The 62,487-nt window shown below is 46.8% G+C and overlaps 1 protein-coding gene and 1 long non-coding RNA gene across 3 annotated transcripts; both read left to right on the top strand.

Annotated features, from left to right (window-relative positions):
• The first annotated feature begins 20,520 nt into the window (after positions 1-20,520).
• MAS1 (MAS1 proto-oncogene, G protein-coupled receptor) lies at positions 20,521-21,498 on the top strand. Its single transcript, XM_031679906.2, has one exon. It carries the CDS (start codon positions 20,521-20,523, stop codon positions 21,496-21,498), a length of 978 nt encoding a protein of 325 aa, XP_031535766.2.
• A 24,887-nt stretch (positions 21,499-46,385) lies between these two features.
• On the top strand, positions 46,386-48,818 carry LOC140697921 (uncharacterized). 2 transcript variants are annotated; one of them, XR_012075299.1, is made up of 3 exons: positions 46,386-46,671; positions 47,866-48,272; positions 48,776-48,818. It is a non-coding gene; the product is annotated as an uncharacterized lncRNA (long non-coding RNA). The 2 variants fall into 2 exon arrangements; XR_012075300.1 differs by having other exon boundaries at positions 46,386-46,667.
• Positions 48,819-62,487: the final 13,669 nt, after the last annotated feature.

The raw sequence follows: 62,487 nt of genomic DNA on the forward strand, positions 1-62,487 counted from the left end.
CTTTTTCTTTTCAGGAAAGGCTCTGATCCTAGAATGCTCCCGTTCTACAACTTTCTAGAACTTTCACCTCAGGTTACTCCTTTTACAATTCCGGGGTATTGAAACTATTTAAGGGATTGAATGTAATTCAGATTAATGATGAAATTAACCTAGGTTGGGCTTGGCTTGACCTGTATCAATAGGTCTCTGCCCTGAGGGGCAGGAGTGCATGTCCCAGGGCTCACTCACTCTTGCCCTGAGGCCTCCTGCATTCTCTATGATGCTCTTCTCTCCTCTCAGCACTTAGGAATCCACTTCCGTACCAGTCCCCCCACCCGCACCCCCCACCTTGGGGCTTGGAGGACGTGTGAAGGCCAGCCTCTCTGACTCAGGGATGGTGACCAGAGGTGAGCTAACTCATCCTTGACAGCAGCGCACAGGAGGAACATTCAGTGGAAAATATTGAAAAGCCCTGAGCTCCTTTGTGCCAGTAGTACAACCTCCTCCTCCAGCACATTCTGCTAAGGGTGTGTGTTTTGTGGGTGTTTCCCTGGCTCACCCCTGCATGATGACAGATCTGTGGAAATGAGGAAGGAGCAAACATGGGAAGAATGGGTCAAGGACGTGGAGAGCCACACACCGAGTGGGAACTTGACTGTACTTTCCTCTTTACCCAGAATAGTGATTAAAGCTGGGGCAAATTAAGAAGGGTGATGGCCGCCCGTCTCTCTCCCTCTTTGGAGATGGCCCCCATTCTGTCTGTGGAGTGTGTACCTGCTTTTAATCTGAGCACCCAACCCCCACACCTTGTGGCCTCTCTCTTGCCTTTCAACGTATCTCTCCGAATAAATCTACCTTCACTCAAAAAAAAAAAAGAAGGTTGATTTTATTTATTTTGCCTAATTTACACTGTTGTAGGCTGGACGGTTTTGCTTTTGTCCGATACAATTTTCATAACCAAGCACAGGGCAGCTGGGTAGCTCCAAGGCAGCCATGGTTGCTTTGGAAATACTTAACTACTGTTTTCTTGGCTGCAGACGCTGAGTGCCCTCCGTCAGGGCAATGTGTGGGCTGTGACTCACCGATGGTGAGGCTGTCGGATGAGCTGTTTTCAGACAACTGCAGCAAAGCTAGTTGGATCCGTTTCCACTTTCGTAACCTGCCACCCGAATCACCCAGCGAGCACATACGAGGCCCCGATAAGGCGTTCTGGTTTTACGGAAGAGTTAGCAAGTCCTTGCCCTCTGAAATGAGGTGGGCAGTCACTACAGAGGCCCACTCATACCCTGAGGAAACAGCAGTCAGCGGCTTGATAGCGTGTTCTGGTCAGAAGGGTTTGCTGGTGTCACCAAACCAAACGTGAATCCGCTCGCCCGCGCGCAGTAAAGCCAGCCTCCTGACATCAGGTCGCAGGGAAGGAAAGAGCAGTGTTTACTGCAGGTGCCAAGCAAGGAGTTCACACAGCTGGTGCTCAGAATGCCCGAACTCCCCGACAGGTTTCAGCAAAGCATTCTAAAGGCCGGGTGAGGGAGGGGAGCTGCAGGGCATGTGGTCAGCTTGTGCACAGTTGTCTGGTTGATGGTGAGGTAAAGGGGGTGTCGCAGGGGTTAACATCACCCATCCTCAGGCTCCCTAGGCCTGGGGGCTCTGTGCTCATGGTCATCAAGCAGTTAATTTCTTCCCTTGGGTGGGGGTGTAGTGTCTGTAAAACAACTTAGGGAATGCGCATCGGGCACTATTATCTGGGTCCTTCAGAGAGGAGCTAAAGCAGACGGTATGGGGGAGGGGTCTGTCCCGGGAAGGGTGCTGCTCGGTTATGCTAGGTGCTAGTTGTGATCAGCAGAGATGGATCAGCTCAGCCACTATCACCCAGGGCTCCAGGAGTCTCACTCTCAGCTCTGCGGAACTAGATAATTGTCAAACCACTGGCCAGGGTTCAGCCGCTCGTGTTCTCAGCACCAGGGGCGGCCACACACAGAAGTGCACATGTGGTTTCTCACAGTCCAGTAGGAGAAATTAGACTAATGACCAAGAAACAATGATAAAACAACCAATATTTTAAATTATAGTAGCAGTTTTACACATAATCGATTTATTCAAGTTATTCTTTAACTCAGCCCATCTTAAGTGAGTAGAGCACGGCCTCTGCCTCGAGGAGCTAAGTGTCTGGGGGAAAACAGACACGTAAGCAAGTAACGCGAATAACATAACAGAGTAAGTGCTCTTCTGCGTGGGCCCAGAGTCACAGCTGCTGGTAGCAGCCCCGAGGTGTGAGTTTCTGTCATTTGCAGGTAACTTATTTTTTTAGTCTCCTTGAGGAAACTGAAGGGGAAACACACATTGTTTGCCCAAATCCACAGTTATTGGCAGAAAAAGGACAATGACACAAGTTTAATGGTGCCTAAATCTGACCTTTCACTAAATTTGTAATTTCAAACATTTTTCTTTTAAGTAGCCACATGGTGCATTTGCAAAGGCAGGTCCAACATGTGTCTTCAGGCTTCCTGGTGGGAAAAGAACCCCCCTGATCCCACACTATATGGGGTTCTATTGACAGAAATAGATTGGCTGCTGCTCAGAAGAAATTCAGCTATTCCTGGTGCAGCAATCGCCAAGAGGTGACTCCAGAGGTAGGGTGGGAAGGATGCTAGCCAGTTCCTCCATGAACAGAGTTATCTTTCTATGTCTCTCTCTTTTTTTAATAGAGCCTCTAAATGCTAGCTGATGAATATCTCCAAAGGATAATTTAGAAATTATAGTTTTATGAAGAGCCAAGACAAGGCTGGCCAAGTATGCAGGGCTGAACCCAGGGTAATATTTAGAACATCCAGAGGAATGGATAGACTCCATGTCCCAAGGCAATGCTCCAAAAATACTCTTTCTCACAAGTAGGGTTTTTCATGCTGTTTGGACAAGGGAGAGCACGTGCTCTAAGTAAGGGGTCGAGAGAGGAGGGTGTCAGTGTGGCCGACCAGGTGCTGATTCAGAGGGGATGCAGCCGGCCGTTTACTACCATTAAGGAAACTGCCCGATGCTGTGTGTACATGGGTGACAACCGCGTCACAAATGTTCCCCAGGCACTTGACATTCTCCCTGCAAAGGTGCTCATGCTGGGCGGGAAGAGTCTTTCTGGCAAATTCCAAATACCGAGGTGAGGGATTGGGAGGCTCAGGGCTGGGGACTTAGCCTCCCACAGCTGGTTCTGATCTGGGTTTGTGTCCTTCCCAAGGTCTGCCCAGGAGGGCCGCTTCTCCAGCCTCCTCGTAGGTTTGCGTCTCCTGGTGTGGCCCCCGCTGGGGGTTCTGCTCCCCACCGTGTTCTCATGTGCCTGTGTCTAGTGGGAGGAAAACAAATGGCAGGGGATGGAAAATGCATTTCTCTTTAAGACTTGCTGTTTAAGAAACGTGCACTGAAAGTAAAGACCTTCCTTGGGAGAGACCCAACGGATCCCGGCCCGGAGAGGCTAGGAGAGGCAGGGCGAAGATTCCCTCAGGCCGATGGGATTCAGATCAGAGTTCTGCTCTCAGGGTTTTATCTTGGACTTTTATCTGACCAGTGGGATCTGAAGTCCCTTTTGCAGGACTGGAAGGCAGAGGGCGGGGCCAGCCCTGCTCTGCGACCTTGTCAATCAAATGGATGGGTAAAGCATCACTCATCACTCTAGTCAAGTTTGCAAGTCCACATTTCTAACATACCTGAAGTTGTTCTACGCCAAATGGTGAACCAAGACAATTGGTCCTAAATGAGTTGCCCGCCACTCTGGGGATCTGCTGTCTCCAGCCCTGACTCAGGGGCCGGTCTTCTTCCTACGAGGGTGAGCGCTGGCCCCTGCCCCACTCACTGCCCTTGTCTCAGTATGGGCGACCCACGCCCTTGCTATGCTATGCTATGCTACGCTTGCAGCTTTCTGACACTCGGTGCTGGGCTTTGGGGAGGCACTTGATGGCTGTCTCCCTGTAACAAGGGCTCAACATTTAGAGTAGAGCAGAGTTCCGTCCAAACGAGGAGAACATTCTAGGATGTGACTGGAATCCACTGGGCGTCCCTGGGGTGAACACTGAGCAAAGCCCACGTGGCATTGAGGAGCTTTGGAACTTAAGAGTAAACTCTTGATGGAAGAAAGGAATTCTACCACGTGTGGGTCTACTAGTAGGGTCCACCACCTAACGGGTCTACCACTCGTGGGTTCTCCCACTTATGGGTCCACTGTACGGCCTCCTTGGTTCCTAAGCTCCCTCCTTCTTTAACCCCATAAAGCCCCCTGCAGTCCTTCTCCACCATGTTTCCCTGTCGTTTGACGGGAGAAAGAAGCGTGTTGTTTCTCTAGGGAACCTGTGGAGGTGAAGCTAGAATTCCTTCCGCACTGGACACTTGGGACCATAAACTCTTCATTTTCCCTGGGCTCCCCTGGCTCCGTTACTCTTTCTCTCTACGTTGCTCTTCCTTAAACTCTCCCTACCTCTCAAGAGGAGGATGCTTACTCACAAAGACAAGCCAGGCACAGAAATAGCCAACCTATTTGTGGCTTAAATGCAAGCAGTTTTATTTTTGCAGAGTGGCTGTATTTTCTCTGAGTAGAAATCATTATCTCCCACCAGCGAGACTCCAGCTCCATCTGCAAGAGTTCCTGCTTTTGTGAGCGGTGCCAATTAGTCACAAAACAGTGGGCACCTTCTCCTGACCACTCAGTCCGGGGGAAGAGAGCCCCAGCTCTTCCAGGCGCTGCCCGACTGGCCAGCCCCCCACGCCCACCCCAGGTCCTCTCCCCCTACCTGGACCCTGTCCGGCCCCTCCAAGCACCACTTCCTGGTGCCTTGTTCCTCATTCACCTTGTAACTGTTACCAGTTTCCAAACTGGGCACCGTGTCGTTCCCTGCAGTATGGACAGATGTCTCTGATCTGTTAGGAGCTGGGGAAGGCAAATCAGTGAGGCCCTCTATTCTGTGACGTTGGAGACTTCCCTCCCGTTGGTCCCTCTGCTCGGCGTTTCACAGCCCCCGAAGGGACAGGGTGAAACGTTCATAAGATCTGGACGGTTCCTGAGATTCTGAGAAGCAGCAACCGTGGAGCCGAGGAGCGGAGCCCTCTGCTCTCCTTCACTCCCCTCTCCCTCCCGCTCTCTTCTTCCTGCCCCTGACCTTGACACCTTCTCAGCCAGCCTGCTCCTTCTCTCCTAGCCGTGTCTTCTTCGGCAGGTCTGATGCCCTCTCCACGGAGGGCTCCTTCCTCTCCGCCTGGCCATTTGCCTTAGACAGCCCGGGCTTTCCTCGCAGTTTCTGATTATCCTGTGGGAAACGTAAGATCTTCAGGAAGATCACCTTTCCTCCCTTGGAACATCAAAACCAGGTAACCAAAATGCTCGCTGGCTTCCCGGGACTGAGTTCATCCTCTCTTTCAATTTGCCACTCAGCACCTGCCTCCCTGTAGACGCCCCGACCTCACCTCACTTTGCCTGTGGCTTGAAGGTCTTGTGGGGACTTGCCCCGGTCCCCCCTCTCCTCTTCCCATCGGAGGATGGACCCACAGGTCGGGTTTCCCACTAGAGCCGTTTGGCTCGCCTTCCGTCTTGCTGCTTACGAAAACAGTCCGAGGAAGCTTCACATGTGGGTTCCTAAGTCTGTTTTCCCAGAGAATCTGAAGTCTGCCTTCTTGCCCTGATTGATTTAATCAGTCCCAGGAGCCCATTACTACACTGACACAATTACTGTGAAGGAATACTTTTCAAAAAAAGAAGACAGAAGTGCTGCTGTGAACGTGGGGAGGGTCGTCCCACAGGGCTTGGCGAGTCCGACCTTCCAGAATCCTCCGGCTTGGTCTTGGCATCTTTACATTGGGTCTGTTGAAAAAGGGAGCAGGGGCAGGGGAAAAAGTTACTTGACTGCCTGGGTGAGAATCTGCATCTAACAGAAACAGCCGCTCCCAGGAATAGTCTTCAAATCAGGCAGAGCAGCCGTCGGGACGGTGATGTTCCTCCATCCCTGGGAGCCTGCGTCCTCTCTCTCACCCCCTCCGTGGCATCGCACTTCCACACTCGAGGGGGCGTGAGACTCTCCGAGTCTGGGTTGTAGGAAGGGGACGGAGGTGGAGTTCCCTAACCAGGTGTCCTCACAGGGTAGGCGTTTACCTTCATCTCATTTAACCATCGCGACTTTTGATGGCCACGATTTACTCCATTTACAGGTGACAAAACTGAGTCTTCCAGAGCTTGGCAGAGATCACTTGGCTAATTACAAGCTGAGTCGGGAATTTGAGCTGGGTCTGTCCTTCCGCTCCACACGTGATTTTGCCCTTCCAAGCAGCCTCTCCCTGCGTCATCTCTGTCCTCAGCCCTGGCTGGCCCTAGTTGTTTAAAGGGATCAATCACCTCTAAGTATCACTTGCTCGTTCCCGCTCTGGGTCTGCGGAGACTTTCACTCGAGCGTGTCGCTGAGTGATGCCATTTGAAGCGCAGCTTCTGCTGATAAGCGTGGGACCATCTGCTTGGCACAGCTCAAATATTTTCAGCGGTGGGAGAGCAGCGCTGATTTCTTCAGAGAAGGGAGGCTGTAGCCGTCTTGGAGGCGACGTTGGGACCGGAGACCCTGCCGGCTGGCGGGGCAGCGGTGCCCCTGGATGCGGAGGGCGAGCCCGTCTGCGGCCACCTCTGGCCCTCCCTGAGCGCGTGGAGCTAGTGAGTCTGCACCCCCGCTTTTCATTGTTCAGCCGCCCTTGACAACCAGAGTAAGATTCTCCCTCTTCAAAAAGCTATTGCCCGGGCCACTCTTTCTGTGCCAGTTGTTTTTATAGTGTGTTAGATGTTTGGTGTATGTTGGCAAAAAGCTTTGTCTCCTCCTGCCTTCGTTCTGGAAAATTTGCTTCTTCACTGCGTTAACTGGCCCCGACTTTGGTTTTCAACTTCAGGGTTGAAACTTCGGCACTAACTTTTCCTTTTTGACTCGTGGCAGGGGGCAGGAATCTCAGGATCAATCCTGGGATCAGTGGTGGACGTGGAGGGAGGAGCTCAAGGCTGTTTAACGGGATGTTGTAAATGATAAAGGAGCTGGGGGCGCAGGGATCGTGCTTGCTGTCTCTGGGGGAGGTCACCTGCTTGCGAACAAGCTGGGTTGACTTCCCTCGCCTTTCCTCGGCAGGCACCGGCATGAGGACTGGCTTCTGTTGCTTATGATAAAGTCAGGTGTTCAGCCCATGGGGCTCAAGGCACTCTTGAAAGGACTCTTCTGCTCTTTGATATAAGTGTCTTGGCAATATTTCCCAGGTAGGGTGGGTGGGGGAAATTGGGGAGAGAATGTGCAGGATTGTGTCTGATCGCTATGTAGGCAGCAGTGAGAAGGGGGTGACGAGTCTGGCTCTAGGTGCCTCAGCCTTGCCACCGTGACATTTGGGGCCAGAAGCTCTTAGTTGTGGGAGGCTCCTCTGTGCACTGCAGGATGTTTAGCAGCACCCATGGCCTCGGCCAGCTAGATGCCAGTAGCCTCCTCCTCTCAGTGTGACAATCAAAATGCCAAATGTCCCCTAGGAGAGAAAGTCATTCCCCTCCTTTTGAGACACAAGCTCCAAGTAGATCCTGCTGTTCACTTGGAAAGGGAACAAGGAGTTTCTGCTTCTCTGTGCAGATGGTTCAAGTATTAGGAAGCTGGGAACGAGGCATTTAAGACCAGGACAATTGTTCCTGCCCAGAACATTGCCATCAGGCCCTGTACCTGCCATGGAAATTTCATCCCACAAATGGATTTCTGTTTGTCCAGGTTACTGCACACGTGGAGGGAAGAATTTGCCCTTTTCTCTGGAGCCGCAGATCTGGAAGGTCCTGCCTAGGGTCAGGCCTCTCCTTTTGGTTGCCTAGGAACAAGGCAAGGTTTCAGATGCCTTCCCTGGACCCTCATTTGGTTGGCTTTTCTCTTTTTTCTTTCCCTCCTTCCCTTCTTTCCTTCCTTTGATGAGTAATGTGGGAGACTGGGAATCCAGGACCATGGCAGGACTGTGGGCATCTGGATGGGAATGTGGAAGGGGATGCCTGCTTCTTAGGTCTCTAGTGAAAACTTCAGCAAGCACATAAGTAGAGCATTTAAAACTCAGCCTTATTTTACTTAGAAAGATGATCCATGCTGCTGCAAATGACGTCATTTTATCATCCCTTATGGCTGCGTGGTCTTCCACGGTGTAAATGTACCACAGCATTTTATCTAGGCATCTGTCAATGGACATTTAGTTTGTTTCCATGAACTGACCATACTTCAATAAAAAAAATTTAAAAAATAAAATAAATATATAATCCCTGAAAAAAAAACCCTCTGCCTTGTACGTCAGTAAAGCTGAACCCCACCCCCCAGGTCTGCCTTCTTTGATCCTTCTTGCTCTTCTGTCAGCTTCAGTGCCCGTCATCTGTTCCTCCCGCTTTCACTGAGATGTAAATGCAGGGAGTGATTTCAAATAGACCTGCAAGCCCCCATCCCTAAACATCTGTGGAAACCACCAAGCTTGTTTTCTCCGCTTGTTGACTTCTGATCTCAGTGTGACATTTCCGTGAGGTTCCTGTTGGCAAAGTGCTTTTCAGTCTCGGGCTTTTCTTATACCTCAGTCTTCTAGAAATACAGTGAAATACGTGTGACATATAGGCGCTGAGGTCCAGAGAGGCTAAGAGGCTTTGTTTAGGGCTCGCATCTAGTAGTCAGTTTGAGTGAAGCGTGGCTCGGAGACAAAGCAGGCTTAGGCACAGGCAGAATGGACAGTCATCCTGCAGTGTAGTTTGAACAGTGTCAAACCTCTTTTTTCAAACATCTCTTTTGCATTCAGATATCTTACTGCCTATGATTCTTTTGGTTTTTGCAGGAGGGAGGTGGGTGTTAAGGATACCCTCCTTCATAGTCTGGCTCGCCGTGGCTCTGACGAGGTGATGGAGCCTGAGCAGGGGAGGAGCGTGCACTGGGGGCAGCCCCACTGGGGTGAGGGAGGTGCTGCTGATGGTGACAGGGCAGGGCAGGGAGGGCATGCATGGTGGGGGTGGGGACCCGGGGCCAAGTTCAGAGCTTCTGCTGGGGGAGGACTACGTCCCAGGACAGGAGAGAGTGGCTGTGGTGGCCTGACATGAGGTGAAAGAGCCCATTCAAGTGAGGAGGCCCTTGTGCAGGGGTGGGGCGGGCAGTGGTGGACACAGGAGATTGCTCACCCGCAGTTGGGCTGATCAAATGGGTGAATGCATTGAGGATAGCGGGGCCAGGTTTCTCACCAAGAGAAGGGAATTCCAAATATAGAGGGAAGAAAATTAAACTGGGCTCAGTGAGGTTGGTTCAAAATTGGAGGTATTGGTGTGAAGTCGTTGGTATTCAATATATATGTAGAAAGATACAGAAATATAGATGACAGTTTGTATATGTGTGACTGTATACATATATTAGTATCCAGATATTGGTTAGCTTTGTCCACTGAGAGGGCCTGGGAGCAGTGACACCTCAGTACTAATGGGTACACCCAGCATCCAGATCTTGGCTTCTAAATACCCTCCTCCACTAATAGGGACCAGGGCTCTTTGAAGAGATGGCTGATTCTAGGGACTGGTGTGGGAAGCATACAAGATGAGCAGTGGCTGGTAAAACATCCAGTGCTTTCATTTGAAAGACTAAAAATACCAGAAGAAGCATGCAACAGCAGGGAAGGTCAGACTTCTGTTTAGATCAACTGAGGTTCGTGTGCTGCCACCAGAGGCCCCATTATAGACATCCAGGGCTAGGGGGTGGGTGTAGCTCAGTGGTAGAGCACATGCTTAGCATGCATGAGGTCCTGAGTTCAATCCCCGGTACCTCTATTTAAAGAAAAGGGACATCTAGGGCTATTTGTTATAGGGTCTGATACTCAGAGAGATGTCTGAGTTAGACTGCAGATCTGGATGCCACCAGTATGCTGTAACAGGTGAAATGAGGAGCAGGATGAAGCCACTCAGGGAGAGTTTATAGAGTAAGAAGGAAAGAGGGCCAGGAATGGAGTCTGGTGGCCCAAAGGCAAGAAGAGATCCTAGAAAGGGGACAGAGAAGAAACTAAAAGGAGGCAGGAGAGGGGCCAGAGGAAAGACAGTGTGTCTAGGCAATGGTGTCACCTCCGAGCCCATAGTAAGGAGAGACGGAGTAGAAACTGATCGCACACTTCGTACTGTGTCTGTGGGTTCGGGATGAGAATGAGACCACACCTTACTTACTTTGGGGGGGACTTGTCTAAAGGTGTGATGCGCTGAGCAGACCATCTCACTTTTACTGGTTTTTTTTTCCCTATTAAAGTACAATTGATTTACAATGCTGTGTTCGTTTCTGGTGTAGAGCAAAGTGATTCAATTATACATATATATTCTTTTTCATTATAGTTTATTTCAAGTTATCAAATATAGTCCCCTATACAGGATGACCTTGTTGTTTATCTATTCTGTATATAGTACTTTGTATCTGCTAATCCCAAACTCCCAATTTATCTCTTCCCCTCTCTTTCCTCTTTGGTAACCATAATTTTGTTTTCTATGTTGTTGTTGTTGTTTTTGTTTTTTTGTGTGTGTGGAGGGGGCGGTGGAAGGAATTAGGTTTATTTATTTATTTATTTTTAGAGGAAGTACTGGGGCTTGAACCCAGGACCTCGTGCATGCTAATCATGTACTCTACCACTGAGCTATACCCTTCCCCTTATGTTGTTTTCTTAATATAAGTGTTTGTTGATAGTGGTGATGACTATAGTTGCTCCATATGGCAGAAAAAAATGGGATGAGAAGAAACTGAAAACAGCTCATCCCCATCTGTTTTTATTGTTGTTCAGTGTGTGGCATTGGGTAGATGTTGCTTTAATAAATAAAAATCTATCCTCTAATAAATAACAACATTCTTTGATAAACAAAGAGTCCATCCCTTGAGGATTTTAATAAAAATAATTACTAACAATCAAGTTGATTGTGATAATCCATTCTGGTGACATGAATGCCATTGTTAAATGTCCCCAAAGGTCTGCTACCCACATGCATGGGTAAGTGAACTTCATGCATAGATAAACTATTGACAAAAGACTAGGGCAGGGAGTTGAAATAGTGCCCACTTGGAGGTGGGCAATCTAGGCTCTGGTTCCATCTTCGATGCTAGCTAAATATGTAATCTTGAACTAGTTATAAGGTAGCTTCCTCACTTGTAAAATAAAGTGTGGTTTGCAGTATCTACATGATTCCTTCAACTTGTAAACCTCAACGATCAACAGAGTACAGGCAGCCTTGTAACAGTAAGAAAGTGTTATTAAGAAAATGACAAGCTATATCCAGTTTCCAGGGGAAAGAATTTGTAACATATATGACAAAGTATTATATGTACAAAGGATTCTTCTAATTCAATAAAAAGAAGTGGGCAAAGAACATGAAAAAATAATCTGTCGAAGAAATTCAGGTGACCATTAGCATGAAAAAATATTTAAATTCATCAGTGAGCAAATGAATGCAGATTAAAACAAAGCTCCTTTTTAATCACTTATCAGAGTTGGGAATTTTAAGAAAGGGAGATGTTGTGGGGCCAAAAGGGTATATCTGCTGTGGGGAAAAAAGCGTTCATATACTGCTGAGGTCAGTATAATTGGTACAGACTTTGAAAGATAACTTGTTAAAATGTTTTAAAAGCTTGAAAAATATTTCTACCCTTTGATCCAACAATTCCACCTTTAGAAATATGTCCTAGGGAGATGATTAGAGATGTGCACAAAATTTGCATCCAAGAAAGTTCATTACACTGCTTTGCTGTTCTGAAAAATCAGAAGCAACTGGTATGTTCCAAGTTAGAGGGTTATTAAAAATAAGTTATGGTGCATCCAAATAGTGACAATTAAAGTCGTGGTTTTTTTTAAGTGTCAACTGAAATAAAATGTACAACCTAAAAGTTGAAAGTTATGTTTTATGCATCGGACTTCCTGAGGACTTGAGCCTGGGACACAGCCTCTCAGACCGCTCTAAGAGACTGTTCCACACAGGCAAGGGAGAAGCCAGGATATATATACGAATTTTTGCAACAAAAACCAGATAGTCAGAACATAACAGATTACTGTTAATTTAAAAAAAACAGAGTCTCAAGTTAAGGAATTTAGTGCTTTTCTATGTATGGGAAGGTACAAAGGTCTGGGCTCACTAAAATCATTCCTTTGATGTGCACCTAGCTGTCTAGGGCCAGTGTCCTGTCCTTTCCATCCTGAGTTCTCTCAAGGGACACCACTGTGGGCGGCTGCAGAGGCCAGGCTGTCTGCTTGTCTGCATCCTGAGTTCCCTCCACTCACTGTAGTGGGTGGTGAAGGTAATGGCTGATAACTTGATGGCCGCAGAATTCTTTGTTTACTTATATGGCTGGCAATATTTTTCATTCACAAAAGTATATGCTGATGGGGAGGGGGAGGGTATAGCTCAAGTGGTAGAGCACATCTTAGCATGCACGAGGTCCTAGGTTCAATCCCCAGTACCTCCTCTAAAAATAAACACATAAACTTAATTACTGCCCCCCAAAACACACACACACACACAAATTCAAACATTTTAAAAAGCATGATACACTTTTTTAAAAAACTATATGCTGACAGAAAAAATGTTTGCAATATGGTATTGAGTATCATACTGTCCTATTGAAAAAAAAAAAAACAGGCAACCACAACAGATTATAAATTGCAATCTCAAATTTAAAAGAGAGTGTGTGTGAGATGTAGAAACAAGACTAAAAGGAAATACCCCAAAATGTTAAATCAGGTTAATTTTGAGTAGTGGTTTTATGTGTGAATTTTTTCCCCGCTGAATTTTCCAAATTCTCCTCAATGAACACCAGTGGAAAGATGCTTTGGATCCGGAAGTCCTACGCAATGACGTTTTTACCCTCCACCTTGCGGCTTTCTCCGTAGGACTTGCAGGGAATGAGAGGGAAGAGGGGCTGGAAGATGCTTCTGTGATGTTGCCAATAGTGCTTCCTGTCTGATGCCACCGTTACTGGACTTACATCTGTTCTCATGCGCGTGGTGGGGCTTCCTGTGCTGTGTTGCTGTGTTACCGACCACGTCGGGGGCTCAGAGGTCTGTTAGGATGCAGTTTTCTTCCACTGCAGAGAGCCACTGCTGGGTAAACGTGCATAAATGCAACTATGACTGCTGTCTAGGAACGGGGCTGCATGAAAATGGAGCCTGTGGTACCAGAACTGGGTCGGCAGAGAGACAAGTTACCCACAGTGGTTAATCCTGCTGTGCAATTACTTCCGCTCGTCTTCACTGCTTTCAGAGCGTGACTGCCCGCTAGCAGCAATCACCCTTCTAACTCTCCTTATCCTTCCCAACCTGGAACATCCTAGTCATCCACCTACAGAGACGCACAGCATGCAAATGGCCAAGGGGCTGGAGGAAGAAAGGGTTTGCAGGGTGGTGAGCAGGTAGGACCAGCTGTGTTCCAGCCTCTTCTTGCATCTGCTATTTCGTTTGAGGGACTGAAATTCCCTTTGGTCTGGTAAAGCTGGGAATGTGATTTTTAGCAATGTATTTGTTTAAATACAACCACACTATAACAAATCAATTTCGATGGTTATTGCTAGTTTTTAATGAGACTGAGTTTTAATGGGATTTTTACTTGCTTTCTAACCGCATCGTGATCAAAATCTGCCCAAGTATGCAATTTACGAGTTATGCTAACCATTCAAGGACTTTTTATTAACTGTGATGGCCTAGGCTCAAGATGGTGGTTTTCTTTCACCAGCAACCAGGGTGCATTCTCAGGACCACTGTGATGGCTTTGTTTCTTGGAATTATTCAATCAGTATTTATTGAATGGCTATGCCAAGTGCTGGCGACCCAGACATGTATAATAAAGTTTTGTCTTGGAGGAGGCTGCGGTTTAATGGGAGAGAGATCATTTTAACTGCATAAAGAGGAATCCCATGGCTATGGAGGTAATTAATGAATAACACTGGAGTGGTGAAGGGGGTGTTAGAAAAGGAAGGGATGGCAGTGTGAGAGTGTGGGAAGGATAGATTGGTGTAGGGAGCAAGGAGAAAAAGAAATGAGACTGATCCTAAGACTGATCTAGGCCAGGCACATGGGAATAGAAGAGGAGCATGTGATCTTAGGTGACTTCTGCATTTGAAATTTATGATCAGGCAAGTGCACAGTAATGAATAATGTTCTAAAGGTCTCATATGTGTGTCCATTATTCTTTGTTTTATGAGATTCTGCTTATTAAAAGATGTAGCCCTCTGGGAGCAGAGAACGCACCGGCAAGCGTGCCCGGAACCCAGCCTCCGGGTTGGCCTCCCCGGGCCTCACCATCAGTGCATGACGAAGCGAATTCCTTGTTTTCTTGCTCTCCCAGCCGCCGCCCTGATCTCAGTCATTAGCAGTTTATCTACACAGTCTCATCAGATGGAAAGCTCAGGCCACCGACTCCTCCATCCCTCTTCCCCTTCACGGGAATGGGGGCCTGCCCAGTCTTCTCTGAAATGTCTCTGGAATCCATTCTTTCCTTCAGCCATTACTATTTCAACAACCCCCTACTGGCTTCTTTGCTCCATCCGTTGCCCACTTCCACCCAGCTGGTAGAATGTGACCAGGGTCAACTTTCTAAAACGCAGTTGAGGTCTCATCCACCCTAGCCCTGCACTGAAACTGTTAATGGCTCCCTAGTGCAAACAGTAGTGCTTTTCAAATCGTGACCCTTGACCCATCTGCCCCAGAATCCCCTGGGCTATGAAAATTCAGATTCCAGGGCACCAACCCAGGCTTCCTGAAACAGTGGGGCCCTGGAATTTGCATTTTTAATAAGCCACCCCACACAATTTTTAAGCATTAATGTCAGATAAGCATAACCTATAAACTAAGTTTGATATTTAAAGAAGCGTCATAACCAGCCTTCATGCTTCAGTCTAGACGTTCATTTCTTTGTAAAGTCATTCTTCCTCCCAGGGTCCACGAGACTCCTCAAACTCCACCATCAAAATATGCGGCCTCTTGCCTCCATGCCTCTGCCCCTCTTTTCTCTTTTCTCAAAATACCTTTCTTTCCCTTCCTCAGCTAACAAACTCCTACTAACCTGTCAAGGCCCAGCCCTCTAAAGCCTTCTTCGAAACCCTGGGACAGTGCCTCCTGGTGCATGCTCACCCCGATGCACTCACAGCCTCCTTTATCCCACTTCTCATACTGAATTTGATTTAGTTCTGTCTGCCTCGCCTGCAAAAGTGAGCAGAGGACTGTGTCTTATTTATTTCTGTATCTTTAACTCTTACAGTGATTGAAACCTACATGTTCGTTGAAAAATGGGGGGAAAAAAGATGATCTATCTACAGAAAATTAATTTGGTTACTTGGGTTTGTCTGCAATAGAAAAATAGAATTTGGTCTTATGGGTTGGAACACATTTCCTAACGGATTTTTATGAGAAGTACATGAGAGTTCTCGCTCTCTCTTTTTTTTTTTTTCTGACCTATTTATTTTCCTGTTTCAGTTTTATTAGGTAGAATTATTACAGTTTGACTGGACATTATATTGCATGTAAATACATATAAACAGTTTATTGCTTTTTTTTAGTTTACATATATGTACTGATCATTGTTTCTGAGAACCGATTAGAGCTTTAGCTTTTTAAACTTACATAGTTATCAAGGGAATAAAACCAATTACAAAATAAGAATCAACAGAATGCAGTTCTCTCGCCTGGAATGAGAAGCCAGAAGCTGAATGATGCTGTGACCTGTGAGGGATTCCAGGATGTGAACCTGAGGCAGAAAGATGTTCTTGTCTCTTTTCTTAAAAATTCTGATTAGGTCCTGCTTGTACATTTCTGGTCTTTGATTTAGGTTTTTTTATTTAAAAAATGGAAACATTTGGCTTCCTTGTATAAGCTATTTTTGGTTTTGTGGTGGCCGTAGATCTGAGCCTTTCAATATGGTAGCCACCAGCCACACGTGGCCAATGTACACGTGAACTGTGGCAGGTCTGCAGGGAGATGTGCTGTGAGAGTAAAATACATGCTGGCTTTGAAGGCTTAATGTTGAAAAGAGAATGTAAAGTAGCTTATTAATTTTGTTATATCGATTACACATTGGAATGGTATTTTGAACACACTGGGATTTATTTAACATTGGGTTAAATAAAATATGTTATTAAAATTCATTTCACATGCTTCCTTTTAGTTTTTTTGTGTGTGGCTACCAGAAAACCTTAAATGACACATATGGCTCACCTCATATTTCTATTGCACAACTCTGATCTAGCCCTTTCCTACCCTCTACCATTTTTGTATTTCAGATTATTCTTCTTGCCTCTTCTTTCCCCCTAAAACATCACCACCACCACCACCACCACCATCACCAACAATAACAAAACACCCAGCTCTGAAGGGCACGCCATCCAACTGTATCACCTGCCAACCTTGCCTTGCCTGGGTCACTCTCCCAAATTCGTGGAAGATTTTAGCACCTGACTCACAGCCAGTTTTTTCTTTTTTTCAAAATTATATTCCTGCATCCCAACACCATTTCCCAGTGGTTTCAATGTCCGTGTGGATAATTCTTCCAACACCCTGGCTCCGGGTCCTGATCTCACCTCAGGTGGTCTTGTCCTAAGCTCTCCCTCGGTCGTTCATTCCCAGGGTCGTGCTCTGCACGGGTCAATACCAGTAACCCCCAAACCACAGCACCGCAATCTGAGTGTCAAGCATCCCATTCTTCAGCTTCCACCTCCTGTCTTCCAGTTCTCTGCCTTGAGTCCCCGGACCTCAGCACTCAGTTCTCTGACACCACTGGGGTCTAGGACGGATGGCTCCTATTTCCTGTTCACTGTCACCACCTCTCTCCTGGCCTCACTGTTCTCCGAGCCTGTTGAATTCCATACTCCATTCCCTTCCATGTGCTTCCATGTCATTGGCCCCTGCTCTCCACTGCACCAGTCCAACAGAACCCCAGTCTTGGTTGAATCCAACTCTCTTCTTTCTCCACACTCACACCTGGACAGCTGAGTCACAGCTGGAGAAGAGCACATGCCACACTGAATTCTCTCTATAAATCTGTGAGCACTAGTCCAGGCAACCTTGCTCCTTGTATATTTCCCCAGTCCTTTTCCTCTTCCACTTGATTATTTCACACCTTGCCCTCTCTCCTTAAACCCTGAACAGCTCCTCACTCTTAGCTGATGACCTTGCTCCTGACTTTGCTGAAAAAAGAGATACCATGCATTCAGAAGAGAACTTCTTCCAACTTTAGCTCTCCATCACTCTACCCACCTAGCTGCATCAGAAACCACACACTCTGCTTTCCCTCCTGTTCCCATGTATAAATTAGGCTCCCACTAAGGCCAGCAACTCCACTGAGCTCTAGACCCCAACATCCTGAAGCATCAATTGTTTTCTTTCTTATCAGCTTGTCCATACTCCTTTAACCCCATAGCCCTTTCCAGTTACTGCTCCCTTTCTGCTCCTCCACTCATTCAAGTTCCTCAAGAGAGTGGTCTATATCCCTGTCTCCCCCCCACCCTCTCTGGGATCCACCTGAGTCATCAGGCTTCCACGTTCTCCACTCTAGGTAAACTGCCTTTATCCAGGTCAGCAATGACTCTGCTCTAATGGTCCATTTCCAGTTCTCATCGAACTTGAACTTACAGTAGAGGTCAGCACAGTTGATCAGACGCCCTTCACCTTGAAACACTGACTTTGGTTCTTGTTTCCTAGACACCCTGCTCCCTTGCCTGTCTCCTACCTCTCTGTCAATCTGTCTCACTTTCTTTTTCTTCCTTCTCCTCATTCTCCAAACTCTACATTTTGCAGTGCCCCGGCGCTCAGTCCTGGGACCTCTTCTCCTTTATGATTCCCCCTATTTTCATAGGCAATCTTGTCTAGCCTCATGATTTTGCATTTCACCTGTTTGCATTCAGCCTACATCTATCCCCCCAGCTCCCAGCACATTCTGAGATAGTTTGGCTGTTGCATGAGCTTCCCAAACTCCATGTGCCCCTTTCAAACCCCCTCCACCTGTGCGCTGTCTTTTCAACCGATGGCTAAAAACGTATTCTCTTTTTCTACAATAACTCATGTCTCATCTCTTAGCAATTCAAATTGCATTCGGGATCCAGCCATGTCTTACCATCACGTCTCCACAGTTGCTCTCTGGTCCAGCCATGGTCCACGCTTTACTTTTCTCTGCTGTACTTGTTATAATATGACATCTTTTTGTTCATTGTTGTTATTGTTTATTGGTTATCGACGGCCTCCCCACTGAAATAAAAACTCCAGGAGGTTGGTGCTTTCTCTGTTTCATTCACTGCTGTATCCCAGTACCCGAAGCTGGCACTGAATAAATATTTGATGGATGAACTTGGGGAACATGGCTGGCTTACCCACAAACTTCTAACAAAGCCTGGTCTGTACGGCAGCTCTTTGGTCAGCCATGACATGTGAATTCTGGTCCTTGTGTTGGGTGGGTGAGGGTGTTGGGGTTTATGTCTTTGGTCTAATTATGAAATGAAAGGAGAATCTGTTCCATTAAAAATAATTTCCAGGACCTCATCAGAACAGCTGAGGGGAGCGTTAGTGGGGAGAGGGGTACCCAGACAGTGAAGGCAGGGACTTCTGTAGGTTCCTGGATGACATCACTGGGAAGCAAATACCCTGTTCACCAGCCCATCTGCTGGTCCAGGTTTCAGGCACAGCTGCACTGAGATGAAAACTCGGAGCCTTGCCAATGCTGGGGATCTGCTGAGTCAACCCTGGAAGCATCTCGTACCATCAGAGACAGTCAAGTTCCACAAAATATCACATCTAGGTACTGTGCTGCCTCCGGTGAGCTCATGAGGAAAAGGCAGGTATCTACTAATTAACTTCCCAAAGGCTGATTATTTTGCTCATGTAGGGCCTTGGTCTTCAAGGACCAAAAAAGCAAAGAACAATGCTTTACTACTACAAGCAAGAAAGCAAGAAAGCAAGGAAAGAAGGAAGGAAGGAAGGAAGGAAGAAAGAAAGAAAGGGAAAGCAATCCAAGGACAGCACAAGCTGGAACAAAGGAGATGACCTCTGGACGCCCCCCTTCCCCTTGGCCGGTGGTGGAAGTGGTTAATGTATGTTCCTTACATGACAGGAAGAGGGTGGGGGCCATGCATATGTTTATTTTGCAATTCCTAAAGTGTGAGGGAAAGCTTCTGGTGCTCTTTGCTTTGCAGTCTCAAATATTCAGCACTTTTATTGGTTTCGGGTTAGCGCTTTGTGTAATGTCTGTCGGTTCTGTTTTCTTGCACGGTCTGGCCTCTGGAGTGCTGGACGCGAATGCATCTTGTTGAAGCGTGCCACCTGCTACTTTGTGCGGCAGACCCAGTCTGAGCAGGGGCCTGGCGCCATCGCAGATGTTGAGACTACGTGAAATACATGCCTTCAGATCGTTTACACTTTTGAAGTTATTGGTACTCTGCTGAACGTGTATTTTTCTAGCTACTCCCTCTCAATCACCCATCGCTTATGACATTTTATGCATTAAAAAGTGACAATAGCGTTGCCCAAGCATGTATTTTGTCATCACATTTTATTTTTTATTTTTATCTTTAAAATCTTATTTTTATTGAAGTATAGTTGATTTACAGTGTTGTGTTAGTTTCAGGTGTACAGCAAAGTGATTCAGTCATACATATACATGTATTTTTTTCTTTTTCAGATTCTTTTCCATTATAAGTTGTTACAAGATAGATATTGAGTATAGTTCCCTGTGCTACACAGTAGGTCCTTGTTGTTTATCTACTTTATATACAGTAGTGTGAATATGTTAATCCCAAACTCCTAATTTATCCCTTCCCCCAACCCTTTGGTAACCATAAGTTTGTTTTGTATGTCTGTGAGTCTATTTCCAGTTTGTAAATAAGTTCATTTCACATATAAGTGATATAGTTGTCTTTCTATGTCTGACTTACTTCACTTAGTATGATAATCTCTAGGTCCATCCATGTTGTTGCAACTGGCATTATTTCATTCTTTTTTAGGGCTGAGTAGTATTCCACTGTATACATATACCATAACTTCTTTATCCAGTCATCCATTGATGGACATTTGGGTTGTTTCATGTCTTGACTATTGTAAATAGTGCTACTATGAATATTAGAGTGCATGTCATTACATTTTAATGTGATTAACCTGGTCCCTCAAGCCAGGAGATGAAGGTACAGAAGATACAATGATTTTCAAAATGCCATTCAAAAAGCTCAGGCCAGACAAGAAATGGACACCAGGAATTCTGACTCTCTTGTTTTGCCAGATCCCCTTTGGCACCTAACAACTAGTGAGTAACGTTACAGAATTAAAGTCTACTTGGGGGAGACGGAGCATCAAAAAAGGTCATTAAATCAGTTCTTCATCCTGGTGAAAGGTCTAGTTTTATCTTCATTAGAAAGAGAGTTGTACACTGTAGTAAGCATTTTTTTTGTATAATGTGAAGGTTACAAGCTATAGCTGAAATCTCCCTTTTACTGCAAGTCATCAGCTTTCATGTTTTGTTTTGTTCTTTGCTTCTTTACAGAAAACTACCTGAAGAGCCCGGGCTGAGGCCTCCTCATGGATGAGACAAACGGGACGTCATTTATTGCTGAAGATTCTGTGAACGCCTCTGCCAGCAGGAACACCTCCGCTGGGGACCAGCGTCGGGAAATCCCAGTTTTGCACTGGGTGATCATGACTGTTTCCCCGCTGGGCTTTGTTGAGAATGGGATTCTCCTCTGGTTCCTCTGCTTCCGGATGAGAAGAAACCCCTTCACCGTCTACATCACCCACTTGTCTGTTGCAGACATCTCGTTACTCTCTTGCATTTTTATTCTGACTGTTGACTACGCTTTAGATTACGAGCTCTCTTCCAGCTACTACTACACCATTGTCACGTTATCAGTGACGTTTCTCTTTGGCTACAACACAGGCCTCTATCTGCTGACAGCCATTAGTGTGGAGAGGTGCCTATCCGTCCTGTACCCCATCTGGTACCGATGTCATCGCCCCAAGCACCAGTCAGCCTTCGTCTGTGCCCTCCTGTGGGCACTTTCTTGCTTGGTGACCACCATGGAGTACGTCATGTGCATTGACAGCGAAGGGCAGACCCACTCTCGAAGCGACTGCAGGGCGGTGATCATCTTCATCGCTGTCCTGAGCTTCCTGGTCTTCACTCCCCTCATGGTGGTGTCCAGCGCCATCCTGGTGGTGAAGATCCAGAAGAAGTCGTGGGCGTCCCATTCCTCGAAGCTGTACCTGGTCATCACGGTTACCATTGTCGTGTTCTTCATCTTCGCCATGCCCATGAGGCTCCTCTACCTGCTCTACTACGAGTACTGGTCGACCTTCAGAAACTTGCACCACGTCTCTCTCCTCTTCTCTACCATCAACAGCAGCGCCAACCCGTTCATTTACTTCTTCGTGGGCAGCAGCAGGAAGAAGCGGTTCAAGGAGTCCTTAAAAGTGGTTCTGACCAGAGCTTTCAAAGATGAGATGCAACCCAGGCGCGTGGAAGACACCACCGTCACCTCTGCAACCGAGACCGTCGTCTGATGGGGGAGGGAGATTGTGGACAAAAACAGTGGGATGCTGGCGAGCTGCAGTGTGTGCTTGGAATGAAGGCACCAGAAGTATCTCCTAAACATGATACAGAAGGACGCCCCATCCCATGCGCAGGAGACGCGAATTAAGGCTGAGATTGCGTTCTTGTGCTGTACCTTCTGGAAATGCCTAAATACGTGTCAGACCTCTATCCTTTCTGCACCTTCCAAAAAACTCCTTCTGTTCCTCCTCAGGTCTTCTGGCAGCATCTCCTCATGAACTATCAACATTACGCCAACAGGAAGGTTGACAGATGTGCACAGGAAAAGGCAAAAGTATTTGATAGACCTTGAGAAGGCTGAGCCACGGGCAAGAAGAACGTGGGTTTTGGATTCAGGTTGACTCTGTCTTTGCTGCTTCTGTGACCTCAGGTTTAACCCGCAGGGTCTCATTTCCTCACCTACAAAATGTAACAGTAATAGTCCACGGCTCCCAGGCTTGTGGGAGGGTGAAATGGGACGACCAGGTAAGGGAAGCATCTGGCACAAGTCAGTGTTAAGAAGCCGTCAGTCTCTCTGACTCCTTCAAGTGGAAGAAGAACTACGTATTTCCGTTTTGTAGGGTTCACGCACACACAGCTCTGTCGTGTACGGATGCTTCCATGCGTCCTGTGATGCTGAGTGTAATTTATGAGGGTCTCCTTTCTGTTTGCTGCATGAAGACTTTTTGTGGGATGACACCTCTGCTGCAAACACCTGCAGATGCTGTGACACCCCATGTGCCAGAGCGTGATTTCGGGTTGTGAGGGGAAACACTTGGCCACCAGTACAGGAATTTCTCACGGCCTCCTTTCCCTCTGGGGGAACGCTCAATGTAAAGAAAGTCTGTTTTGAAATCCTTTGCTAGACATAAATGTTCATGAATGAAACTTAGTTCATGAGCTCCTGCGGGTGACGGGGCTTTTGGACCCCTGCCCCTTGAAGCGGCAGGTTATGTTCACAGCGGGAGCGATCTCGCGCAGCTGGGCGCAGGGCTCTGGGCACTTCCTGGGGTCGTTCCTGGAAGGGGCTGAGGAGAGTGTTGTCCCTCTCGGAGGAAACTCAGATGTTCCTCCCAGCACAGGTCTTTGCAGGGTTTCCTCAGCGTCTCAGTGCTCTGCTGCTCGCCTGCCCCTCCGGACAGTGTGTCCCGGGTTTTAATGGGAAACCTATCACCATGGCCTGTAGACTAGGTCACCCTGTTTGCTTTCCTGCTGCCCCTTCTAGGCGTCCCACGATAATAGCGATGCTTCGTGTGGCTCTGTGGGGGTAAAATGTGCACACCCATGAGTGAGCCTGCTGGTATTTACACAACTGTTGGCCTCCGATGGCTCAGAGACGCCATGATGAAACAGTTCTGTCACAGTGTGTTTCTTCTCCATCCCCTTCCTCTGCGGCCTGTAACCAGGGGGCAGCCTTGCTGGGAGAGATATGCAAATCTTTCCCACCCCACTAAGCTGGGAGGCAGGAGGCTTCTCAGTGGGTGATGACATCTGATTCAGAAACAAGGCAGCTTGCTTTCAGGAGCCCAGATGGGTGTGGAGCAGTGACATTTAGAATGATCTTGTTTTTGATTGAAAACAGAGCATCTTCACTGGGAAGGAACAGAATATGGAGATCAGAGTCACTGTCCTCTGTTTACCATCATCTCCCCCGATGTGGCGCTGGCCTCTGGGTTAGTGACAAAGGAATCAACCTCATCTCATCTCAGAGGGATTTTGGTCTCAGAGATAAACTTAAAGACTCTTTAACAAAGAACAAGGAGTTTTCACCCAAGGAAGATATGAAGAACTAATGGGAAGTCCCTATTTATTGCCTTTCTGCAGATAAAGTGGAGAAACTGAGTGTGATAATGAATATAAAAATTCTAATCTTTAAAGAGTAATGCCTTGCAGAGAGCTAGGAGTCAGAGTCTGACAGCGTCAGGAGGACAAATTCAACTCTCTTTACCTAAACCTGCTCCCAAAAGTGTTCAGACTAGAAGAAGAAGAGATGTGTAATCTGCAAATATGGAGAGTAGACAAGATAATCGATACCCACTGGGCATTTAGATAATTCACCTGAGCCAGCGTGAGAATTCCCTGGAATCAGGGACAAAGTTGTTAGAATGTAACTCCTGGCCTTGATGGAGGGGAAGGGTTTCCGTGCCACTGGTATTCATGGGTGCCTTTTCTGTCAGACCCCATACTAAACAAGGCCAGGAGGAGCGAGTGGAGCCCGCGCCTTCTGGGATGGGAGGTGGCGAAGGAGGACGCACGCAGGTGTCTACAGCTCCCAGCTGCACACCAGTCAGCGCCCGGAGAGCGTTACACGCAAAGCTGGGGGGCAGTCAGGAGGAAAGCAAAATCACATCTTTTGTAGTAAGAAGGGATGTTTCAGGGAGGTGCCCTTTAGTTGCTGGAGTGCAGATAGGATCTCCAGGGACTAAGGAGGGAGGAGGTTCCCGGCGGGCAGCTCGGAGGAGCAAGGCTGTCACTCCCAGTCTGCAGATTGGCTGGAGAGGGGGTCCTCGGGGCCCCGTGTGGTCCTGCCCACCACCCCCTCCTGGCTCATATTTTGCTGTTATTTTTGGCCTCTAGGCACCGCATTCTTCAAGTTTCTTGGAATGTGGCTCCCAGGCCTTCTCTCTCCTTCCACTCTCACCACCGTCCGACCTGGCCGTGGGTAGTCCAGCATTTCTCCACAAGCCCTCCCCTGGCCTCCTTCTCCGTGTCCATTCCAGCGACCTCAGCCCCGCTCCTCTCTGAGCTACACTCTGAGTCTCTTACTGCAACTCAAACCATCTCCTTCTGAACAGGAAACCCCTTAAATTTCCATGTTTCCTGTGACTCGGTGCCCCGTGCCCTTCCCCTCCTGCACACTCTCCCTGGGTCCTGATCCACAACTGCTCACATATTCATGACCCTCAAACCTGCACTGATGGAGCAGACTCTGCTGGGCTCCAGTCCCGTACATACAACCACCTGAAGAACACTTGGACTTGACGCCCCGCAGACACCTCCAATGCAGCCCGTGCAGTCCCCACTGTCCCTCCTGGGTTCCTTCCTTAGGGGGTGACACCCTAGTAACCCTGTCACCCAAGTGATGCTGTTCCTTTTGCAGAGACTGCCCTTCCCCCCTTTTAATCCGCCAAATTCCATTTATCCATCTACATCCAGCTCACACTCCAGCCACTCAGCAGCGCCTTCCTGGAACCTGACTTCCTGGGTGACCATTTCATGCCTTCTCTTTCCCAGTCTTCCAGCATCTTTTTCCTGCCCTCACTCTCAGCTAATGGCTTGTTTCCCTTTACCAAGAAGAGAAGCCTCCCGCATCTTACTGGCATCACGTCTTCCCATCTAGCTGTGTCTCTCTGCACACAGGCTTCTCCTCTTTTTACACTGGGGGAGCTCACTGAGCTCCTGGTTAAGGTGAGCCCCCATGCCTGTCTTGCAGCTTCCCTCCCCCATTGCCTGCCCCAAAACCGTTCTCCAGCAACTCCCTCCTCTTTGTCTTGCACCATCCATTTCAGTCCGGGCCAAGAGAGGACAGATTTTCAGGAAGCAGGCTGGGGGAAAGTCCGTGCACTGCAGCATCAGCCTGGACTAGCTTGTCCCCCACCACGCGTGTTGGTTTTTCTCTGCAGACAACGAATGCGTGGGCACTGAGCTAGCAAGCGGAGGGTCCAGCGGTCCGCATCACTCTTCCCCTTCCCTGTGCCCAGTGCAGGTGGACTCGGAATGGTCAGTCTCCTTCATGGGGTTGTGTGGGGAGCACCTGGCAGGTGTCTCATGGGGCTCCCACAATTTCACCACTAGTGAAGTAATTCCTTTAGGTTAAATTTTGACTTTTTACTCAATTCTTTCTAAAATTACATCCCTGGAAGGGACAACACATCAAGCCATATATGACTCTTCCTGTGCTTTTTCTCATGGAGAGGACAAGACGAGACACCCAGCTGCTGGGGCTGCTGAAGGAGGGCTGGAGCGGGGGCAGGGCTGCAGGAAGGAGGTGGGAGCTGTAAAGTGCTTGATCACCCGATAACACACACGGGAAGCTTCTTTTCCTTTTGTTTCACATTTGACTCCCTCACATCACAACGTTGTATCAGGGCTAAAAATCCTCAAAACAGGAAAACATTTATTACCAAATGTATCTTAGAAAACTGGCCTCCACCAAGCCTCCTTTATGGCCTAGAACGAAGGTGTCCTCCAGCCTCATCAACGTTTCCGTGAGGCGGTCTCGGAACCATTGACAGTCAATGGTTGACACCACGCAAACTGGCTGCGAAGTCAAATTGGTGATCATGTTACTTACACAGAGAGAGAATGTGTGTGTGACCACCGCCCCTTCTTCAGTCTTCTGTGCTCCATAAATCTATGCTTTCTAAATTTATTTATAGTAATCAGTTTTGACAGGTCAGGTCTATCCCGCTGAAAAAGGACCACTTCCTGTGGTACGACATTTTTACGTGTTTTCCCCTGTGGGAAAGAGAGAGGGACAGGCTATCACTCCGTTTCTGATCTGTCCGCCAACAGCAGACTGAGTGCTTGAGGCAGAGACCTCGTCCCAAAGGCAGGGGAGCAGCGAGAAGGACACTGCCCTGGGGAGAGAAGATGAGGGCGAAAGGCCTGCCTCTGTCTACCAGCTGTGCTGGGGTCAGCACGTCAACCTCTCTGCCTCTTAGTTTTCTACACTTGGTGACTCAGTTGGAGTTCATCCCAATGCAGATCCTGAGGCAAGGATTCTGTGCGTATAACTTATGCAGAAGTTTCTCAGGGAGCACAAGAGGAAGTGAGGAAGTCAAAATAGGGTGACTCTGAGTACAGGGGCCCCGGGGAGGGGGGCCCCTCTGAGGACCATGCGTAACTTGCCTCAGAAGAGCCCTTCTTCAGGGTCAGGGTGGTACTGAGCCACCATCTGCCCATCATCCACCAGGGTCACTTTAAGGGTGACAACTTCCAGCTCTTCTGGGTCTGCCCTATGCCCAGGTGCAGTGTGACCCAAGGTAAGAGCACTCCTTGCAGGTGACCTCAGAATAGCCTCAGAGCTGACTCACAGCACCTGCTCTCGTGGGATAAATAAAACTTGCCTCACAAAATAGCCTTACCAGGTAAGCCAGATAACGTATGCGACACTCTGTGTAAACTGGGAAACAGCCATCAAGTTTGTTGTTCCTCGAAGACCTCACCCTAAGTGATGGACAAATCACACAAGGACAAATACTATATGATTCCACGTATATGAGGTGCCCAGAGAAATCAAATTCCCGGAGACAGAATGTGGAGGGGTGGGTGCCAGGAGCTGGGGCTGGGGGCACAGGGAGTTATTGTTTAGTGGGGACAGATCTCAGTTTGGGAAGATGAAGAAGTTCTGGAGATGGATGGTGGTGATGGTTGCACCATGTGAATGTACTTAATGCCACTGAAATGTACACTTACCGATGGTCACCATGGTATATTTCATGTGATGTATATATTTCAGCAGAATGAGAAACAACCAGTGCTTCTCAGCATGCTCGACAGTGCCTGGCCCCATGATGAGGACCAAGCCTGTCGTGCTGATGACAAACAGTGAAGACGAACTTCCTCTGTTGCTCCAGTGGGCGCAGCCCTGGCACTATCTCCAGTGACGGTGCAGAGACAGGAGGCTCATTAACAATACATCTCAGAATCTGTACTTCCAAATGAGCTCGGTCTCCTCTGATGCACAGGTGTTGAAGCCACCATGGAGGCCACAGAGTAAACCTCTGGGGCTTTGTGCGCCTCACAGTCTATGTGGCAATGACTCAACTCTGTCATTTCTTGTGTGACAACAGCCGGAGACAGCACATAAATAAATGACATGGCGATGTGCCAATAAAACTTTATATACAGATACTAAAAATTAAATTGCATGTAATATTTCTGTGTCATAAAATTCACTTTATTTTTTCTTCAACCATTAGAAAGTGTAAAAAATTACTTAGTTTGTAGGCCAAAGCAAGCGGTGGCCGGCATTGGTGGCAGCTGTACTTTGCCACCCCTGGCGTAGTGTGTTTTGGGAACCCCTCTCCCGGAATTGCCTTCTATGTAGCCACAGCACATCCAGGTAGAATCCTGACCTTGCTGGTGGCAAATCTCCATTGTCTCCTGGAGACTGGACTTTGCAAAAGGACCAGCAGACATCCCAACCCAAACCTGATGAGTGAGACTATGGTGAAACTGAGAAATTCCATTTTTGGAAAATCCTAAAGTGATACTAGAAAATGAGGAAGAAATTTTTTGCAATAGAAGTATTCTTGGCTGTAAATATAATTCCAGTTCTGTGCTCAGGGACTATCTGATTCAGTCATAGCAAACTATATTCTCTGGATTCAGAAGGACTTACTGGAATTTTTCAGAAAGCGGAAATGAAATGTTCATGAGTAAGAATTTTTTGTTGGGTTTTTAGAAGGATAAAGATCTCACATATGGCTCTTGGGTACAGCATGAATAAACTCTAATTGCTAACAAATTTAGAAACCAGAACATTCCTAATATTGGGTCGATCAGCACTTGCAAGCTTTGTACCCTCACCATCCTAATCTAGGAACATAAGCCTTGTCCTGAGCTGTGGGATAAACATTGCAGGATATTATTAATGCAAAGGTCATTATCACACTGATTTATTGATGTGTATGCTTTTGAGCAAAGTGTACCCTTTAGAATGATTCACCCTTTGTCAAACATAGAAAGCAAAAAACATTTCTTAAAACACAAACAAAATAATGGTACAAGGAGACGTCATTAAAGACCCTTCAGCCTCATTACCAGTTGAGCATGAGTGAATGTTTGTGGGAACTTGAAGCGGGCTCCTGGGTCTTCCTACCTTTCCTCCCCCAAGGAGAGAGGAAATAGATGCGGCCAGAGGGGCTGAGGGGCTCTTGCCCTCCCACTTCTGACTGAGTCATGGACTCACTAGCCCCACGAGGTCATGGTTGTGTTTTTGGAGAGCTTAATACCAAACCGTCCTTTTATCTCCATAGACCAAGAACAAGGGTATTTCCTGTCAGGTTTCAGGTTTGGAGGGCCTTCTGTTAGACACAGGAAGTAGGAAGATCAGTGTTAGTCTCACATGACTGGAGCTTGTCCATCAAGGGGTGGCCAGCTCAGTCCTCCCTGGCCAGTCGTCCATGGGCAGTGAGGGGAGGCTGGCAGCACCCTCTCCCCGCTGACCTGCAGGTGTCAATCATCACTCTTCCAGCGCCTGCTTGCCTTGACGTTTCTTCACAGACCTCATTCTCCACTTTCAATCGTTTTCCTTATTCATCTGGAAGCTGAGTGCTGAGATGAGAGAATACGATGCAGGTAAGGGTGGACATCGTTGAGGCTACAGACGTCAGAGAGAAGCCCCGGGTCCTTGAGCACCCGCTCCCTGCAACTGTGACAGCACCGAGGAGAACGGAAACTTCGATGCTGGACAGATGGCCTGGGAGACATGGTGAAGCTGTGCTCGCTTCATAGTTACAGAGATGACTCCGAATAACCCCGGGGCCGCTCATCAAAGCTGGTCGGAGGTCAGGGAAGGGAGCATCGGGGAAGACGAGGTGGGACACTGACGCCTTAGGAGTTGAGTGGCATGTGTTGGATGACGGAGAGCTCCATCTGCAGGTTAAGGTTTCGCAAGAGATGTCCTCGGAAAGCCCCAGTTCCCACCTTGGTCCACAGCCTTGGGCAAGAACAGGGGACTCCTGTTCTCCGAGAAATAGTCCTTCCTCCAGGCCCAAGTGGCTCCCGGTGCACAGGGAGACCACACTGAGAGGAAGCGCTGAGAACATCTACCATTGTTTGACAGAAGAGATTCGTCTTGAATTTGAGAATTAAGATATTGGACTTGCCGTCAACAGATGACTGAATAAAGAAGTTGTGGTGTGTACAAACACACACACACACACACACACTGGAATACTACTCAGCCATAAAAAAGAATGAAATAATGACATTTGCAGCAACATGGTTGGACCTAGAGATTATCACACTAAGTGAAGTAAACCAGAAAGAGAAAGACAAATACCATATGATATCACTCATATGTGAAGTCTAAAAAAAAAAGAATAAGGAAGACACTAGCAACTATATTCAGTATCTTGTAATAACCTATAATGAAAAAGAATATAAAAAGTAATATATATTTGTGTAACTGAATCGCTGTGCTGTACATCAGAAACTAACACAACATTGTAAATCACCTATATGTCAATTAAAAAAAAGACGCTTAGCTAAGTAAAGTATAATGTGTCTGGGAAAAAAAAAGAACTTCATGAGGGATGAGATGTCAACTGCTTAGAACAACGCTTGGACTTTGGGAATCTCCAAATTAATGTTGGCTATTATTATTGTTATTAAAAATTAATAATACATGTAAAACAAAGAAGAAAGAAGACACTAATGAACTTTTGTACAAAACAGAAACAGACTTGCAGACATAATAAACAATCTTATGGTTACTGGGGGAAGGGGTGGGAAGGGATAAATCTGGAGTTTAAGATTTGGAAATGTTAACCACTATACATAAAAATAGATAAAAAACAAATTTCTTCTGTATAGCACAGGGAACTATATTCAGCGTTTTATAATAACCTTTAATGAAAAAGAATATGAAAAGAAATATGTGTATGTATATGCATGACTGGGACATTGTGCTGTACACCAGAAACTGGCACACTGGAATGTCAGTTAAAAACAAGATATTGGACTTGTACTTTGCAGGACTTTGTTTCCACTTCATTTTTCAAGTCATTTGCTTTTATTACATTTTGTGAAAGAAACGGTCTGCAATGGATTGGAAATAAAAACCAAGGGAAACGGTCGTTGCGATGGATTGTTGGGAAGCACTGCTCCAGGCTCTGTGAACTTAGATTGTCCCTATTTCTTCTCCTTTCTCTCTCTGAGGAGTCGTTCTTAACTGTCAAGCTATGCTTTTGTCTTGTGTTGTGTTGTGCTGGACCATGTTACACTGGGTCTAAAGGAAAGCGGGCATCAGTGACCTAAATTAGAATGGAAACTTCCTGGGTGTTGGTTGAGGGCCTGAGTGGCCCCATCAGGCAGAGCTTGGCCAGGCTGCTGATGTTGACACTCGCCACACCCCCATTGCCTGGACACCCCCCAGGGGGGGCTGAGCTTCGCTGCCCACTGTTCCTGCCTGCCACGCAGTTACATCCTGATCACACCCTGGGCAGAGTCCTGGGCGAGTTTACACGCTCAGTCCTGGCTGCTGTGGGGCAGGTGGAGGGAGCACGTGTCCCTCCCTTTCCCTGCTCTGGGAGGCCGAAGCCTCTTTGGTCCGGTCTGTAGATGCTTCGTATCACGGGATCCTCTGAAATGACGACGCCTGTTCTGGTCCACGCCTTTTTCTACCCGACATTCAACACATGCCCCTCCCCCATTTCGAAGTGCCCCCACCTCTCTCTCCAGGTCAAAGCGTTTCATTATCGCATCAGCTCCTCATCCAGGATGTCTGGGGGACACCTTTTCTCTTCCTTTTCCTTGCCTTGGAATCCTTTTCTGGTTTAGAGAGAAGCAGTGAAATAGGAAACCCTAAAAAGAGAACAATCACCAGGAAGTGAAAACTCATCATTTTGGTAGTTAGCCTCTGAAAGATGAAGATCATTTCATTTGCTTTACGTTCTGTAGAACTTCAATCTGCACACCTAAGATGGTGTGTCCTGTGGTCCAGGTTTTGCCTGATCTACATGTGAATAAGTCGATGACAATAAAAAAGTACGTAGTGACCAGCTGTATGAGTTTTTTTTGATTCCATGATTTCTCACAAGAAACTATGGGAAGAAATTTCTTATTGTTTCTAGAACCTTGGGCAGCTTTAAGTTTGGGTATGTGTGGGACTGGTGTTTTAAACAGATGGGGGAGAGTTGATTCTGTGCAGTGAACTTTCCACATCTCTTAGAGCAATATTCTTTTCCAGAATGTGCATGAGTTCAGAATTAAGACCAATCAGCCATGATGTGAGACTTCGTTTGCATAAATAATGATACCTACCTCCTGAGAAATAGGGATGAATCCTGCTAACTCGAATGGCAATTTACTATTTGCCAGGCACTTTTCTTAGGGCTCTAGGTGTATATCTCATTTAATATAACCTTATAAGGACATACTATTATTATTTCTATTTTTTGGACCAATGTCCTCTCGCTAGTTAATGATAGAATCAGAATCCAAGCCGCGACAGTCTGACTCCAGAGCTTCCCTCTTCATTTTACTCCAGTGTTATGTTCTCTCCCATGCTGACCAAAGATCACTTCCCCTGATAATTCTGAAAGGGAAGGCGATAGATTTATGTCATGTAGATGACATGAGGCCTCCCTGGGGAAAGATTAAGATGTTTCCTCAAGCTTAATATCTCTTGCAGAGATAAGGAGTGCAGAGTTTAGCTGTTAAGACAGAGAAATCTTTTTTTTTTCTTAGCTTTTTTAGGGGGGAGGGTAATTAGGGTTATTTATTTAATTATTTATTTATTTTTTTTCAATGGAGGTGCTGGGGATTGAACCCAGGACCTGGTGCATGCTGAGCATGCGCTCTACTACTTGAGCTATACCCTCCCCCAAGACAATGGAATCTTGATGTCTTGGCTCCTCCGTTGTTCCCCTCGCTTCTTTTCCCAGCCCAGCTGCTGCAATTTGCTAATATTACTATTAAACCCTATGGAGGAAACAGAGCTGGGGCTGCTCCGGTGTTCTCATCTCGGATTTTAACAGAAGGTTCTGCAGGAGGTTGGGCTGCCACTGCCCACAAAGCGGACCAGAGGAACCCAGGCGGTGGAGAATCAGTGTGGGGACGCGGAGATGCCCCCTAAGGAGTGTCTGCAAATTCCACCCTGTGAGCCATCTTCACCCCGTGGTGGTTCCTCCTGCAGACGGATGCTGTGGCCTTGCACCTTGAAGGAAGCCCACGACGTGGATGGTGCAGTGCAGAACCTGGCAAGTTGGAGGGTACAGGGTGAAAATGTAAACCACGTGGGGCTGGAAACACGAAGGGCTCCAAAGCATCTTGAGAAGAATTGGAGAGAAATTAGTCGCTAAAACAGAAGGCTTAAGACCATGAAAAAACCCTGCAGCAACGAACTAAAGGGGATGAAATTACTTTGAGAAAGGGAAGAAGTGAGTTACACAAAATTATGAATAAAAAATGAATTGGGTCATAGTTCGCAGGAACCTATATTTTCTTTCATCAAGGAACTTAAATGTTTTAAAATAAGTTTTAAACTCTTTGTTTTATCCTCCCTCCCTGTTTTCGGAGCCCCATCCTTTTCCAGAATGATCCAGGGCAGACCTAGCCCCTCTTCAGCCTCAAGCTTCCAGAAAGGCCCCATCTCTGACAGTTTTTGTCTCTCAATAACTATTGAATGATTGAACAAAGAAAGCTTTCATATGAAAAACTGATAACAAATAAATGATTTACCTCTTTCCCCTTCTGTGTACCACGCTCAGTCTGCTTTTGGAAATTCCTTCAAGGCAGCCAGGACACCCACGTTTAATCTATTCAACCCAAGTCAGCCCCTGCCCTACACTTTCTCTATATCACTGTCTTTCAATAAACATTTCCCACATAACATGTAGCTTATTTTTTATATATATTGTTTTATATATGAACTGTATCCTATTCTATGTAGTTTTCTGCAAATTGTTTTTTTTCACTTAGTATTATGTTGAGGAGTTCACCTATGCTGTTGTGTGTAGTCGAGTTCATTTTTTTTAACTTGTTCATTTTTTTTGAGGTGGGGTAAGTAGGTTTACTTATTTATTTATTCTTAGAGGAGGTGCTAGGGATCGAACCCAGGACCTTGTGCACGGTAAGCATGTGCTCTACCATTTGAGCCATACCCTCCCCCACAAGTTCATTTGTTTTGACTGCTGAAATACCACAGTTTATTTATTCTCTTGTCAGTGAACTGTTTTCAGTTTGGTGTGTTTGTTTTGTTTTTAACTAGAAATGCCACTGTTAGGAGCTTTTCTATACACGTCTCTTTGTACACTTGTGCAAGAATTTCTCTTGGGCATACACCTGGAAGTAAGATTTCTGGGTCAGATTTACAAAACAACAGTGTGTTCTGAAGTGGGGCAGGTCAGATGGAGAGGACCAGTTCACACTTCCCTACAATGTACGAGTCCAGCTGATCCACTCAGTTGATCCGGAGGATCTGACTGATCCTCTCCACACATCTCAAAGTCTCAATGTTGGCCCGTCTGGAAGGTGTAAAATGGTGTATTGTCGTAGACTTCATTTGCACTCGGCAGAGTACTAGAAAGCTGAGCATCTTTTTATGGTGACCAGACATTTATACTGGACTGATTTGCATTGTGTCCCCTCCTCCCCCTAAATTCACGTCCACTTGGAACCTCAGAATGTGACCTTATTTGGAAACAGAATCTTGCTACATGGAATTAATTACGTTATGATGAGGTCATACTGGGTGAGGGTAAGCCTTGAATCCAATGACTGGTATGCTAATAAGAGTGCTGCATGAAGACAGACTCACAGAGGGAGGACAGCCACGTGCAGCAGAAGTGGACATTGGAGATGCATCCACAGGCCAAGCAAGCAGCAGAAGCTAGGGAGAGACAAGGAAGGATTCCTCTCTAGAGCTTTCAGAGGCAGCACCGTCCTGCTGGCATCTTGAATTTTTCCCACCAGTCAAATTTTAAAAGTTCTTTCTGGCAAGACCATACTGCTTTAATTACTATAGGTTTATATAAGTCTTGCTATCTGGTAAGGAAATTCCCTCATCCTATTCACCTTTTTTAGGAGAGATACAGCAAATGCTGCTGGTGAGCTGCTCATGTCCCTTGGATTCCTTTATCCTGTGCATCTCACTACCAGAGCCTCCCAGAAACACTTCCTAATAAATCACTTTCCTGTGTACCCCTGTCTCCAGGTCTTCTGGGAACTATTTTAAAATTTTGTTATTCCATATGCATTTTAGAATATCTTTTCAGGTTACATAAAAATCTTGTTCAGATTTTGTTTGGACTTATATAGAATATATAGATCAGTTTAGGTGAAGAATTATATCCTTATGATATGAAATGTTTTTTACATGTGAATATAAAATATTTTTCTATTTGTAAGTCTTCTTTAGTAACTTTCAACTAAGGTTTCATAATTTTCTGAGTAATGGTCTTGCACATATTTTATTAGACTTCTTTCTATAGTTTTTATTGCTGTTGTAAATGGTGAAGGTTTTGTTTTGTTTTGTTTTAATTTTTGTTCCCTAACTGTTGCTAGTGCATAGAAACGCAATAGAGTTTTATTCTTGATTCTTTGTTTTTGGTATGCCCGGTAATTTTTGACTGAATTCTGGACATCGCATATAAAAAATGTGTGTCAGGACCTCTTTGTCAGTCTAGTGAAGTCTATAGCCTCCTTCTTAGAAGAGTATTTTTGAATATAGAAAATAAAATGCATGAAGATTACAAAGAAATCAATTATATTGAATTGAAGCCCAGAAGATCTGGGGGTCCATAGGTTAGGAACAGTGTAGACGTTCTGGGTGATGTTATCTTCCACCAGAGAAGGTTCACCACAGACTTCGGTGAGACAGAGTGGAGTTTGAGCACCTTAATCCAATCATGAACTGAGCTGAATTGAGACTACACTACTGTCTTGGAAGGCTCTGTTTATCTCTGGTTTGCACGCCCCTTCTAGGGGGCATTCCTCCAGGAGTCCCAAATAGGGACTTATTTTAGTGCTAGATAACTTCCAACAAAAAGAAAATCTCAATCACCCAGTGTTTCAGAGAATAATACACTTGGCAGAAGCAAATACGTTTCTGCAGGTAATAGCCTCCAACAGATTGTAGATATCAAGACATTGAATTGCAGGGTTCTGACGTTTAAGAACTCAGGAGTTTGGGGTTTTGTTGGCTTTCAAAGATAGTCAGAGCTTAATAAGCCCCAAAAATTATTCTTTGGTTTTCTGCTGAAAATGCTATAAATAGCATTTTACAAGTTCTGTCTGTCATCTTTTTATGAGGAACATTATTCCTCTAAAATAACATTTTTGCAAAGGAAAGAACATTTCTAAATATGATTTATTAATTACTGAATAACAAGACAAATGAAAGGTTAGAGGTCAGCTGTCTTGCATCTTTTTTTTTCAGTGATTCCCCCAAATTAAGACTTCTAATACACAGTTCTGAACTTTTCGTTAATTTACATTGGGGCTTTGGCAGCAGAAAGGATTATGCAATAGCATAGCCTCCTTTTACTGAATACAGATCTGAGGGTTTTTTTTAATTCACTATTGAAATTTTAGAAAATATTGAATGTTTTGTAAATAAATAATTTGAAGACTTTTTAAAATAGTAGTTTTAGGTTTAAAACAAAATGGACAGGAAGAGACAGAGATTTCCTCTATGCCTCCGCCTGCACGTGTGTACAGCCTTCCCCATTATCAACCAGAGGGTATATTATTTACCACTGATGGACCAACCTTGACACTTCGTAATCACTCACAGCCCATGGTTTACATTACAATTCAGTTTTGATGTTGTACATTCTACGGATTTGGACACATGCATAATGGCACGTACCTGTCATTATAGACTCCTGCAGAGTAGTCTCACTGCCCTAAAGGTCCTCTGTGCTGGTCTCTCCCCCAGACTCCTGGCAACCACTGATTTTTTTTTAATGTCTCTGTAGTTTTGTCTTTTCCAGAATGTTATATAGTTGAAATCATACAATATGTAGCCTGTTCAGATTAGCTTCTTTCACTTAGTAATTTGTATTTAAATTTCTCTGTATATTTTCATGGCTTGACAGCTCATTTCTTTTTAGCCCAGAATCATATTCAATTGTCTGTATGTACCATAGTTTATATATCTGTTCACCTATCAAAGGACACCTAGTTGCTTCCAAGTTTTGGCAATTATGAATAAAGCTACTGTAAACATGCACGTGCAGTTTTTTATGTGGACATAAGTTTTCAACTCCTTTGGGTAAATACCAAGGATATGGTATGTTTAGTATGTTTAGTTTTGTCAGAAACTGCCAGACTGTCTTCCAACATGACTGCACCATTTCTCATTCCCAGCAGCACGAATGAGTGTTCCTACAGCTCCACATCCTTGCCAGTACTTGGTGGTGTCCACTGTCTGGATTTTGGTCTTCTAATAGGTGTGCAGTAGCATCTCACTGGTGTTTTAGTTTGCATTTCCCTGACAATTTGTGATGTGGAGCATCTTTTTGTATGTTTATATGCCATCTGTGTATCTTTTTGATGAGGTGTCTTAAAGTCCTTGGCTCGTTTTTATATTGGCTTGTTTGTTTTCTTGTTGTTGAGCTTTAAGTGATCTTTGTATATTTTGGCTAAGAGTTCCTTATCAGATGTGTTGTTTTGCAAACATTTTCTCCCAATTCTCTTGACATTGTCTTTCACATAGCAGAAGGTTTTAATTTTAATGAAGTTCAGTTTGTCAATTGTTTTTTTCATGGATCATGCATGAATTTTTTCTTTTTAATTTTTAACTATTTTTCTTATTTATAAAGATACAACAATAAATATAGTTCTATACTCTCCGTATCACATTATTTCAACTACGTGAGGTCAGCTGGAAGAAAAATACAGTACCCTACAGCATGTGGCTTCAAAATTGTTATTTTCATTCTCTACCTTATCTATTCAAGTCAGCTCAGTCACTTGTTGAGCATCTTCCACACGCCATGCACTATGCTAAGCACAAATAGTGTGGTCTTGCTTCAGAGAGTCTGTATTCTGTACCGTGCCTGAGTGTAAAAAGTGCCAAATTGCTTCATAGGCTAAGTGTATCAGCAAGTCAGGGGTGGAAAACAAAGCAAAACATTTTCTGAACACGAGATTTATTTTCCATAAACTTATTTAACATTTTAGATTCAGAACAATCTAGCAATTATTTTGAATTTCAGCACACACGTAAGTTTTGAGTTTTATGGCTTAGGGTTGTTCTTATTTTGAAGTTCATAGGGGACATGTGATGGGCATCGTAACCTAACCCAGTTTCGGGGACCACTAAAGGTCTCAGTGCAGCTTAAGTCCTGACTTTGCAGACTTGGCTGAGAGGAGCTTGGAAGGTGGAGACAGAATATTTCGTTCACCATGCCTGCTTCTTACTCCTCAGCACACTTCTCCTCTATAGTTTCTTGAGCTAGGGATAAGAAATTCAAGAAGCGTGGGGACAAATTTGATGCTGAGAACATGAGGATTTCAAGGTTAACACTCTCTTCCCAAGGGTTTGGCCAGGGACAGGAAGGTCACACATGTTCATCCAAGATACATGACTATTGTGATCAGTCAAGGTTTTCCAGCCTGATCAAGGAAGGCACAGGACCACGAGGTGGCAGTGTTGCACAACAAGCGTTACTGGGTGACACTTGGATAGATTGCATATGGGGAGCTCCCTCTCAGCAAGAGACCCTGCAGGAGCAGTGGGCACCGGACCAACGTCAAGCAGGGGAGGAGGGCAGGGAACTCCCAGGGCAGCGGGGACTCGGCGAGGGGCTTGGGTGCCAGGTGATGCTGCTCAGCTGCAGGGTGGGCTGGAGGACTCCCACCGGCAGCTGGGGTCTATGATGGTTAATTTAATGTATCAACTTGACTGGACCATGGGGTGCTCAGATTTTTGGTTAAACAAGATTCTAGGTGTTTCTGGATAAGATTAACATTTGAATTAATGATAGACTGAGTGGAGCAAATTGCACTCCCCAATATGGGTGGACCCCATCCAACCCATCGGAGACCTGAATAGAATAAAAAAGGCTGAGTAAGGGAGAATTTGCTCCCTCTGCCTGACTGTCTCCAGGCCGGGACACTGCCTTTGGGACTCGGACTTTCACCTGAACTGGAACCTACACTGTCGGCTACCTGGGTAACCAGCTTGCCGACTGCAAATCTAAAAATGTCTCAGCCACATGGGCCAGTTCATTGCAGAATCGTATATGTGTCTGTCTGTCTGTCTGTCTGTCTGTCTCCTTCTCTCTCTCCTATTGGTTCTGTTTCTCTGGGGAATCCTGAGCAGTAAGAGGTCTTTTACGGCTGCAGGGTTTGTCCTGTCTATGGCTACTGGTCATGTTGGCTGCGGTTTCATGGAGCATGAAAAGTTGGTAGGCTCCAAATGGCTAAAAATATATTTATTTAGACTGTATGCAAAGCAACTGAATGTGTGAGAAATTGAGTTTGGCCCCCGTGGGCTTTGAGCTTGCAGTCCTAGCCTGCTGTGAGGAAGAAAACAACACGGAAGTCATTCCAGGCAGGTGCACAGGAGCCGTCTCTGGCCTATTTATACAACAGCTATGGAGGGAAAAGAGGAGGGTCCTTACTGAGTGAGAGTCTCAGTGGCTAACGGTGCTTTCCCAAACTCCGCATTCCTCTCCGTCATGGGGTGGGATGAACGGGGGGGTCTTGCGCTTCACGTGAACGCTCTCTCACCCCTGCTTGTCCCCACCAGCCTGGAGAGGGAAGCAAGGGCCCAGGGAACCATAGCGACGGTAACAGAAGGAGCTGCATCCTCTCAGCCACCGTCTACGCCCTTACTTTTCCCGGGTGGCGCTCCAGGCAGTTCCACGTGCTCCCCTTGGCTGGCAGCCACTTAAGGGCTTCTACTGCAGCCCCTGGTGTGTTTCTTTACTTAATGATGTTAGTCTTGCTTTAATAATTAAAAGATATTAAATGCTTATTATAGAAGATCTGAGAAGTAGAAAAATACAGAGAATTATAAGTGACCCATACCAGAGACCACTAATATTTTTATATGCTTCCTCTTAGTATTTTTAAAGTCATACTTATAAATATTTAACATCATTCCTATTTTATATTCAGCTCTTTGCACCTTACGTTAAATCATGTGATTTTCCTGTGTCATTAAATATGCTTTAGAAGCATAGTTTTAATGCCAGCATGAAACTCACACCCTACAGCTTTAGAGTAATTTGTCCAATTGCTGAATATTCAGTTGGTCCCCAATTGCCCATTGATAACCAGCGTTCGGTCACTAGGGGGCCCTGGATGCCCTCACTGATGCTGTTCCAGATGTCACTGGGAAGGCCCTCTGGGCATCAAAGATGAAAGTGCATGCTCAGTCTTTCTCTGCATCTCTGATCTTACACTTCATTCATCTCATTCTACCAAGTGGGTGCAAGCTGTCCTCTGAGAAAGGCTGGAGCTGCCAAAGCCAGCAAGCCAAACTGGTTGGAAAAGGAGAGAGGAGCTGGCTGGAAGCTTGCTGGGTGACGCTCGAGGCACTGTCCCACCAAGAACACTGGACACGTGTGCTGTTTTCACATCGAATTCACATCAAAACCCATAATGAGCCACTTCATACCCATTAGAATGTCTGTAAAAAAAAAAAAAGGAAACTAGCCGGTATTGGCACGGATGGGCAGAACTGGAACACTTATGCACTGCTGGTAGAGATACCAAATGGTGCAGTCACCATGGTAAACAGTGTGACGGTTCCTTAAAAAGTTAACATAGAACCACCACATGATCCAGTAGTCTCTCTCCTAGGTGTGTGCCCAAAATGAACTTGGGCATAACTGAAAGCAGGGACTTGAACAGACATTTATACGCTCATGTTCATAGCGGCATTATTCACAAGAGCCAAAAAGTGGCAACGATCCGAATGTCTGTCAAGTGAAAAATAAAATATGTTCTATCCAGACAGTGGAATATTATTTCACCTTAAAAAAGAAGGAAATTCTGATACAGGCTACAACATGGAGGAACCGGAAGACACTGTGCTAAGTGAAATAAGCCAGACACCAAAGGAGTCCCCTTATGTGAGGCACTTAGGGTAAACAAATCCATGGGGACGTAAAGTAGAATGGTAGTTGCCAGGGCTGGGGAGAAGGGCCAGTGAGGAATTTGTTTAATGGATATTGTTTCAGTTTTACAAGATAAAAAAGGAGATGGATGGTGGTGATGGTTGCACAACACTGTAAACATACTTAGTACCACCGAACTGTACACGTAAACAAGATTAAAATGGAAAAATTTATGCTATGTGTATCTTACCACGAAGAATGCACAGACATGCAAAGGTTGCACGTAGGCAGGGGTAGAGCCCGATGCTAGAACCTAGTAGAAGAGTGAAAGACTTGAAAAAAAAAAAGTCCAGGTTGATCGCCAGGATAGGAACGGTGTCCACCGTGTTGATATCATCCCCGCTGCATGTAGAACACTGCAGACGTCCAGGGGGTGTCCAGGGGGTGTCCAGGTGTGCTGAACGGACGCCGCTAAGTTAGAAAGGCTGAGCACAGCACAGGGGGCAAAGGGAGCCCTCTGGGCTGGTCGTTAAGTTGTCTCTCAACCCCTAGTCCCTGTGCTCAGCTGTGTGATGCTAGAGCTGGGACTCTGCAAACAAAGGTCTGCTTTGCTAGCAGCACTTCTGACATTCTGCTAACTGGGGGCTCAAGAGGGAGGCTGAGGAAGGGGCAGCTCCTTCCTGCCGCTTCCTATGGGCTCTGTGTCTGCTAGTGTGCTGAGAAGCCAGAGCTGGTGTACTCAGTTAAGCGTATGCAGCTTATGAACCGCCGAACGTAGGGGCACAAGACACCCACGTGGGGGCAGCATCCGAGCTCTTACTTTGGGGAAGTGAAAAGCCCGGAGTCATTCTGATTCAAGGTGCAGTTTAGACAGACTCACACAAAGAAAGTAGAGTCACAAGATGTATTACTACTTTCGACCGCAGAAGTGAGGGGGCACAATGAGCTGAGGGAAGAGCAGTGCTCCGTCCCAGGTCACCAGGGAGAGGAGACAGAGAACAGGGCGGCAAACACCTACCACTTACAAGATGGTTGGGGTGGAGGGCACTAACTTTTCACTGGCTTAACTCTAAGCAGTTATTTTAGAAGATGCCCTGGGAAGAGTAAGGCAGGAACTTGTGGGGGGCACCCTAAACTCAAGTCTCCAAACTCTGGATGTGAGCAGGGTCATCGTTCTGTGAAATGCCTCGGCAGCAACTCGGAAAGACAGTTCTTTTCCCTAAAGTTGTTTTTCTCATCACAGCTGTGATCCTGTGGTCCCCACCCCGTCTTCGCCCAGACAGGCCTCTTCCCAACAGCAGCATCAGTCCTTCGGCAGCACAGCTGAGTCCACTTCGCAGCTACTCCGGTGCCTGTGTCATCGCTCCCACTGCAGAGACACCAGCTCCAGCTGCCGGTGCCCCCGTTCAGGGGCCTGGATCCCAGGGCCGTGGGGCCCCTCCTCCAGGTTCTCAGGCTTAGCAATGCCAACCTCTCCTCCTTTTCCTAGCCTGGGGCATGTTTCCTATGGTTCCTGTAGTGATTCCTTAAAGGTACTTTAGAGTCTCCTCCTGCCCTTTCTGTTACCTGGCTAACAGCCTCATGTATATGTAAGTGAGCTTTTTATATTAGATTCTTTCTCCTCAAGCAGGTGATGTGGGCCCTGTCTGCCACCCAGATGCTGACTGGGTAAGTTCAGAGACGGGGCCTTGCAGGAGGAAGGGGATACACGGCTTCCCTGGTTGCTGGGGAACTGGATCTGGTGGGGCGGGCCCAGCCAGGCTCACAGCCTTCCACCCGAGTACTGCCCTCGCAGGTGGCTGTCCGACCCCTCACTTAGGTGCTTCCTACAGCGTCTGCCAAGGTTCAGCCTCTGGCCAGGAGAGAAGGCTGCAAAACCGGCTGTCCCTCCCTTAGGACCAAGTTCAAATACCTCCAGGGGCCGAGAAGGGGATGGGAAAGGAAGCAGTGGCCAGGAGGACAGCCCGGAGTGCTGGGGACTGTGAGTAACGGAAAAGCAAGCAGAAAGGGGACAGTCCCTGTCAGTCTGTAGTGGCCTCAAGAGAGGCAGGCTCAGGGGTACCTGATCTCACGCTTTAAGAGAAGCCATAAATCTGGGTTTTCATGTGAAATAATCCCATTTTAAAACCTTGGTAACTAATTTTTAAAAACTCATTTGTGAACCAAGCATTGCATGGGCTGTGGATCTGCCGGGTTGTGACACCGGCCCTGGAGAGTCAACCAGCCCCCCAGACGGCCATCGCCCTGCGTGGTCCCAGTAGGCCTGGGGTGCGTTTGCCATTGCCTTTCCCTGAGAGCTTTAATGTCAAGGTCATGAGTTTCCGTGTCTGCCTTTACTTCTTTTCCCAAGAGGCCGACTGACCTGGAAAATGTCCCAGCAGCGTCCCTAACACGCCAGGGCTCTGCAGGGTGTGCGAATCAGGGCCCCCGGGACCCCAGCTCCTTCTGCTGTTTCTGACTTTCAGTGGATAATAGGTAAAGTGAGAGGCCCAATTTTACTTTATGTTTTTACCACTTTGGTGGGGGGTAGTAATTAGGTTTATTTATTCATTTAATGGAGGTACTGGGGACTGACCCCAGGACCTTATGCACGCTAGACATGCACTCTACCATGGAGCTACACCCTCCCTCTGTGGGACCAAGGTTTAACCTGGCCAAAGCTACCTTGCTGAGCTTGGGAGAATCAGAACAGCATCTTCTTAAAGTGAGTGTGGCAGCTTCAGGAAGTGGGGTGACCTTTAGCCTAATTAGTACCTAAATAAGTATTTCCTGAAAAACCAAGGAGGAGACGAGAGAGCCTATTCTTAACTGTAGATTTTTGAAGGCGAAGATGAGACAAAGATATTTTGGGTTTTGATGGCTGACCTGGCACGCAAGGGTCCCCTCCCTGTAAATATGCCGTCAGTCACTCTGCTCAGGACGACACAAGGCGTGGGGCTGCAGGTGGGGTGGGCAGAGGTGGGGGTGGGAGGGGGTGGGCTGGACAAGAGGACAGGGTACGAGGGGGGATGATGAGGTGCGCGGAGCCCAGCGCTTGTTGCCAGTTAGACTTCCTCCCAGTCTCTTGCTTTGACATTGGTCGGGAGGCTTCCCGCCGGGCGCCCCAATTCCACGTACGCTTGTGCTACGTTATCATACAGCAGTCGTTTCCACGTTTTTTGCTTCTACATGGAAACTCATAAGCAGTCACTAATTTTTCTCATGATAAAGGGCAAAATGAGGTTGTCTCCACTGATGAAAGAGTAAACTCAGGCATTAACCTGGTAACAGGGATAACTGGTTACCTGTCCTGGGGAGGACAGGCCACTCACTGATGAATGTGAGCTGTGGGCCTGTCACGTGTCAACGTCTTTCAGCCCCAGGGACCTGATGGTACTTCAGTCGCACGGCTCACCGTGATCCCAGCAGCTCACTGATGGCGTGCGGGTCACTGCAAACTGCGGGAAAGTCTCCAATCACACCTGGGAACTCTTTTTTTTTTTTTTTTTTTTGCACAGAATAAAGATAATAAGCAGCATGGGCTATGATAGCACACAGCAGAGCTGGACATTAAGGGGTCACTAAGAGCAAAGTAAGGGTGTCCTGCGCCTCCCGGAGGCTCATCGCCACGTTCTTTGCTCTGAGCTCATTGGCGGGTCCAGGCTGCCAGGTTCACCGCCCACCACACATGGAGGAGAGAGGCCCGCAGGGCAGGGCGGTGCAGGGTTCTTGGTCATGAACACTGCTCTCCTTCTTTCTAGGGGACCAGCAGCTGGGAGGTCTGGCTCTCCAGCCTGAAAGTTGGACCAAAATCTGCGTAAGGTCATGACCTTGGCCAGGGCTCTGCATGAGGTCTGTCCCTTTCGACAACTCAGTGTCCAACCACTCTAAGTATTTTTCTGTCTCAACTGCCCCCAGGAGACCAGTCCCACCTCAGGGACAGCATTAATTACATCAGCGGACTTGAACATTTAACCTTGTCTTTTGCAGTGAGCCTTTTTTCAAAGGCTAAGCATATAAAAAGTGAGATGCTCAGCTTGGACGTGGTGCAGACCTGAGCCTGCTCGCCCACCAGCCCATCGAGGGCAGCTCCAGCCCTGTGGTTGCCCCGAGTTCTCCATGACCCCCGTTCTCTCAGGTCACTTGTACCACCTGTCAGCACATCCTCTCCCCTCCACCTCCAAAGTCTACCAGACTCTCACCCCTTCACACCTCCCCCTGCTGCCGCTGCTCCAGGCCACCTCCATCTCTAATTTGGATCCGTGCGGGGGCCTTACCTGGTCTCTCTGCTTCTTCCTTTGCCTTCCTGCAGGAGCCCAAGTCCCCTTTTCAGGTAACAGTCAAATCATGCCATTTTTCTGCTCAAAGCCTGCTCCCATCCCACTCAAAGTAGAATCAAAGACCCTATAACAGCTTATAGGACCTGATACACCCCAGCCCCATGGGCTCTCTGACTCACCTCCTGCCACCCTGCCCCTTATCTGCTCCAGCTACACCGACCTCCTGGATATTAATCCCAACACACTGAGCAGGCTTCCACCTCAGGACCTTTGCACTTGCTCTGCCTGGGCCAGGAATGCTCTTTTCTCACTTAACCTCACAGCTCTCTGGCTCCTTTCACTATTCTTGAGCACAAGTTACTGCTCAAACACCTTCCCAGGCCACCCTGGGGAGAGTATAACCTTTCCCCTGGGGGAAACCCTCCCCCTTCCCTGCTTTGTTCCTTCCACAGCACCATGAACGGACGTATCTATTTTGTCTGCCCCACTCCTCCCCCAGCAGAGATTCTCAAAAGCAAGGATTTGTATGTTTCCTTCTGAAGCATCTCCTCACAGAGCATGGGTTAGAAAAACACAGGTCTGAGGGCCTTCCCTGGCCCATTTCTGTACTATTTGGCTGTATCAGACTATGAATGTGAATGGTTGTTTCAAACAACTGACCTACTCAGGCGCAAAGAAGCCGTCGTGCCCCGCAGTGTGAGGGTAGCACTCGCCCGCAGGTCAGCAGAAGACCGCTGGCTCCCAGCCTGCTGCGTGTCTATGTCCTTCACACCGAGGAGGGAACTTGGCATCTACTCCTTTTAAAGACTGCTATCTTACAGGAAATTTCAAATAAAGACAAACATGGAGAAAACGCTGGATTCCCACGAACTCATGGCTGGCCCTCGCCAGTCGTCAGCGCTCTGCAGTTTGTCCTCTTTACCCCACTCTGTCTTGGTGGTGTTTGTACTTGCCGTTTGTGTTCAGTGGTGTTGTTTGTAGTTATTGCTGCTGAAGCATTTAAAAGCCAATCCCAGATACTGTGTCTCCCATAAGTACTTCCAGATGTATATTTGGAGGTTATTCTTGATCTGAGAATGGCTCCTCTCTGTCTGAGAAGGTCAGGCCCTTCAGTGGAGTGAATATCTCTGCAGGGAGGTACCCGGGCGTGGAGGAGGAAGGGACGCCCTGGGCCCGCCACACGGGAAGCCAGTTGGTGACTACGCAGAGTGGTGGCGGCTCCTCCCGCCAGATGCCCGGGCGCCGGGTCGGGGGTTCAGGGACCCCAGCCCCGCTCAATTGGAGGGGATAGCTGCTTTACTTGCCAAGGCAGATCACACATTTTCTCTTGCCACTTCTGGCCCCGCTTTGTCAGAGGCATCTCAAACTCAGCGTATCCACAGCATCTCAGCAGCCAATCAATTAGAAATGACAAATGTCTGCACGGCCAGCCCATGGGGACGTGTGCTGATCAACACCTCCGGATTGGACAACACTGAAAGCTACTCCTATCATATTATCAGATGTGGTTTTTGAAGCATCATTGCAAGGAGGAGAGATTTCCATTTGTAAAATGTATTGAACAGCGATGAGAAATGCACCAGTTCTTTGTCAGATTGAAAATTGTGGGAAAAAAGAGATTGTCATGAACTTAAAAGACCTTTTTGACAGAATGAAAAAAATGTCTGCATATGTGACTTGGAGAGGGAACATCACGGCTCCATGACACGGCCCACAGCTGGGCCTGATGCCAAAACCCCGGTTCCACAGATGCTGGAAAGGTGCTCAGCCCCTCAGCGCCTCCCCCTCCCCAGGCTCTCCCTGGAATGTTTACAGAATTTGTGTCACGGCACATCAGAACCCAAGTGTGGTCCTTCTGGCGCCATGTCTCCTTTTCCTCCTGGGGCTTACCTGGAAGGAAACTCACCACCGGGGCTTCAGATCTGTTGGTGAATTCCACTCAGTGATTGGCTAGCATCCTTCCCACGCTGGCATGGTCAGGCGCTTCGCGTCTGGTCATTCTATGAGCCACCAAGAAGCCTTTGCCAAATGGTCAACAAATGCAGTCTTCCTGCCTCCCCATCTAGACAGGCCCTGGGTGGGCGGAACATCTTCAGGCTGCAGAGGAAACTGTGAGATTCAGTGGACACCAAAGAGGCAGGTGACTCAGTGGGGCTGTGATGTGGAGGAGGTCAGGGTCGGAATCTGGGAGTAAGACAGCAGAGTCCCAGACCCGAAGAGGCGTGAGGGGTTGGGGGTGGAGAACGGGAGGAAGTAAGAGTGAGAGGGTGGGTCTCTGGACTCCCTTCTTTGGATTTATCAAAAGGTGCAGAAAAAAAAAGTTGGTGGAACAGGATAATTAGGAACCTGACGCTGGGGCCCCGCGGCCTGAGTCTGTGTTCTGGCTGTGCTGGCACCCTGGCTAGTTCCTCCAAACCTCGCCCTCCCGGTGACTCATTTTCCTCATCTATACCATGGGGATGAGTGAAACAGTGTTCATCTCACATGCGGTTTTGAGGACCGAGTGTTACTCTGTGGAAAGCACATAGAACATGGTGCGCAGCAAGCCGCCCGGCGTCGCTCAGCTGTGGATGAGACATGGTTAGGGGTCTGGACCTGGGTCAGACTGGCCCGGACCTTGGACATGGCTCTCACCCGAGTCATTTCACCTGCTCACCACGGAGAGGCTGCAGGCAGCGGTCATTACCTTTCTTCCGTGCGGGACTAGCGGAGGCTCAGACAGGGCACCTTGCTCTGAGTCCCACAGGGGGACTTGGCTTCGTACCCACCTCCTCTCCTCTGTCTAAACCTCCCCCCTCCCCCGCCCCTGGGCTTCCGTGGAACCGCGGCCGTCCCTGAGAGCAGGGCTGCCAAAACAAAGAGCAGAAGGCCAGGCAGGAGGCGAGTGCCAGAGCTGTTTACTGAGGTCCTGGTCAGGGCCCCCTCCGTGATGCAGCCACTCCGGGCACACCAGCGCCATGAGCGGGCTGTAAGCAGCTGTGTTTCCACCTCAGGAAGCCACATGCACATCTGTTGCAGCCTTTAGAAGCTCCCAGTGCTCCTGGACCACAGGTGGGCCTGTGAAATCGCATGGCGAAGGAAGGAGTCCTGTAGACCTGCGTCCCAGTTACAGCCCCTGAGCCCAGCGGAGCGCCCAGCACAGACCGGTCCTGTGGCTACTTGTTCGTTTATGTGCAAAGGAAGGCATTTGTCTACATGAGCCTGAAGCTCCTTCCCAGTGAGAGAGCCTACTTTTCCATCTCTTTATATGAGAAGACCCCCAAGTGTAAGGAAAGAGAGAGAGAGAAAAATAGAAGCCAGAAAGTTAATTCTCTTTTATTTTTTCTTTTAACAGGTTCATATTTGCTCTTCAGTTGTTCCTGACTGTGGGAGTAATTCAAAGTACCAAGTATGCGAAAACCAGTTGGAAATGTTTTAAAAGGGCAGCCAAATAGGCGTTTCTCTTCCAAACAACAAGTTTGATTCCACTGCTGGATTTTTTTTTAACTTTTGTTTATCTTCACTAATAATTTAACTTTGAGTTCAATGCTTTCTCACTGAATAAATATTCCTAAATCGGTTAAGAGAACAGAGGAATAAGATTATCCAAAAACATTAGTCATCCAATGTGCTCTAGTGATAACAGTCCAGGATTGGGGACAAGAAAATATAGATTTGCTCCTGAACCTGCCATGGAGCTGTGACTCCAGAATCCATTTACCTCTCGGGACCTCTGTCAAACTGAGTGGGTTGGATTCTCAGGTAGGCAACGATTACTTTTTGGATATTCACTTTCTGTCTCCTTTTTCTTCTGGTCATGGGACCCTAAGTTTCCTTTGGAGAGCCTTCTTCCACTGTCATATGTCTTAGATGGGTCTCCACCATGGGCCTGGATTCAGGGGTCCCCTCTGTAGGAATGGGAAGGAATGCTTTTAATAGCATGAAGAGACCTTCTAGGAACAAATTTTTTATATTTGAAAGTAAAAGTGGCTAACATGCAAGAGTATACCTTATTCCCACGTATCGGTCAGCAATTGCTGTATAACAAATAACCATACATTTAGCAGCTTAAAACCACATCCATTCATAATCTCAGAGTTTCCATGGGTGAGGGGTCTGGGCGTGGCTGAGCTGGGTCTTTGGCTGCAGCACCTCACCAGGCTGTAGTCAAGGTATTGCCAGGGCTAAGTGTCATGAGACTCTCCAGTGGGGAAAGGTCGGCTCCCACACTCAGGTTGTTGTTCAGGGCTTACTTCTTGTTGCAGGGCTAAGGCTTCAGCGTCTGTAACCAGAGTCACCCACAGTTCTCTGCCACATGGGCTGCTCCACTGTGGCCATTGTCTCCATGGCAGACTCTTCCAGACCAGTGCGGAAGAGTCCAGCACGCCTGTTAGCAAGATGAATCTTTGCCAGATGTGGAACCTTAATCAAGGAGTGACAGCCCATCATCTCCGCCATGTTTTCTTGGTTACAAACAAGTCAAAATTCCTGCCCAAAATCCAGGAAAGGGGATTCCCACACAGGTGTGATCCCCAGGGGGCCAGTTTCCTTGGGGGTCACCTACAGTCATTCATACATTCTCCATTGACCATCTACATGGAAGGATTGACTTTACCTGTGAATGAGTATCTAATGTCCTACCCATTCTGTTGGGAAACACCTCCAGGTCTCAGACTGAGGCTTTCCTTGTGCATGCTGTGGTGGTCTCATCTGGAACTCCTGGTGATTTTTTCAGTAACAGCTCTCTGTGTCAAGGTCCAAGATAGACCTGCCTTTGGATGGATTTCCGTTCAGTAGTGAGAATTGTCAGAGTCAGATCCCAGGGATTCTGTTTTGTTTCAACACTTGGGTTTACCAGACAGGCTTCCTCCTGGGCAAAGCTGTAACCAGAAGACAGGCTGGTTTTAATGGGTGACAGATCCCCATATTTTTGTCTTTATCTACTTGTGGGGTTATCCCATTAGTGGGGTCCTCTTCAGTAGAATGCCTCGTCAACAGGACAGTCTACTTCCCAACTCAGGGAGTGGGTGTCTGTATGTCCTTCATTTTTATGAGACATAATGCGGCCTGAAGTTCTCATCTTTAAATTCCATGCATTCATACCTTCTGTAAGCACTGAACATCTCCAGACTTTCCGTTGAGGAGACTTTTAATATCTGTTCTTCTTTTCTCCAATTAAACCAGAAAAAAACGACACAGTCAGGGTTGGGGAGGAGAAACAGATGGAAGAGTGTTTTCTCCTGGAAGGATTGGGGAGAAACCAAAACACTCCCTTTTGCTTCATGGAGCATCTGAGGAGCACCTTACAGCATGAAGAAATAAATGCCAAGTCAAAGAGGAGCATCTGGAAAGTGGATGGTTAATGGTCATTTTCCAATTGGGAAGCTAAAAACAGAGGATGGTTACTTTTTAGAGCTACAGAGTTATTTTTCAGCAACTTTAGTAAACCTTCTCTTTCCCTAACTTCTCTTTCAAATGGCTGTGTTGACTTTTAAAATGTAATGTTTTAATTTTAGAATAGTTTTATGTTTATGGACAATTTGTAAAGATAGTACAGAGAGATTCCACGTACCCTACTGCCCTGACTTTTTGCTCAAAGCTTTCCAGTACGCAGTCGCCAGGCTCAGACAGATCATCAGCGCCACGTCCCCAGGGTGCAGGGAGACGAGAGACAGCTTCTTTTTCTATTTCCTTTTTAGTGCATAACTGACTCACAATGTTCAAAGCTGAGGGGTTGGGCGTGACGTTGGAAGAGGGAAATGGAAGGAAAGGAGGTAGGGGCAATGGATTCTGAACTTTCTCAAGTTGTATTTCAACGGCTAATTCCAGTCTCCTTACTACCTGCACATCTTTATAGAAACTGCTAGCAAGTGTCCCACTGAGTGGCCCGCTGCTAGGAGCCCCATCGGTGCTCGTTCCTGCAGGAGGATGCCCCTCCCTGCCTGGGCTCGGGGCTGCGTGAGGCCGCCGGCTTTGCACTCAGCTTGGTTCAGGTGCTGGTTTCAGGGACAAGGAGCAAATGATAGGGAGGTTTTCTGCAGTTTCATGTCATTTATATTCTTCACATAAGCCCAAGAATATTGTCTGCTGCAGCCGGTGTGGCAGCTGTTCTGAGACCATTTAAGCAAAAGATGGCTCATGCTGACCTCTGGGAGGAGAATGCAGGCTTTTCCTTGTCCTGGGAGGGAAAGAGGGACAGGCAGACTCTCCTGGGTGGAATGGACCTCAGGGGCATTTTCTTTATATATATATATATGATACATATGATATATATAAGATATATATGACATATATATGTGATAAAGAAAAAAATACATATGAATGGAATACTACTCAGCCATAAAAAAGAATAAAATAATGCCATTTGCAGCAACATGGATGGACCTGGAGATCATCATTCTAAGTGAAGGCAGAAAGAGAAAGAAAAATATCATATGATATCACTTATATGTGGAACCAAAAAAAAAAGACACAAATGAAATTACTTACAGAACAGAAACAGACTCACAGACATAGAGAACAAACTTATAGTTACCAGGGGAAAAGAGACTGAGAAGGATAAATTGGGAGTTAGAAATTTGCAGATACCTACTACTACATATAAAATAGATTAACAACAAGTTTATACTGTATAGCACTGGGAACCATATTCAATACCTGTAGTAACCTATAATGAAAAAGAATATAAAAATGAATATATGTATGTATATGTATGACTGAAATATTGTGCTGTACACCAGAAATTGACACAACATTGTAAACTGACTGTACTTAAATAAAAAAATAAAAAAAGTATGCAATTGATATAAAGACACATGAATAGATGAGTGGAATGGAATAGAGTCCAGGTGAATGGATTAATGAACAGCAGTACAATGAAATATTACTCAGGAAGAAAAAGGAATGAACTGTTGATCCAGATAATGACATGGATGAATCCCCAAATAATTATTCTGAGCCAAAGCATCCAGACAAAAGGAGCACGTATTATATGAATCCATTTATGTTAAAGTCTAGAAAATGCAAACTAATCTGCAGTGACAGAAGGCAGATCAGTGGTTGCTGGTGGGGAGCAGGGAGGAGGGAGGGAAGGTGGGAGGGATTGCAAAGGAGAGGCACAAGGAGACTTCTGGAGGGGGTGGATATTTTCACTATCCTGAGTATGCTGATAGTTTCACAGGTGTGTCCATAGATCAGAACTTATCAAGTTGTCCACTTTAAATGGACAGTTCATTTCATGTCAATTTGCAATTTACTGCATGCCAATGATACCTCAATAAAGCTATTTAAATTTTCAAAATTCCTCTGCTGAACAACTGCCAAGAGCTTTTCAGCGAAGCTCCTTTTATCAGAATCAGAGATAAGCCAGTGCCAAAAGCCGCAAACCAGAAGGAGTCACTTGTACCAAATGAGAGGGGCGTTTTCTGATCAAGTTTGGTCAGAGTGACTGGGTGAGGGGATGGAGAGCGGGCTGGGTGGCTCGTCCAAGAGCCATCATGTCATTCTTCATCTGTAAGGTGGCCACCTCGGCTGGGCTGACCTCCGATATCAAGTCTCCCTGGTCCAGTGGAAAACTGCCCTGTGATTCTGAACTTGAACTTGAGCTGATCTGAACTTGAATCCTGCCTCTACCTCACAGCAAACTCAGCCTTGTAGCCTTGCCCTCTAAGATCCTGGCTGTGCTCAGTCAATGTGGGGAGGTTATTAACCCCTCGAGGGAGGATTAACATACTGATGTTAAAGTGTCTGGGCTAGAGCAGATCTTCAACGTCTGCTTGCAGTCTTCCCTCCCCTTATTCTACTGGGCATGAATCTCAGTCTACCAGTCAAGTGTGCAAGAAGTCAGGTTCCTTCTTTACTCTTCTGATACTGCATTTAATTTCTACTTTAAGCCATCAATCCACTGGAGAGTGGACATCAGTCAATTTGGTAGGTGCCTTTCCAGACTGCCTTTCAAGTTTTGGGCCACGGTGGCGGGGAGGGGGGTTCTGCTTAGATGTCTTGACTGGCCTTTGAAGGACAAGTCACACAGCTCATCACAGCTCATGGTGGAGTCACACCTCACGCGACCTCAGCCTTCACCAGGCCAGGTGCTCCTCTGCATACTCGTGTCCCACTCAAGGAAGCAACTGGCACAGAAGTCAGAGGCGTGGGCTTAGGGACTACTCAGACCTGAAGCCCTGCCCCATCATTTCCCAGCAAGGCAGAAACTTTATTTTCACATCTGAAAACAATAGGGATTAAAATAATTTAATTCATAGGATAGTTGTGAACAATTAAATGAGTCAGAACTGAAGACAGTGCCCAGAACTTGATGAGTTGTTGATAAGTGACATTTATTTTGTCATGCTGGAGCATTCAGGCCCTGTCTCTCCTTCTGCTGGAGCTTTTGGTCCCTCTGGGCTCTTCCAGAAAAGGTGGCACTTAGACCCTCTGATCTGATTTCCCCCAAATGATCTGGGGGTTCTGAGGGATGGAGAGGGCATGGCCCAGGGTTCCATCATAATCTTCTCACTTAAGCCTCCTGTCTCCAAAGAGGTCCCACAGGGGAATCCTTATCCAGTTTGGGGGACAGAGGGTGCTGCATTCTTCCCCAAAAAACCTTCATAAAATACCTCCAGCCAGGTGCTCACATACTGACTCCTACTTTCTACCTTCTGTGTGATGCGGAGCCACACGTCTGGGTGCCCTGTGACCGAATGGGAGGCTCACAGGCACAGAGACACACCGGGGCCACCCTTGGTGAACACCTCCAAATGTTAGCCTCACTCACTGAGGTCTGAGATGCGGCGCCTGATGCAGAGGGAAAGTTGCCCGCAGAAGCCCCCTGGCACCCTGATCCGCACAAGGATTGCAGCTGGGGGGCTGCGTTAGACTTCTCCATGCGGAGAGCACACCTGCTGAGTCAGAACCTCTCGCAGCCTGCTCGGAAAGTGAGAGTTACGTGTTACCTGATGCCTTTTGCAAAGTCAGGGCTCAGCAGAAAGGGGTGGGGATGAGCCCAGAGCAGAATCAGCTCTAGTCCCTGCTTTCTTCTCAGGACACGTGACGTGTTCTAAGGTAGCTTAATAGGTAGGTTAATAATGTTTTGAACAAGAACTCAAGTCGAAAGACACATACTGAAGTATATGCATGGCTGGGACATTGTGCTGTACACCGGAGAGTGACACATTGTAACTGGTGGTACTTCAATAAAAAAAAAATTAAAAAAAAGAAAGATACATATTTAAGAGCAGTGTTATCCTGCCACCTGGTGGTAATATCATTTCGGTAAATTCTTTCTGTTACTGTGGCTGGTAGTCTAATGACTCACTAACTTTCCCTGAAAAGGATGAGTGTCTAGTCCTATAAAATATCTTGTTAACTCCCTTGACACTCTCTATGAAAGACAGATCATTTAAATGTAAAATATACCATTAAGATCAGTCTTTGAGGTGTATGATGCTTAACATATTCATTCAACAAACATTGATCTTCCCATATGTAAAGGGCAGTGCTAGGATCTGGGGAAAATTATACATACAGCCTCTGTCCTCAATGAGCTTCAGATACACTGGAGAATAAGGACATTTTATGTAAATTTCTATATTACAAGGCAGAACTCTGAAAGGTGTGCATCACGGTGAGGGGCCCTGGATAATTCCTAGGAGAAAAATTGATGACAGCATGGGAAACTAGGGAAGGCCTCATGAGGGAGGTGGCCTCTGAGCCCAGGGAGTCACCAAATACAGGAGGGACATAAGGGGATCTGTGAGGCAGAAAGGTTGCTGGATTAGTGGTGAGCAGAGATCCGTAAACTTTTTTGATTGTGCACCACTAGAAATCAAACCAAAAAAGGGAACACGCATTCCACTAAAAGTATTTTCTTTGTAAATGATAAGCATTTACGGATGTAGCTTGTCCATTATGAGGCATATAGTGAAAGGAGCAGACTAAGAAAATAAAGAGTAACCCTAGAACTTCCTTTTGGTTCCTTTTGGACTGTTAGGCTCACCCCACTTTGGATGTCACTGGCCTGGACCAGTGTGGGCAGGAAGAAGGCGAAAGAAGAATCAGGAGACTCTCGGAGGCACTAAGACAGTGCAGGCTAGAGCTACTAGGGACTTAAGGAAGGGGGAGACAGAAGGTGAGAAAAGGGACAGACCTTTAGAGAGAGGACTAGAGGACTGCCAGCAGTTTACAGGGAAAGAACTGTTAAAGGTACTTCTGAGTTTGTGGCTTTATTTTGTTTTGAATTTGTAGGCCATTGGAAAGACATTGAAACATTTGCTGAAAGAGAATACAGAAGAAAAGACAGATTTCAGGAGAAGATAATCAATTTGTCTTGTATTTGTTGAGTTCTAAGTAGCAGTGAAATCTGTTTGGCTTCTGCAGGCATCCGGAAATTTCTTTTCTGAAGTCCAGTGGTGTCACCTGACTCAGAGGTGATGGCAGACAGTGGGAGGGTATGAAGTTGCCCAGGGAAAGACTACAGAGTGAAACGAAAACAAGCCAAGGACAGACTCCGAAGGATGCCACCTCCCAGGGGCAGGTGCAGAGCGGGCGCCCCAGGAATAGACTAGAGTGGAGGATTGTGAGCAGGTGTGTTGGGGAGAGTCTCAGGACTATCACCTGTAAGGAGTGAGGATGCAGGACTGTGTGGAGGAGACGCTGAGCTATGAAGTAGTTTCAACAGGTCTCAGCAGATGCCATAGGGGCTCTGAGTCTGGGATGGCCCTTTGTGAGGTGTGTGGCGATATGTCAGGCTGGTTCCCATTGGCTTGTGGGGGCAACTGTTTGCATCTCCCCCCAGCTCCTCCTTCAGTGACGTCAGCCTGATCTTGAAATTGACCACAGTAGAAGTATTTACACCCTGGAAATTGCCCAACCTTACAAACCAGAGCTTTTTTTTCCCTGCAAAGAAGTGGTTGTTAAATATTTACACAGGACACACAACTATGTCTCTAATGATGTAAGGGGATGGAAACTTTGTATCTTTGCATCAACTGATTGTTTTGTATCTTTGCATCAACTAATTGTTGGCCATGGGTTGCCCCTGGAGAGGGGATGTTGCTTAGGTCGAGTAGCCCCCATCAGCTGAGGGCCATGCCTGGAAAAGAACACAGTTGTGAGCCTTCAGCAGAAAATTGTCCCTGAATCTGGGGAAATTAGTGCCTTCAGTGGGAAGGGGGAACTTGGGCAGGGTACCACCATCCACTACAGTCCGCCTTTTGCACAACTGCTTCATCTGGTAAGTTCATCTCATCTGGAAAGTTCATCTCATCTGGAAACATCTACTCCAGGAATCTGGTCAGTCTCTTTTCCTGGGAAATTTGCAAGAGGAAGACTGGTCTTCTCAAGGCTGTGTGTGGTTCATCACCCCCTCCTTTTCTATCCATTCTAGGTTCCCTCCTCCTTCACCAGTACCTCTGCTGGTCTAGGCAGCCTTCCTGGTAGGATGACCCAGATGCTCATCTCCAGGGGTGGAAAATCCTGGTCGCCATCAGGCTGTGGCTGTTGCACAATGACTAGCTGCCATCAGAATTGGGCAGGGAAATACCAGGAGACAGCCTCATGGACCACCGGTGTGTAAATCTGTTCTTCTACACCCCCACGTGGAAGGACAGGCCCTCCTGATGATCAGGGTCACGCTGGTGTGATGAATCTTCTGTTGCCAGCTCACCCCTTGTCACAAGGAGACCTGGTGGCCACTGTGGCCCCAAGGGAAGAATTCCTTCTTTGGAAACCAGGGCCTCTCAACCCCCAGATCCAGGATCCTTCTAGAGTTTCATCCATCCAGCTTTTACCAAGTCTGTTCCACGTGTGATATTCTTCAGGCTGCAAGAAAATAAATCTGTTTTCCTGTTTGGTAGGAGTTGAACCATTAGCCTAGGGTTTGGACTCAGAACAGGGACTCAGATACAGCTATACTCCCTTTTAAGTGATCCCTGAGTGCTGCCCGCAGTGAGTGGAGAGTCTCGTCTCTAACAAGAAGAGGAGCAGAAAGAAGTGTGATTCCTGGTAGGAAGTAACTGGGTCAATTCTAGAATGAACGTCGCATGCTGGTCAGCGTTAGGTATGGGGCTTTCCATCCTGTATATTGATTAATACTTTCTTTTCCATTAGCATGTAAAGTGTGCTTTCTTAAGCAAATCGTGTCACAGATAATATAGCATTTTCATTAGGACCATCCCTGTTCATTAAACACCCCCACCCCGTTTTAGAGTTTTTTGTGCCGATTTTTAGATAATACAAGGTGTCTCTATCTCAAGGGTATGAAACTCTTAAAATGAAATTAATGTTAATTGGCCTAAAGTGCCAAACCACCCAATTATTAAGGGTGAAGAAGAGTAGAGAGGGAAGAGAAAGATTATTTGAACAAACAAGAGAGAGACGTCATCGTTCCCAAAATAGAGGGAATGGTAAGAGCAGGCTGGGTCTTACTCTGTAATTGCTCAGGGGGTGTTCTTTTTGTCTCTCCCGCTAGGTTGTCGAGTCACTGAAGCTTCTGACTTCCCATGGTATTGGCTGCAGCTGAGGAAAGTCTGAGCGCTGGTAATAGTAAACAGGGGATTGAATCATTCGATTCCTGCCAGAGGAAAGTTCACTGAGCACTTCCTGGATTGACCTGATTTACAACTTTATAATGAAGAGGCCACAACTGACTCTTCTACTGTGTAGTCCAAGCCTCAGGTGAGGCCGTTTTGCCAAACACCTGATGTAAGTCTTCGTCCTGGCGTTTACCCCTTTTATTCAGCCTGCTCAGGAGAAGTAGAAAATACTCATTCATTGGAATGTTACTTTTCTGTTCACTTGTTTATCAACTATTTTGTTGAATTCTTCTGATGTGCACAGCATTGCATTGGTCCCCTAGAGTCCACAACAATGTGTGTGTTCCTGGCTTACGTGGGTGGTGACTCCAGCTGGTACAGCTCAAAGTTACCTTGCTTAACCAGAATAGGTACGTTGGAAAACCTTTCCAGCTCCATTCCATAGGTGCCTGGTCTTTTTAAAAATTATTATGTAAACAGATTTATTGAGAGATAATTCACTTCCATACAATTTGCATATTTAAAGTGATTAATGGCATTTAAGTATCTTCCCAGATACGTGCAGTCCTCCCCATAGTCAACGTTGGAACATTTTCAGAGCCTCAGAAAGAAACTTCAAACTCCTTAGTTACCTGTCCCCGCAGCGTTCCTCTCCCCACCCCTAAGCCGCCCCCAATCTACTTTCTCTATAGATTTCCCTTTCTTGGATATTTCACATAAATGGAATCACATAATAGGAGGTATTTTGTGTCCTTGTCGACACTTGTCGTCTCATCTTTTTGATTCTAATCATCCTAGTGAGAGTGACGTGGTCTCCTACTGTAGTTTTGATTTGCATCTCCCTAATGACTAGCGCTGTGGAGTATCTTTTCATGTGCTTTGTGACCATTTGTATATCTTTCTTGAAGAAATGCCTGTTCAGTTCCTTTGTCCATTTTAAAATTAGGTTATTTGTCTTTTTACAATTGAGTTGTAAGAAGGTGCCTGGTCTGTAAGAGGTGTTAATATTTGAAGCAGCATATTCCAACCTGGTCCTTAGAAGTTTCACATGTGTATCGTGTTTTTAAGAAACATTTCCCCAAAATATACGTATAGCATTCGTGAGGTCTCACAGAGCAGTTAAACTCTTAGATTTCTTTCCTTAAGTCAGGAATTGTAGCGACCTCGAATGGTCACATGAGTTATTTCAGGCTTGTCAGGTGTTGATGGCATGGAGTTCTCTCGAGTGAAATTGGTGACCCTGACACAGGGGACAGAGCCATGTCTTGGGCAGCCACAGCTCCGGACTGGGCATATCTAGCATGCACTCAGCCTCAGATAAGAATACTAAGTGACACACCGAATTTTAGCACTGTTTATGATCTTTTATTCATTCAACAAACAGTAGACATTTTGTTGGTGTTGAAACTATGAGTATCATTTCTAAGGGAATAACTGACTTCATTTATCTCTTCTGTAAATGTGTAAATTTCTCATTGGACAAGAGACCACTGTATTACCCTCACTTTTCAGTGTTCTTCCAGCTAAAGATCATCCACTCTGTTTTCTCATACCTTGTTATCATTTTTCATGCTCTCTCCAGGGTTTTCATTAACAAATTTGCAATGTGTATGAAGTATGGGGTTGTAATTAGGACACATTATTCTATTTGGAACCTTGGCAATGGTGGGCCCAGGGAGCAGAAGGCTGGGTACTCAAAGCTTCACTATGCTCTGTTCCTGCGGGTACATTCTCGCACCTCACTTGCACCTGAACCCACTCCCTCCTCCAAATCAGGGCCACTACTTCCTTTTCTAATATGGGAGACTGTTAAAGCTGTAGTCAGCACTGTCCTCTCTGGATTTTTTTTCTGGTGTATATGTGCCTTTCCCATTCCCATCTCTTAACCACAGCGTTGGTTTTCTCTCCCATGCTGTCAGGATGTTCTCCTCCTGTAAAGCCTTCTCTAAATCCACTCAGCAGACAGAGTTAGTCGTTTCTAGCCCTGAACTTTCAGTGCACTTTCTAGAGTCCTTCATTATACTGGTTAATTTGTTTGCTTATTTATCCATTTGTTCAACAAATATTTGGCAGGTGCCTACTACACGCAGGTGTGTGCTAGGACCGGGTGTACCCTTGTGCGCAGAGAAGGCGAAGTCCCTGCCCTCGCTGAGCTGACAGTCTAGGAGAGGAACGTCTCGTAAATAAAAAGTGAGTCTGAAGCGTGCAACACTCTGGCATGAGGAAGCAAAGAGGGCTGAGATAGAGAATCAGGTGGAGCGAACAACTGTTTGGATCGGCTGCAGCTGGCCTCTCCAAGGCTGAGAAGGCGCCAGTTTCCTCTGCTGGTGTGGGAAAGAGTGTTCCTGGCAGAAGAAACTGTAGACACACAAGCCTGAGTCTGGAAAGAACTCGGTGAGAATGCCGTTCACAAAGGGGACCAGTGGGACAAAAGGTTAGTGGGGGTGAGGGTGGAACCAGAGGAGGAGGAACAGGTTCGTAGTCTTGCAGGCCAGAGGCCAGACTTGGATTAATTTACAAGCGCAACGGGAAACAATTGTACTATTTTAGTGGGGGATTGCCATGACCTCATCACGGGCACAATTTCTCTATCCCCAAACGGAGGTGTGCGGAAACGTGACTTCTCTAAAATGGAATTCAACTTAGCTGACGACGTTTCGTTCTTCTGGAGGAGAACTGCATCTTGCCATGATTCAGTTGCCTCTGGTTTACAACAGTCTCTTTTGGGAAACCACTAGGTTAATTGGTGATTCTCTCCAACCTCCCTCCCTGGTCCTTTCTCCCTAGATGGGGCTAGGTTTGGGGAGGCTCCCATGCTGTTCTGGGGTGGGGAAGTGCTTTATGGTCCTCAGTCATCTTGCTCTTGCTGGTTTCCAAGGAGGCACACCATCCTGTAAGGCCACCCTCACTGGGCCATCTTGGTTGGTCTTGGTCCCAATCAGGAAAGCCCCGCCAGGACCCCTGGCTAGTTTCCTTGCTGCCCCACCCCCTGTGAATCTTCTCACAAGCTCACCTGCCTGAGCACCTTAGCGTGGCTCCCTAACCACTCCGGTGCCCTGTGGGCACAGAAATGGTCTGGGGGGTTGGCAGCCTCTCGGGCAAAGCCCTGGGGGCCAGGTGTCTTCAGTTTACCTGGGATTCCCACCACGCTGGCTGTATTCTCCCATTTCAGCAGGCAGCCCACGAGACGGGGGCTGGACCCATCCCCAGGGGCCCGCTCCCAGCATCTAAATTATTGATGACTCACAATTTCCTCTTTCTACCCCTGCAGGTTGAGCACTGCCTTTTGGGTGGGAAAAGGTTCATATGCTAAACCCCTCAAACTGGTGGGCAACAGTCTGGTGACACTCAACAAGGCGTCACCAGCCTGTCTCCCCATCTGTTTCAGACTCAAGGCCCACACTCTGCTTCCTCCCTGGGAACCCCCTTCCTCTCTGCCCCCTCAGCTCCCGGCATATTTTATCTCAGCTCTGGGAGCCCAAACCAGCTCTCTACCTCTCCAGACCAACTTCCTGTCCTCCTGAGCGTGGTGGACAAGTATTTGCAAACGTTGTTCCCCGTCTGGGTCTGAAATGGGTGACTCAGGGCCACGGGTTAGGAGGAGGGATCCTAGTGGACAACTTTCACTTCTAAACATGTAAAACCTCTCAGTGGCTGCCACATAGCAGCAGAGGATAAAAGGGGGCCACTCAGGAGGCGAGAGCGGATGGTGACTGGGCCAGGGGTGGTCCTGGGGACAGGACAGCACAAAACCCTACTGTCTTGTTCTGTATTTTGTGATTAGAGACCGACTGTATGGTGTGTGCCTCTAAGTACAGGACCTCGTTTCATTATTTCAAGGACTCTTGAGATTAGTTCTGCATTTGCATGGAACTTGGGAATTCTATTTCAGTCTCCTAACCTTTTGCAGCCTTCCAGGGTCATCTTGATTGCATTCTTGCTCTGGCCCAGACTAGCCATATAAATTTTGATTAATGGCAGCAACCAGCCAAAGAAACCAGATGTCTCCTGTAAACACACTGAGGAGTTATTTTGTCTCCTAAATAGTCGGCTCCCGAGGGGATACATTGAGGAAGGACCCTGTCTGTAGGCGATTAGACAGTTGAGGACGCCTGTATAATTAAGGGGATTGTGGGTTTGCCGTTCATTCTGGAAAGGTGTCTAATTTCTCTCTTTAGCCTAAAGCCAGCAAATTTCAAAACTCAGGTAGGTCGGAGTTCAGTCAGCCTCGGCAGAAGCCACACGAGGGGCCTCCCTCCATCGCCTAAAAGGTAGGGTTTGCGGCAGGGACGCCAAGGTTACCGGTGGACACACTCCTGGTACTTGTGTGCCTCCCACCGAGGTTTCCTGTCGCTTTGGTGGCAAATCTGCCCCTGCTGTGTGAACAATCACACCATCTGCCTTGAGTCTGCAGGACAGGAAAACGTGAAGCAACAATCCACATGTGTAATTAGCCCACCCCACCGGACTTTTCTAACTTCTGTAACCACACACCTATAGCATGCTCTTGGGAAACAGAAAATCATGGTAAGAACTGCTCAGTGAAGCTCTTTCACAAACTCTAGAGTAGAACTGCTTAAAGCAAAGCACAGTGTTCGAGGTGGAAAATCGGATGCAGAGCAAAGGGATACTTAGAACAGCTGACTTGTAAGGGACCATTTTCTGGCGTAGCAGCCTGTCACAGTGGATGTTTTTCTTGAGCTGCAAGGAATACCACTTCTTCTATGGGAGTGTCTGTAGGCTGGGAACTGGGGAAGACATTGCTTGTTTTGCAACTGTAATTGCAAACAGAAATGCTGGCAGGGCTTCTTTAAATGGACCAGAAAAATGTATCCTGAAATCAAACGGCATCCTCACCACTGTTCCCAGCGCTTTATGCAAAGATAGCAAAGACTGTGAGGGACTGATGGGCGGACGTGGGTGAGGTGACATCACACACTGCACCTGGAAACTCAGTGTAGAAGGGTTTAGATCTGGGGTCTCTGAATCTTTTGGTCTCAGGATTTCTTTGCACTTTTAAAAAGTATTGAGGGCCTCCAAGCGCTTGTTCTTTTTCAATGTGGATTATGTCTACTGATATTTACCATATTCAATATTAAAACTGAGAAGCTTTTAAGGAATAGTGAAACCCTTGAGCCATTAGCTGAGAGAAATGACATCACACCTCAGGGAGCCTCTGGAAAACAGCACTGTACACGTGTGAAAGAGTGAAAGGGGCAAAACAAAGCTTAGTGTTATTTTTAAAATAGCTTTGATCTCATGGACACTTTGAAAAGGTCTCAGGACCACTCAGGGGTCCCTGGACCACACTTTGAGAACCACTGGTATAGACAAAGGTAGATGGCGCCTCAGCCCCTGCTGAACACCACTGAAGAACTGAGTTTCTGTGTCCAGAGGGACACTCAGTTAATGCCAGTGAGTTGAAAATCTGCAACCCAAAGAAAGGG

This window comes from Vicugna pacos, chromosome 8, assembly GCF_048564905.1.
Source record: "Vicugna pacos chromosome 8, VicPac4, whole genome shotgun sequence".
NCBI classification, from domain to species: domain Eukaryota; kingdom Metazoa; phylum Chordata; class Mammalia; order Artiodactyla; family Camelidae; genus Vicugna; species Vicugna pacos.

Coding starts and splice junctions, on each gene's coding strand:
- MAS1 (XM_031679906.2), top strand. CDS start 20,521: ATGGATGAGACAAACGGGACGTCATTTATTGCTGAAGATTCTGTGAAC.